Source organism: Lissotriton vulgaris, chromosome 6 (assembly GCF_964263255.1).
Source record: "Lissotriton vulgaris chromosome 6, aLisVul1.2, whole genome shotgun sequence".
Lineage (NCBI taxonomy): Eukaryota > Metazoa > Chordata > Amphibia > Caudata > Salamandridae > Lissotriton > Lissotriton vulgaris.
The window spans coordinates 1,641,561,333-1,641,633,421 of NC_141694.1; positions in this window are offsets into that span (position 1 = coordinate 1,641,561,333).

Here is a 72,089-nt window from a genome sequence, read left to right on the forward strand (position 1 = left end):
TCTTATCGTTGATGGATCTCCCGAAGGATATTCAGTAGGTTTCTTGAAGTCTTATAATTAAGCTAAAATCATAGCACCGAAGCCTCCACAGATTTGTTTCAAACATTCTCCCAAAAATGTAGTGTATGCTGGATCCTGGAGGAAGTGAAGGTCGCAGACTGGTCTTCCCCGAGGTGCTTTGTGCAGGGCCGGAAGGACTGGGTGGGGATAGGGCATGATAGGGTGAGGTGTTAGCCAGTATTATAAAAGGTGTCAGGAGAGGAGCATCCGGTCTCTTCCTGACACCAGGTACCAGCAGGAGTAGGCGATAAGGCCTACCGTCAAGTTGTGCGGAGTGCGGGAGACGGTCATGTCTGCGACGGACAATGATACAGTAAGGGAGGCCCTAATCACCTTGGGCCAAGCAGGTAGGGCAGACTTGCTGCAGCCGGGCGTCCTCGACCAGCCCTGGGTTGGGATGCGCCGCCCAATGCATTCTGTGCCCCGCGGGGTTGCAGCAGCGGTGGCGGCTTGTCTTTCAAAGTCACACCTGTGGTGCAGATGATGGGAGGCCGCTGGCAGGGCAGCTCACGAAGGCCAGGGGAAGCATAGTGGGGGGCAGGAGAAAGAACCTCCCGTTGTGCCTCTTCCTGGGAGATATACACAGAGGGGAGGAAGAAGAGAGGGGCCAGCCACTGAGGAGACAGTTCTTTTGCAGATAAAGCCTCACATACGCTGGATCTCACAGGTGTAACAGGGCCATTAGACTTCTCAGTGAGCCCCCCCCTCCCCCCCAGGAGTAGTACAACATCAGGAAAAGGGCCACAGGGCCCAATACAGACAAATTCCACATGGGCCAAGCCAGGGTCCAGGGATGGATGGCTATCTGGAGATGGGCCCCCTAAGAGTTATCAAAGTCCAGGGCAGGGATCTCCAATTGGAGGGAGGGGGAGGCCCCCAGGGAGATGCAGGATATCAAATTGCAGGGGGTGGATTTGGAGGTAAAGATAAGAGAACAGCGCCTCCTTATCCAGCAGACAGAGGAGAGGTGTGCCCGCACCAGTGTTGGGGGCCCCTGTACCCATGGAGACTCAGGGGAAAGTAAGCTGGGCAGGTGGGTCAGGGGATAGAGGGTAATGGGTGCGGGTCCAAGAAGAGCAAGCTAGAGAGGGAGTGAAGAGGACAGCCAGCGCATCTGAGGGGCACGGTGGTGCAAAGGACCCCACAGGTTGTTGCAGCCTGGTGGGGGAAGGGGAGTGAGACAGACGAGTGAGGTCGGTAGAAAACCCTTTTCATGCGCACAAGGACCAAGAGCTAAAGACGGCTCGTCACTGAATGATTCAGTTGTGCAATGGAAGAATGGAGTGGTGCAGGAGCCTCCATGTGGTGCGTTTGAATGTGATGGGGAGCTGGTACTTGATTATGAGAATCAGAGTGATGAATGGGAGGAAAGAGAATTGCGTAATGAAGAAGAGGAAGAGGTGGGGCGACAAGGGGCAGTGGCACAGACAACGGGAGTTCTTGGTGTTCTGGCCAAGGGGACTGCCAAGCCCACGGGGCCTTGGAACAGTCGTGGTCAACCCAAGGACAAAGCTGTTGGTAATGATGTGACACCAGGTAAGGGCGAGTGGTGGATGGCATGGGATGCTGGGGATGGGGGTTCCAAGGGGAAAGCATGTAGGGCAGTGGGGGTGGGCAAAGGGTTGTTGGGGGAACCAATGATCGTGAAGGTGGGCACAATAGCGGCATCAGAAGAAGGCAAGAAGGGGGACAACATTAAACTGCTGGTAGGTACCGGGGTCCAGATGAACTGTACGGTGGGAGCAGATGGGAAATACGAAAAGGCAGAGGACAAGCGCACCAAAAACATGCCCTACATGGGCCTGGCGATACCTTTAGGGTCTTATTTGTCGGAAAAAAATAAACATAGGATTTGGAAACAAAATATGTTGACGTTTTCAAACTCCTGCATAGGGGCATCCAGGCCAAAGAGGGATCTAAGTAAAAGGAGTGGAAATTGACCAGGACGCCGAGGGTGCTTATCAATATGGAAAATTGGACTTCCACCTTCTTGATTTACGCTAACATCTACTATGAGCGTCATTTAAATAAGGCAATCGCCTTGCTGAAATATATGGAATAATTCACAGGCACAGATGCAATTTGCGGGATACGCCTGGTTAAGCTACGATGAGGAGTTTAGCGCCAGGGTCAGCATTAACTCAGACAAACCATGGGGGAGGTGGATTCAGAGCTCTGGATGCAGTGGGTGTCGCCACCCAAACCACTGTCAAAACCCACACAGCTAGTGGCCTGCCAGCGACTTATCTGTCTTTTCAGTCACGTCCTACTCCATTGGGAACTGGGGGAGTGATATCGGGACCCAACACGGGGGCCTGTTGGAATTTCAACAATGGATTTTGCTCCAGACATCCCTGCAAGTTCAAGCACGAAAGGTCTAAGTGAGGGGGACGCCACTCTATTACACAGTGCTTCACTTTGGCCACCCCCGCAGAACAGTGGAAGGCCTAAAGAGGCTGGGGGCAGACTGTAGCGAAGGGCCCCTACCCCAGTTAGAATTGAAGCTCTGGGCCCATGGCTCTCGATCTACCCTGATAAAGAGGCAGCATTGTGGTTACAGTGGGGTTTCACCAAAGGTTTCTGGGTGGGTTCTAGGGTCCTAGGGTGCGCAGATGGTCAGACAATTTGAAGTTGGCAAAGGAACTTCCCCAGGTAGTGGCAGCAAAGCTGGGGAAAGAAGTGGCAGAGGGCAGGGTCATAGGTCTGTTTTTCAAATTGCCACTGGCAGATTTGTTCATCTCACCTCTGAGGGTGGTGCCCAACAAGGAGCCTGGGGAACTCAGGATAATTCACCACCTATCCTGGCCTGAAGGCAAGTCCTGCACATCTAACCTGGGCTTCTATTGGAATTTTATAACGCATATTAGCAAGCCCATTATCGACGTTTTAGTGGCAGTTTCCTGCCGCTAAAACAGTGATAATTTTAACAAGATTCTTGCTAATATGCCCCATAGTGAGGCTGTCCGAACTGACATTACTACAGCACATTCAAAGGGTTTTGGAGGTGATCAAGTAGAATTTCTCAGGAACTTGCATTGTGTGGACTGAGTTTGTGCTCCCCAGATTCTAGAGGGGGCCGTCAAGCATGCAGCAATTGATAAAGCTTGTCGGGAGTTGAACAGGGCCATGAGAGTTTTCGGTCAAGCTCTTGATATCAAATTGATTGTTGACGAGGGGATTAAGGATGAAGAGTCTGCTCTTTTAGAGATGATGGTGTGCACCTTTCCCGAATGGGGTTATTGTTGGACTTATTTAAGGTTTATAAGTTTACTAGTTTGTTTGCAACTCTGTCCTAATAAATGGCCTTTTAAGCATCAACAACAGAGTGGAATGTGGTTATTGCATGATGCTCAGCCCCCAGGGGAAGTGAAGATTGCAGACCAGTCTTCCCATGGGGTGCTTTATGCAGGGCCAGAAGGACAGAGTGGGGATAGGGCGAGATAAGGGAAAGGGATGGTGTTAGCCAGGATTATAAAAGGGGTCAGGAGAGGAGCATCCAGCCTCTTCCTGACAGCAAGCACCACCAGGAGGGGCCTAAAAAAATGTTGTCCTCCTGCCCACTCTACATGTTGTAGGAGGATGGGTAAGGGAAAAGTGTGGTTAAAACATTGACAGTTTAGGCCAGGTTTCAGGGCATGGGCGGTACTTTTGAGGGGTGGGGAGTCACACACGGGCAGATCCACCCCTCTGGGGAAAGGTGGATAGGATGGCAGTGCGCAGATGCAAGTACAATGGAAGGAGCTACAAGGGAGGATGTTTGGAGGGCAAGTGAAACAGAAATTGGGTATACGGAATGAGGTTAGCGAGTGAAAGGCGGAGGAGTGAAGCAAATGAGCTGGTGAGTTTCGAATAGTGCAGGGAAATGAAATAGTACAGTCTTTAAGAATCAATCATCTTTTATTGCGTGGCATATGATCAATCAATCAATCAACCTCCCGGACCCGGCAGCATTGGTAGGTTGAGAGGACTGACACACGGCATTACAACTCCATACTCTATGGAAGTTTGAACCCGGTGTACAGCCCACCGGGTACTGATGATATGTGGAAACTTCACACAATAGGTAGTTCCAGCATCCATCTGGTACACATATGCACAAAACACGATTTCCTTGCTTTTGTTTGTTTTTAGAACAGCATATCGGATACATCTTGAGATCCTTTACATGTAGACAGTTTCTTGAGATATATTACTTTCTCCTTAGGTCCTTAAGAATGACAAGTCAGTGAGTGCACATTAACACGAGAAACATGTCGACCACTTCACACACTAACTGAGACTCTTGTAGGAAACATCATACCCCATCAAGTACTGGTTAGTTCTTTCCTTTTTAACTAGAGCAGGAGACCCCCAGAATAAATTTTGCACTGGTACTCCCAGATTTATTTTAACTCACTAATATGTCTACGCATTACTGGCCCCACACCCGCACTTCACCATACAGCTGTTGGATAAAAGATCTGTGCCAAACTGCCCCTCTTAGAGGTGTCGCCTGTTGGGTATTGCACCGCCGACCCAACGAGGAGCAGCCCAGATGATGAAGCATGACACCTGAAAGGGTGTGTGAGGGCATCACATCCAACAAAATGGATGACCAACTGTAGGTCGCTTTGAGACCAACAGCATCCAGACAACCCGGTGACACGTACATTCCCCTTGTTGAGAAACAGTGCAGCTCCTTTTGTATTATTTACTTGCTGGGGGCACCTGCTGTTGCTGGACCTCCCATTCCTGGTGAGTGGAAATTACCCGTCTACCCGTCTCCCTCCTTTTGTACACATATGATCAATGTACACAACTCAACTGCCTACATCCAATGGCCAACAGAGCGTAACGTTATGGTCAGCACACAGCGTACAGGTCTACAACCCAGATGGCGACCCCGGGAAGACATGCTTCAACCCACAGCGAACGTACAAGGCATTTGCTAAGGTACCACTTTTATAAAAGAAAAGGAACAAGAAAATAGACAAAGATCCACCCCCTCCACCCCCAAATCCCCCCACCTGCTCCCCATCAGTTTCTAGTTCTCCAACCTACCTTCCCATGGCCTTCGATCACAGCTCAGGATAATTCAGTCTACGTTTGTGGCCCCCACCGGTTCCAAAGGAATAGGCTGCAACATTTGTAGGTATTTGGGGCACGTTAACTGACTCATTTCCTTGGAAAGGAGCTGTAGGAATGAACCCCATAGCTTTGCATATTCTGACCCTTTCCCATCAATGCTGAGCGAAAGGCGCTCCATAGCTCAGAGGTGCCACAGTCTCTGGATCCAATCCCATGGGTCAGGTTTGGCTGAGGAAGACCATTGCACTAAAAGAACCTGTCGCGCTGTGAGTAAAGCTAGAGCAATCTGTCTACCCCTCAGTGAGCGCAAAGGAAAGGACTTGGAGGGGTGGAGCCCTAACAACGCGTGCTCAGGCGCCCGGGGGAATGTAATCTGGAACGCATCATCATGATCATCAAGAACCGCTGTCCAATATCGCACCAATTTCAGGCAGTGCCACGGCGTATCAGGGTGCCAGGAAGGCCACACCCCTGCCAGCAGAGGCCTAACTTAGTTCCTTCCCAGGACTGGATACGTGCCGGCATATAGCACCAATAAGTGACTACTTTATATGTAGATTCTGTGCCCGCGGTGCTAGAGGTAGTGTGGTGTGCTCTGTAGAAGATATGTTCCCATTCTTTGCGCGTCAGAGGGCACCCTAGTTCAGTCTCCCAGCGAACCTGCGCCTTCATACGTTGCTTCTTAGGACGCACCAGAATCATTGCATACAATTCAGATATGAGCTTACGGTTGTCTTTTTTGCAAACTAACCATTTTTCGAAAGCGGTCAAGGGACGAGGCATTAAAGCAAAATTGGAAGGTTGGATCACCCAGTGTGCCAGCTGCAAGTGATGAAACGCCTTGGACTCCGGCAAGTTGAAATAGTCCTTGCATAATTGAGAGAAGGGGATCAAGCCATCGAGGTCAAAGAGGGAACCCACTCTTTTGAAACCCTCCTCCCGCCAGCGATGAAAGACTGGGGACACGCACCCCGGTGGAAAATCGGGGTTGTCCACAATGGGGATCATAGGGGAGGGAAACATAGTCCAGTCTCTGTGCTGCACTAACTGATCCCACGCTTTGAGAGTCGGCAAAGTCACGAGTGAACAGTAGTGGCCCCACGCCCTGTGTTTGCGCGGAAGCCAAAGTTCACACCAGATATTACATCCAGCTACTGTCTGGTCCATAAAGTTCCAGTGTTTGCTGGACAAGGGCCTATTCCACTCTGTGATATAGCAGAGACAAGACACTTGATGATAAGCACTTAATAACAGGAAGCCCAGCCCCCCCCTCAGCTTTCGGCGAGGTGACAAGTGATAGTGGGAGCCTCGGTCTCTTGTTGCTCCACAAGAATTTATTTAGGAGCCCCTGCAGTTTTCAAATTGTGCCCGGCGGTGGGCTCACTGGGAGCATTTGAAACAGGTAAAGGATACGCGAAGCACAGTCATTTTCATTGCCGCTAACCTCCCGTACCAAGCCAGCTTGAGGCGGGACCAATTGGAGAGCGCTTTGGTAGTCTGATCTCCCAGCAATTTATAATTGAGGGAAACCATTTTAGCGATCGAGGAAGTCAGCCGAATGCCCAGGTATGTAATGTCGGAGTACACCCACTGAAAGGCAAAGTCCTGTTGCAGATCCCGGACCTCAGTGTCAGGGACAGAAATATTAAGAATTGCGATTTTGAAAAGTTTACTTTAAACCCTGTCACCTTTCCGAATTCAAGAAGTTCCGTCGTCAGATACCACAATGTGGAGTGGGGCAGAGTAAGCGATAAAATAACATTATCTGCATACAGACTAATTTTGTGGGTGTCAGCGCAAAATTTAATTCCCACTATATCTGGATTCGAACATATGCTTTGGGAAAAAGGCTCCATATAGAGCGCAAAGAGTAGCGGGGACAAGGGGCACCCTTGCCGCGTCACTCTGGAGATGGGGAAAAGGGCAGATTTACACCTGTTCACTCTCACCGCCGCCTTAGGAGCCGCGTAGAGACATTGAACCCAACTAACAAAGTTATCACCGAGACCAAAGGTCTGCAAGACCGTAAACAGATATTCCCAGTCCACCCGGTCAAAGGCCTTCTCTGCGTCGATGGAAAGGAGAAAGGCCTGGGCTTGAGAACGGTGGACTAGGTCTATAAGGTGAAGAATTTGTTTGGTATTATCCCCACCCTGTCGCGTTAGAATAAAGCCGGATTGGTCCGGATCAATAATACCGTCCATCATGGGGCTAAGTCGCGCCACTAGGATACTTGCGAAGAGCGTCATGTTGATGTTTAGAAGGGAAATCGGCCGATACGAGCCACAGTCTTTCGGATTTTTCCCAGGCTTAAGGATGACCGTGATCGCTGCCTCTGACATGGAGGGCGTTTCCTCCCCAGTATCTAAGAAAGAGTTGAAAAGACACGTTAAGAGCGGAGCCAGCTCCATGCAGAAAGTTTTAAAAAACAGAGCTGAGAAGCCATCCGGCCTCGGAGATTTGGCTTTCTTTAAACTCGCTATTGCCGATATGACCTCTTCTATGCGAACCTCGACATCCAAAGTGTCAGCTGATGATGTATACAGCGCCGTAATGTTACAGGACGCGAGATATTCCTCCATCCCTCTCGAGCTTGGCACCTCCCCACTATACAGGCACTGATAGAAGTGACGAAAGGAATCCACAATAAGGGCGTCCGTAGTATGCTCAACCGCCTGGGAATCTCTAATGGACTGAACAGCTGATATCTGCGCTCGTGCTCACAGCCTATGGGCCAACATCTTCCCCCCTTCATCACCACTAAGGTAAAATTTATGTTGCAAGCGCAAGAGGGCATGCTCCGCTCTATCTAAGTCTTTTAGCATGCGCCGCTTTGTCTCCAGCTCCCTCCAGACCTGTGGAGCCCCCGTCCATTTGTGTACTGTCTCTAAGGCTCTCACCTCCTCCTCCAACTCCGCGCGCTTAGCTTTACGTAGCCGTGCAAATGATGCCGCCAGCGCTATGAACACCCCCCTTACCACTAAATTCAAGGCTTCTCAAGGCTTCTCATACCCCCGCTAATGATGTACACTCCTGTATTTTCTGCAAGGTAATTGGTGATAGTGTCCCGTATTCGGGTAACAACTGATTCCGAGTGGAGCAGGGAGTCACGAAGGCGCCAGCCAGAGGGCGGTGGGCGCTTGCCGTGGGAGGTAAGCTGAACCGAGATGAGGGCATGGTCCTAGTACAGTCTTTTGTTAGGATTTATTGTTGGAATTATTTAAGGTTTAAAAGTGTACTAGTTTGTTTGCAACCCTGTCCTAATAAATGGCCTTTGACGCTTCAACAACAGCACGGAGTGTGGTTATTGCATGATGATACGAAAGGAAAATAGAGTCTTTGTTCTAAAAGGCATGTACCAGGATGCAGATACTTTTCTATCACTGCTCTGCTTCAACTTCACAGAACTAGGTCACACTTGGAAACCAAAGCTGTCCTGGCTAAAATGCTCAAACTAGCCCACTCCCTTCATGCCCTTGTGCAATCTGTCTCTATCTACATCCATAAATTATCTCTCTCTCCTCCCTCCCTGATCACTTTCTCTCTAACTCCCCTCCATGCCTTTCTTTCACTCTCTCTTCAAGCTTCTCAATACTTGCTGCAATTAACCTTGGAGAGCTTGGAAAAGTGACAGAAGCCCACGGAGCAGCCCTGGACTTCCAAACCATCTCTAAAGGCTGCAGCTCACTGGGGAAATGCCTAGGAAACTAAAAAGTATGCCCAGCCCTATCACAGAAGAAAAGTTATGAATAATTGAAAACGTAGTAAGAAGTGCAGGTAGTTCTCCTAACACTGAACTCCTTGAACAATGAGCCGACCACAGGCCATTGGTGGAGTGCTGAATGCTGCAATAAGTACTAGGAACCAGTCATCATGGCAACCACCTTCTCCACTGCTATGGAGAGAATTCCTTAGCATGTAACTCTTGCTATGTTCAGCATGGGAACACAATTGGTTGTCATCAGTTTTTAACACCCCGATGGAGATCTTAAATGTCTTGCACCAAGGGTTTGGTGGTTACATTTGTGGATTCCTTATGGAACTTCATTGCCTTCCTTTGCTGGCTCACACCTTCTTCAAAACCAGTTTCATCAATTAACAAACTCCTTAGAACCAGCATCCCCACTTATCTTGCTAACTCACCATCTCTGGTGGTTCTCAGCATGCCCACAGCCAGGACACCATCTAACTGGACATTAAGAAGTTTTAAAATGAAGAAATACAGGCAGCAGGCCTTTTCCATCCATGCCTCCAGGGCATGGTACAACATCTTTGTATTCATCAGAACCACACCAAAAGCTGCTCCAATTTAAAAAGAGTTGAATACACAAGTATTTAAAGAAACCTACATTTTAATGCCTTACGCGTTCACTAGCTTTCCTATCGGTCATTGACGTTATGCTGATCTTTGAGACTGCACAGTGCTCAGCTGCCTTTTGGCTAGGTCCATGCTATAAGAATGCCACATCGTTACATACAAGGCTATCCTCAGCAATGTCTGATCATGTCAAATGTGACATGATGCTGATGACAGGAGAGGGTTTATGGGACAGAAGGGATCGTGTAGTTCTTACTGTTGACTACAGCCGACTTCAGCATCTGGAGAAAAGTGCCAGGATCTCGGAAGACATATCTGCCCTGGCATGATAATTGTCAATATCTATGTTTGTCAGGGGTAGAGATGGCAAAGAAACAAATCTACGGACAAGACCTTTCGACACAAAATCCCAAACCCAGTATGTGAGGATGGTGCAGGGTCTACTCATGTCAGCAGGTCACTGGACCTATAGTAACCTGGGTATTGGGAACCAATGGTGACAAAGTGCCAGGCGTGCAACTGATGCTGTGTTATGCATGCAGAGTCGGTGCTTTGTTATGCTTGCGGAGTCGGTGCTTTGTTCTGCATGCTGAGTCGGGCTGTGCAATCAGCGTGCAGCCCACCCATCTCTCAAATATTATTTAAGTCACCGTTGTCGGTATGGGCCAACGTGTTTCAGGTGCTAGTCACGTGAGGGCAACGTGCACCGTTTTACGGCTTGAATCACAAGGCCTTACCACACGTCCTTCGTGAAACAGTGTCTCCGGTTGTAAGTTGAAGTAAGTCATCCATAGTTCAAGAGACAAGGCACACAATAACAATATACCTGCCTCAGCGAGGGCAGGATCGAAGCTGAAAGCTTTTGTCTGCGAGGATGATTATGAATTTTCAGAGGAGCAATGTATTAAAACGGTAACGCCTCCTGTCAGATTCTGTATTCAAACAACAACCTACATTTGTAAAATTGCCAATATGTGTTCTTTATTTCAAAAGGGAGGCCAACCACTTTGGGATTTGTGATGTATTAAAATTCTACTTTGCAGAGTTACATCATTTTGACAACGTACTATTACCAACTTTGTTTTAGAGCTCTTAGAGTAATTATTTTAGAAGGGTTTCGCCTACTCATGTTTACTTTTGGTTAGTTAGAAATGAAATGTGTTTATTATTGCAGCAATTCACCCCGAAGCAGAAGGACTCATACTTGTAAAAACAATTGTACAGCTCAGTGCCCACGCCCCCATATGACTTTTTTTAAAATCAATAACACTTTTACAGAAACAAGCTCCTTTCCTGATGGCTGCAGGCCAGCCCTTCTGAGTAAACTGTTAATGGATGCAAGGTCAAGCGACCATTCCCCGTACTCTGCACTCACACGTGTTGGAACAAAGTTCTCATCCCTTTTATACAAACCCATCATGAAACAGGTAATAACAATTTCAAAGCGAGATAACAAAACTATGCTTTCAGCTGCTTTACAAGCTCCCTCAGATCTATCACAATGTCTTGGCTTTAATTAAACGCTACTGGTGCTGTGGAAATTTCCATTCATCTCAAAGTTATATACTTTTTATTATTTTATTTTTCTTAGGCACTAATAATCACCCAAATATGAGGCCTATTATGATGTAGGGCGGACATTGTGTGCCTGCCCCGGTAAACGGGACTGACCGCCAGTGGTGTGGCGGTCCCTCTATGGCAATTAGGATGCGACCACCACCCTGGCTGTCGCATCCCGCATATTCAACATTGTGGCGGGTGGTACTGAAAGCACAGCGGAGTGCCTGCCACCTAGTGTATGAAAATGTAGGGGGTATGGTACCTCTCAGCTGCAGCCCCCCACAACACCACAGGCCCCCAAAATGAACTCCGCATACTCCACCATGGAAAGGCATACTACCACACACATCGTTATAAGGATGGCGGTGCCTGCAAGGCACTGCCACCATATTATGTGCCTTTTCCACCCGGCAGGCAATCGTGACGATAGCCTGCAGGTGGAAAAGCGGCAGACAGACTTTCCGTCCGCCATGGTACCCCCTGCCATGCTAATGTGGTGGGGGTAATTGGCCGTGCAGCGGAGCAATTTGGCGGGCGGATCGCCACCCCCGGTCGGGGGTGGCAATCCGACCGCATTGATAATAGCACCCTAAGTGTCCTCAGAGTGATAAAGTGACAACAATAGGAAGACTGGAGTCGGCAAGTGTAGATTAGGGAAAGCTCCCCCACAGAGCTCATGGACGGATATAGTATTATTTCTTACAGAGTCTACCTCTCCTCCAAAATCGGCCAATATTATGTTTCCAACAGCACACGCCACCTCTCCCCAGTGTGCTTCTAAAGAGGTGGACTTCTATCATACGGTGTGGAATTGCCCTTCGATCTGCCTTTTTTGGGGCACTCTCATACATTTCTACAATCTGTCTGTGTACCGGTATTTAAAATAGTATGAACTCACTTTCTGATTGTGATTGGGGGGAAGAGATTCAAGAGCCATCGAGACCGTAGAGGTTAGTTAGGTGGTTAAAATTAGATTTGGATTAATCATTGGGGAGACTGGGATATCACAATAATTTTTCAGTGCAGGCTTCAGGATGAATGAGAACGTTAAGTTTTCACCATGAGCATACATGGCTGGACTTCTTACCTTGCGTAGTAAAGTGGCTAAGGAGAATTTATTAGGAAGTGATCTGAACATGATAAGTGATCATTGCAGAGGAGCTTGAAATCTGAGAAAATGGAGAACAGGAAGCCAAGACTATGGCCCCCTTCATTTGTTGGTTCCCTAATCTGCTTTATGTAGCCAAAGGAGTCCATGTTCTCTATTAAGCATTGAGAGTAGGTGTTTGCTGGATCACCTACCCAGATATTCATATCACCCAGGAAGATAACATGGTTGAAAAAAACAGCAGCATGTTGGGCAAGCTTAAGGTCTGATTGGAAGGTGGGAAGGCAATTCTTGGGAGGGTGGTAGATGACCATGCAGATCATGGAGGAGGTGGGGGCAGTGACGACTTTGGTTAGGATAAACTCAAAGGAGGGGAAGGATGGTTAATCAATAATCTTGAAGGGGAGCGACATGTGATGTACAAGAGCTATGCCTTCCCCATCCATGGACTCTAATTCGCAACAGGATTCTATAATTTGGTGAAAGGAGGTTGAAATGTCAACAATGGAGTAGTCGTTTAAGCTTCTGGGTGTTTCCCGTTACCTTCAGGACTCTTTAAAATAATATCCTCAGTAGTATCAGAGACTTCAGTTCAGACTCCTCAATTTCCTATTCCAATGTCATTCATTGCAGATACTCTCCGGTGATGGACATCTCACTAGCGTGGTATGTTTCTCTCTTGCCTTCCCTTACCCCTACACCAATTTTTACCTGCTCCAGACGGATGTAGGTGGTTGGAATAAATGTCCATCTATTGGAAAGCCGTAAAGTGGAGATTGGAGGGTTATCATCAAAGCCCAGAGCCTGGCTCTCCCTTGCAGGAACAGGCACATTCCTGACACTAACTCTTAAAACAGCTGTGCAAATCATAACTCAAACACCAAATTAAATATGTATGGCCATATAATATGTATACCAATAAAAAACAGTACCTACAAGCGAAATATAATCAAACAACAGCACCTAATGAAACTAATTGATAATATTACATTTATATTCAGCTCTGGCAGAGTGGTAAAAGGTGATATGTACCCTTACCTGTAAGAAAATTTGCCCTTTTGTAATTTCACCTGTTTCGTTGAAGGCGAGTTCACAAGCATTGCATTTGGTTTGTGAGTTATGGTTTGTGTGGTTGTTGTGAAAGTCATGGTTTCCATTATGAACATAAGGATGCACTCCAAAAAATTGAATCACTTGCAGGTCAACACATACAACACGTTCTTCTACTGTTCAAAATAGGAAAGTAAAATGGTGAACATCGCTTATATGAGAGATTTTTTGTTTAGGGGGCACCTGCAACTCCACTGCTAAGGAATTGAAATCCATTGAAGATTGGAGGAACTTCATCTCACGTAATCAGTAGAGGACCATTGCTCTTCCTCTTAGAGGGGTGACATTTACCCTAATGTGGTTGCTGGACCACCTTACAGGATTGACTATAATGCTATTAGACCTGTAAGTCCTTCTTTTTCAGTTCCAGTAATTTTCCTTTGGTGGATGACCTCCTTCAATATGTAATTGTACAGAAATTATTGTAATGTTTTTTTGATTGAAATCTTTTTATACACATATTTAGATTTGTTCCAAGTTGAGCAGTTACGTCTTATTCAGGGGTTCTGTTTAACTTTACTCTATTTTCATGGTATTGTCCTGTTTCTCTTTTCACTGCCACATGTCCTCTTGTTTTACGTTTTTTATAGCCGCCGTGCATCACAGTACGCGTGTGCGCCTCCTTTAACTTCCACTAAATCCCACAAGCTTGGAATGCATTCAACCCAAGGATCGATTTTAGTTCCAAGCCCAGCATTTGTTTAAGATTATTAGTGAATGCATGTGTGCAGCTCCATTCTGGATGTCATTCCGCATACCCACTAAGTATGGGCGGAAAATTTGTTCCGCTCGTGGAATTTGCTAATTTTTGGCAATTTCGCGAACCGTGAATCGCACGAAATTGCCCAAAAATCCGCAATTCGAGAGTTGGTGGATTTTTTTTTCTTGTTCGCGCTTCAAAAATTCAATCTTGCACGCGCGGCATTGACTTACAATGATTCTGCGTTCGCTGATGAGCTTTCCTCCCTGTTTGTGTGTGCTGCGAGATTTCAGTAGCTGGCCAAGCGACACCATCGCGAACACGTCATTGCGACCCGAAACAGGAAATTGCAAACACAAACACGTCATTGCGACCCGAAAAAGGAAATTTTGAACGCGACCACTTCATTGCGACCCGAAACAGAAAAAAGGCATCGCGAGCAGGCTGGTTAAGTGGAAACATGTTTGCGACCATTGCGACCGCATGCGCAAGTTCTCATTCCCAAACTGGTAAAAAATTCCCGCGAACTCGCAAAAAAAATATAATATACAAGCTCGCGGAATTTGGTAAATTTTTGCGAATCCTGATTACGAATTCACACGAATTTGCATATCGTGAATTCCGCTCATGCCTAATACCCACTTGTATGGAGGTTTCTCTCCCCCATGTGTCCATCTCACTCTTAGGCACACCGAGTGCTGCTACAGCACACCACAGCAGAAGCCTGAGGGTTAGCCAAGTATGGTTTCCAGATTTAAAACACCCAAATTACTGACTTCGTCCTTGGTAAATCCTTATGGCTCTTTAAAAAGTCAATGGACTTTTGCTAACATAGTATGAATTAAGCCAAAACAAGACATAAACTATGCATAGGTCATTGACAGTAAAATTTTTAAAGTGTCCTCAATTATGAGAGGTTGGTGAAGTTTCAATACCTTTAGCTTAAAGGATTAGAATTGTTTTGTCATCTTTATTCGGATTAGTCGGGTCACAGAAATATTAATAAAACAATTGATTAGTGACAGCATAAATCAATACACAGTGTTCGATAAAGGAAGCGTCACTAAACTACCTTAAAAATCTAACCTATTCTAAGTAAAGTCCATGAAGAGTCCTTTTAAGAAAGAGCACGAGTTCCCCACAGCTTCAGTAGTTACCATTAATATTAGAATGATCTCCACAGTAACATTGATCAGAGTGAAGCCATCAAATAAAAGGAAACAAGTCACCTCTACCAGTCGCTGTTGGTAACAAAGAGGAGAAGAGTCGCAAGGCAGGGAAAATGGGTCTGGGTCGGGAATCTCGTGTAGTCTCTCTATCTCCATCCCGGTCTCAATCTAATCTGCCTAAACTAGATAGGAAAAATTCATTATTATAAAATTGTAAATTATTGTATCAGTACACTGTTAGACTTCAGCTCATCCAGGCAATGGGATCCGCTCATCCGATGTTATTGTCAACTTCCAATGTTACTTCACTTGATTCCCACGGTAAACATGCCCGCTGGTACATTAGTAAAACACTGTTTCAAATGGTGCTACATGGACGAAAAGTTCTCATGAGAACCTCCTGACCTAAGCTAGAAGATGTGCTATGAGTTTCAATATGAAGACAAAGACTTTTCAGAGATGCAGAGGCAAACTAGCAATAATATTCTGATGTAGCATTCATAAATGTCTAAATCTTTATTTATTAGAAGAAACACAGCAAGCATCACTGTATTATAGTCAATGATCTAACATGGGGTGAGGGAACTCAATGGAAAATAGGTCTGAAGTCAGCACATTCTAAGCTAGTTGCTGGTGCTATAGAAAGTATTCTAATACACTTTTATTAAACACTGAGCAAGAGTCGATAGAGAAAGGTTTTGAGGCCTAAACTAAATGTGCACATTTAAGAATGATAGCTTAGTACAAAAACTTTTAATTATACCATTTCATAAATATCTTATAAGCGCCCGTTCATTATATATGTAGGATTAATAAATCTATTTCCAGCATTAATAAGGTTCCTTCACGTTATGGGATGGTCACATTTTATTTGCGTGTCATTTTTAAGTGAAGACATTTCTGCAACAGCTTAAACGCCTTTCTAAAGAACAACCCAAACGTAGTCTGCAAGTCGAACTTTTATACTGATTTCTCTCCCCTTCTCCCTCCCCCCCCCCCCTCCCTCCTCTGACTGTGCACATAAGCATGAAGGAAGGATTCTCTGCCTAAGCTTCTTCTCATTCCTGCAGTACTAACTATGCTGCTCTAGGGGGCCGCCCCAGAGGTTCTTCGTATTATCAGACAGTGGGTTGCTTTTGTTTCTGCCTCCCATTTCAGGCAACAAGAGATTGTGGCAATGTCTTTTTCCTACAGGATGCAATCACATGCTTTACTCTTGATAAGTCACAAGGCCTTGTAACCTGTTTTAAGCACTTTAATGCTTTTGCTGCCTAGGCATCTCCTTAATTATGTCACCTATTCTCTTGGAGTGACTCACAGAGAGTAAGGTATACAATATTCTTTGATTAAATCAACCATTGAGCATGCGCACCAATTGCATGTCAGCTTCATACCTTCCTGTCTTCAAGTACCCATGTCTATGTCTAAGATCCTCACAACAGTTCACATCAAAGCACCACCCCTTCATTGTCTCCTTTTCCTTTTTCATTTAGGATCTCCCTGCTTCTTTAAAGTCTTGATGAGACCCCTTTCCAGGGGTCAAAAACGTTGTCAACTGATTATTGTAACAGACAGAGAGCTAGTTGTTTGTTTTCACCTCAGCATGAGACTTATCAAAAAATTCTTGGAGTTGTCGGTTACTACACAAAAGTCTCATGCATCCTGTTGATCACATGTATACAATTAATGTTGCAGCTTTGACACTAGGGACAAATTGCACTTTAAAATCTTTGTAATTGTGTTTTTGTTTCACCGCCTGTCCCCTTGACTGTTTTTATATGTTTGCACTACTATCGATTTTAAAACAACTCTCTCATATGAATGGTGTTTAAAGTGTTTTTGTTTTACTTTAATGTGTCAGAACCATTTGGTTTTGTTAGGTTTTGTTGATATTTGTAAGATTTTCTTGTCTATTTGATTTTCAGCATTCTTTCACATGTGATACCTATGAGAACCACAGTTGCACAATATTATTGTATGCCCAGGTTCCCATGTGTGTAAGGGTTGCTCATGTAGCAACCCTTAAACCCAGAGCACATCACATTAATGTTAACAGGCATTCAACCGAAAACCTACAAACCTCTAGTATGACGACTGGTTTGGAAAGAGCGACACCAGCGCGTTGCTTTTACTTTTTCAGTGTCTATAAGGTCAGGGTCTGCTGTACTGCTTAAATTGTTCCCATTATTAACACCTTGTTAGCATTTCCTTTGTTTTTCTAAGCAGGTTAATAGTAGCCATTAGCACTGAGGTGCTAAGTGTTTGCATTTGAAAGGCTATTTCTGCCTGCCCTCTCACACACTGAGCTGTTTAATGCTTGATTGCCTACAAAAAGGCAGAAACTCAGGAACTACATTTAATTTTGCATTTCACAAGTCCACAAGGTGGTGTAATTCCATATGATATTATCAGCCACATATGGATTTTCGAAAAAAACAGAACTGTCCATAGTTGTTACACATGACATGGAGCCACTTGTCAGATATGTTTTAACATTTTACAAAGTCTTCTAGTCCATTTAAAAAAACTACTTTTTTCACATGTAAAACAAGTAAACTGGTCAATTACTCTGTGAGTTTTCACTCTTACAATCACACTGTGCATTAAAACAAGAAGTGGCAATGCAAATAGTTTTGTCTTGTGTGTAGTTGAAAGTTTAATATTGAGTTTCACAATGCACCAAAGATACAATAGGAGCAGCAGCAGAGCAACCTTCCCTAAAAATGGATAAGTAAATGACAGGTGGTAGTAGCAGAAAGAGCATCACATGGTTGTCACGCACCTCACACAGAACAGGTACAACACAGGTAGATAATACACTAGAGAGAGAGTGCAAGAGTTAAAGGACTGTTGTGCACTCTTTATAAACAAACATAAACACACAAGAAGTACAAAACTCTTGGAAGAAACAGCTAAACCTCTTGGCAAATTACCATACATTCAAGTACTCCTAAAGGATGATAAATCTTTACCTATCTTGCGTGATATGCTTCATGAGTTGATTCCACATCTAGTACTGTGAAGCTGTTGTGAAGTTGTAAAGGCTCCTAGTTATGAGTTCTCTAGTTAGGGTGAGGTTGGGTCCCTAATGTTGACATTTATGTCCTCTTGTTAAACTTTTAAAGCTGTATGAAGATTTTGTGTTTTTTACTTTTGTTTCCCTACGACAAGATTAGAAACAGAAGGATTGAGCAATACACTCTGCTTATCCTTTTGGTCAGCATGTTTGAGTGCTCAAATATTTTCGTTACTGGCTGAGACACCTGCCTCATGACTATCAGCCTGATTTATAGTTTGGTGGAGAAGGAAAAATCTTGCGATTTTTACAAAACTGGCAGCAAAATCTGTGAAAAAAACATGGTGTTAACCTTCTCTTTACTGTTTCTGTGCTGACGCTGACCAGTAAAGGGAGGGTGAACAACAAGCTAGCAGGCAGCAGAAGAGGTATCTTCCCCTGTTGCCTGCCTTTGAAATGCACAGAACCCCATCCTGTGCAATTAGCCTGCAGTCTGCCCTCACTTACTTCAGTGTGCCCCCTGTGGACTCTGCAGGCCCTTGAAAGGCACTCCTGCCACCCACCCTCCACTGTACTCCTCTTCCTCTGCCCCCTCTGTCTCATGTTAATACCTAACCTCTCGCACGTCTCCTCTTTTTTTGTTGTTGAATTTTTTATGTGCCTCAACCACTGCTTCCATCCCCGCAGCACCTGCTGTCTAGGCGTGGGCGGAAAATCCGTTCCGCTCGCGGATTTTGCGGATTTTCGGGAAATCCGCAATCCGCGAGATTTGCGAATTTCCCGCAAAATCCGCAAATCCGCGAGCAGCGGATTTTGCTCGCACTGCTCGCACTGTTCGCGTGAGTTCGCGCCCCGCGAATAAGTGCAAAATTGCAGAAATACGATCTTAGCAAAACTGAAAGTAACTACTTACCAGGTTCAAAAGTTCAGGCTCATCATTAGTAGCCATTTCCTGGAGTGCTTCCTGAGGGGCCCCTCCAGAGTTCAGTTGCCAGTTGAAACTATTATGTGACCCTGCTCTGAACCTCAGAATAGTTACACATATGCCACAAAGGTCCTGAATTACAGCTAAGGGAGACAAGCAGGAGCCAGGCTGGAAGTTAAAAACCATTAATCAGCCCCTAATTCATTATTGTCAGTTGGGGCAGGGCAGGTGTTGTAACTAATTTTGCAACAATGAAAGCACTTAGCAAGTGCAAAAGATCACTAATCAGGGCGCACTAAGGAAGCAGGTGCCAGCTAAAAAAATATTCTGTGACACATGAATCAGCCCCAAATTAATTCAGGTCACTTGAGGCAGGGAAGGTGTGCTTTGCTTTGCCGAAAATAATGTACACTGGACAACCAGAGGGTGTGGTGATGAAACAGAGGGTGGCATGGGTGGGCCAGAGGGTGGCATGAGTAGTCAGAGAGTGGCAGTGGTGACAGAGAGTGGCAGTGATGAAGAAGAGTGTCCCAAACAGGCTGGACACGTAGAAACAACAAGTTCGCGAAACTTGCGACCCGACAGGTAAGTTCGCAATTTGCGAAAGTGTACAAAACCCTCGCGAACTGGCAGAAACACGGGCGAACACAAAAAAAAAATCTGCAAATTCGCGGGAATTCGCGGATTTTGCGGATTGCGAATCTGCAAATCCGCAAAATTCGCGAACGCGAGATCCGCAAAATTCGCTCATGCTTACTGCTGTCCTGCACACGCAGTTTGTCTGATGCCAGAAACAGCAGGTTTAATATTGTATTCTGCTCTCTTTGGCATCAGACATCCTCCAATTCGATGCACTGGAATTAGAGACTCACCTAGGTTGAAGATTGTGACATAGCATAGTCAGCAGAGGACTCGCAGTATTTTTGTGGCAGCCATATTTTATGTCCACCACAAAAACATAGCAAATGTTGAGGTTTTGGCCACAAATGTAGCTTTTTTTGCCAACAATATTTGCCACCCGCAGCCTCAAAATGCTGGTGGGTCTGAACAGTGACTACTCCCTCTACATCACTGATATGCTCCTCCAAGCCTGACAGAGTTATGGCCATCAAAGGTTTGGCCATGGGAGCAGTGCAAGCTTCCCTATCACAGGACACATACACAAATCAGGCAGCAAGAGTAATAATGTAGCGTTCTCACAGAACTAGATACACATAGCAGTCAGAGGCTCAGCAAGGGTCCCAGGAGCCGGATGCAAGCAAGGAAAATGGACTAGTTTGACACTATAAAACAGCTATAAGTGGGATGCAGTGGGCTTCTCACACCCGGGGTTACACTTCCACTCTATTTGCTGCACCACTGATAGCTGCTTATAGCAGGAGTAAAGCAATCTTTCCTCTCTCACAAAAGGCAGAAAGTGTAACTTTCTCTTCACTGCAGAAGAGATCTAGTAAGGCAAACAAGTACAAGCTTTCAACGCTCAAAGAACATGGAAAGTTATGGCATGAATGAAATGTAGGTTACAGTTAGATCTCTGGAGGGTGTTCTTATCTCACTGAAATGAATGTATACCTGTATGTTGGTGTTGGATCTTTGCATTTCCATGTATTGGAAAATAGCAGTTACCTAGTTGTTCATTGTTATTTGGAACCGTACAGCCACAATCTACATAACTATAGCCACAATCTATGTAACTATATCCTAGACTGGCACAAAGGGGACAACCTCTGCAAATAAGTTTTGAATGCCCACACACAGGTTCTCTGCAATTCAAACATAATGCTGCGTCTCTTCAAAATGCTGAGGGCTCTACGACGTCAACATTCCTCTCTCTTTGGACAATTTACTTAGTATGGCAAAACTCGCTGGAACTTTGACAAAGTGAAAATTGTTATAAACACAGGAACACAGAAGCCATTTTTCAGATGTATGTATGACCACAAATGAAACACAGAGTTAACACAATACTACATACAGTTTACATTTAAGCCACCACTGTGGTATCCTGCTGCTCAGCCAGAATGAAAACGACTTGGATTTTGACTACCTTCATTATACTACATGTTGGTACCAGGAGTGGGGTGTCTACAGTCTGGAACAGAAGAAGCTGAAGATACTAGAACCCACAATCAATCTAAAAGATTTTCTTTGAAACTAATGCGGAGCACTTCAACTTAACTGGCACCTCCGAGCCCCACCAGTGACCTTCCATCGGTCGCCCACAACTCAAACTTGCCAGTTTCAACTTTATTGTACTAGCTGCTCCTGCCTGCTACTGACCTGCTGTCTGCCATTTCCTGCGACATCTGTCACCCTCACTTTCTCAATTTTCTTCACACTTTACCGAGAGCCCAGAACGGGGGCAGAAAATCTGAACCGGGACAAGAAATATCAACTGGGTCAGTGAATCCTGATCTTAGTCCATATTTTCAAAACCAGCGAAGGAAAACTGAAACCAGAGAAGGAGACCCAGAACTGGATAGTGAGGACGAGATCCGGTCAGTGTGTCAAATGCTTCTACAAGACAAGAGGCTGATTGAGAAGCTCAGGAGCCGAGCTGAATTATCAATTTCACGTTTCTATAGTTTAAATGGTTATCTAATTTTGTGGATTTTACAAACTGAGGTGTGGATGTTTGCTGCCACCTACTGGAGGTCAACGGCTTTCATATTTATAATGGAAAACGTTTCCCTGAGCCACGTTGCTGTCTTCGGAACACCAATTGTGAGTTCTTTGTGTTTTGCATATTGTCTCTGTGCTCCCGTCATGGCAGTTGAACCGCTGCCGTACATTTAAATTGGCACGAGCTGCAAACAGCGCATATACACATAGCACATGCAGCTTTACCTGTGCCACGTGTTCCTGCAATGCGTCATCAACTTCTTCTGTGACGTGGGCCTGCCAAGTCTTCCTACCATTAAGTGTCGTTTGGATGCACGGTGATACCGAGAGTGCGGCGTCACCAGTGTGCGTAGCCATTTTGTGTTTGCCGCCTTCCTTCAATTAACACGTAGCTACAAGCATATTACTAGCTTTGCCAATGTACTATGTTTGCCAATAAAGTTTATTCAAGTTGTCTCTGTGAACGTCATCGCCACATGTATTTTCCCCTCAAGGCTTCCCTGTCGTGCCTCTTTCAGTTATTACATGTTTCTCCTGACACATGGATTTCCTTTAAAAATTCTTCTGATCGCTGTTGTGGCTCATCGTATTTTACTGCAGGTACTGTTTTTTAAACTTGCTGCCCCTCCTGCGCTGACTTTTGATTCAAGGCTTCTTGAGAATGACTCTGGTGTGAAGTATCTCTTTGGGTGCGCTTGCTGATAATGGAACCTTGCACATTTTTAATCCTGCTTTTTCAACCGTTTCACTATTAAAACACAAAATACTGGATTTTTCTTTTTCTACTGTGCAATCTAGTTCTTTAACTTTGCCTGCTGTGCTACAAGGATTCTCCCTGCTGTGCTACAAGGATTTTTCAACCTGCTGTAACCCTGCAATTTTCTTTGACAATTCTTCTCCTTCATTGTTCATTTGTCTATTTATTTTATTGTTTCCTGTGATGTCTTGCGCATGTGGAGTGGTGTGGCTCACTGGTTAGAGGTGGCAGACCCGTAAGCAGAGGACGGCCCGGGACCAGGGTTCGATTCCTGACGCGGCAGGGTCGTGGACCAGGGGGGACCCAGGGAGAGCCAGGCGCGAGCCGGTCTCTTCCTGGGTAGGTTCGCGCGAGAATCGGAAATCAGGTGGGGACTGATTAGGGAACAGATATAAGGGAGTCAGCCTGGCGGTTGGGAACTGCGTAGCGGGTGGCTAGGTGGGAGGTTTGTTTTGCGGCGCTCGTGGTTTACCTTGTTTCCTGGGTCATGGAGGCGGCGGCCGAGGTCCGGAGGGCGGTGCAAATCCTGTGTGAGGCGGGGCGCGAAGACCTGCTGCGGCCAGGTGTCCCGGCGGAGGCGTGGGTTGGCATGGCTCGCCCCCCTCGCAAGGCGTCTGAGGGCGTATCCAGGGCGGTGGAAGCCTGCTTATCGCAGGGCCTGGAGGAGGAGGAAGACGGAGAGGCGGCGATGCCGGCTGACGGGCCTGGGCTAGTGTTGCCCGCCGTTGATGTGGAACCCCCGCCGGATGCCCCGGGCGCCTCCCAGCAGGTATGTGGTTTACCATTTTTTAGTGCTGGCACACGTGGGGCGCCCGGGGGGAGGAGGGGCAGTTCGGCGGGCCGACAGGCTCCGAGCCCCAGCGGGATGGCCCGGGGGAAGTCGGGGAAGCCTCAGGCGGGCCCTAGACCCAAGCGTGGGCGGAGCCTGGATGTGCCTGGGCGTGTGCAATTCCCCTCCCCTGCAGTGGTGCCCCCTGTCCCCCCCTCTGCGGTCCCCCTATTGTCGGACGGGGCCTCGCCTTACCTGTGGCTAAACGGGCAATGTTTCCTGCTCTCCCCCGCCGTACCGGGGCCTGGTACTGCTCCCCACCCCTCTTGTGACTTCCCGCCCCGGGATGGGACTGATGTCCGCCCCCTGTCGGACGAGTTGCCGGACTGCCCTTCCCCTGACGTCCCGCCCCCTGCTGCTGTTGTACTTTCTGCGGGTGCTGCCACTTTTGGGCTGCCACCCCCAGCTGCACAGTCCATGGACACCGGTGTGTCTGGCCTGGGGTCTGCCACCTCCACCCCCTTGGCTTCGAGTGGGAGGGGTTCGTTGCAAAAGGGGGTGCCCACAGGTACGGGTCCTACCCTTTTTCCGGTTCCCAGGGGTCGGCCGGGTGGCCGTTTGGGTGGCCCTGCGCCTGGGACGGTGGGCGAACATGGTTTGGCGTCGGTAGCTCGTTCCTCGGGGGGAGATGGCGTTTTCGTTTTCGGGGACCCGGTTGCGGGGTCCTCTTCTTTGTCTGGCTTGAGCGGCCGCAGTTTTCATGCGGCGCCTTCGGCTGGGCGGCTGTCGGCTGCTTCTACGGGCCCGGGACCTGTCCACACGGCTGTTTCCAGTGGTGGGCTTCACGGGGGGCTATCTGGAGCGGATAGCTCTTCTACAGTTTTCAATGTAAACAGCTTTCAGCCTATTGATTGGCAGTGTTATGATGGGGGTATTGGTGATGGGGCTATGCCCAGTGGAAGTGACCAAGTTTTCTTTTCTGATGAAGCTTTCTGTGGGAGTTTTCGTGGGGAGGATTTGGAGGAGGGGGAATTGAGAGAATCAAATGTTGGGCTTTTGGCAGCACGGGCCCAGGGGGGTGGGATGGGGCAACCCACTGTTTCTCGTGTTTTGCAGGAGTCTCGAGCGGACCATGCAGGTGTCCGAGGGGCAGTGAGGTCTGGACCTTCGCAGAAGGATCGTGGGGCTGTCACAATGCAGTCAGAGCAATTGCCAAAAGGTAAGGATGGGTGGTGGTCTGTGTGGCAACCTAGGGAGAGTCTCCCGGTGAAGAGTACAAGATCTATTGGTACGGGAGATGGTGTGGTTGAGCGAGTCGCTCTGGCACCGGGGCCTGAGCGGCCTGTATTTTCGATTGTTTCAACTGGGGATGGGGTTGTGGTTGAGCGAGTCGCTCTGGCTCCGAGGCTTGAGCGGCCTGTATTTTCGAATGTTTCTACTGGGGATGGGGTTGTGGTTGAGCGAGTCGCTCTGGCACCGAGGCTTGAGCGGCCAGTATTTTCGAATGTTCCTAAGGGGCAAGTTGCCAAAGAGGTTTCTACTACAGGAAATGGTGGAATGGTTGCCCCACAGGCTGCGGAGGATAGTATCCTACCGAAAAAGTTACCTTATTCTGGGGTGGGGATGCCTTTGGGGTCTCATTTGTCCGAAAAAACGAAGAATTTGATATGGTCAGGGGCCTTTGTGGATGTTTTTCGACTTCTCCATAGGGATGTTCAGGCAAAAGAGGGGTCGAAGGAGGAGGAGTTAGAACTGGCTCGGAGGCCTCGTGTTCCGAAGTCTATAGAGAATTGGACGTCGGCTTTTTTGATTTATGCCAGTGTTTATTGTCAACGTCATCCTGAGAAGGCAATTGATATGTTTAAATATGCTGATAGTGTCCGCAAGGCTCACAGTTATTTTGGTGGTTTTGCCTGGTTGTCCTATGATGACGAATTCAGGGCCCGCATGAGCGCTTTCCCCGAGCGTTCGTGGGGCGAGGTTGATTCTGAATTATGGTTACAGTGGATGGCATCGGCTAATCCGTCTGCTACGACCCACACGGCTAGCGGGCAGCCGGTGTATTATCGCCCCTTTTCAGCTCGCCCCGCTCAGTCTGGGGCGGGGGTTTGGGGCAGAGGTCAATCAGCCGCCCCTGGCACTTGCTGGCACTTTAACCGGGGTTCCTGTAACAGGCCAGCTTGTCGGTACAAGCATGAGTGTTCCCAGTGTGGAGGAAAGCACCCCCTCACCCACTGTTTTCCTGGACAACGATTGGGCGATCAGGGACGAGGTTTCGGGGGTAGGGGACAGCAACAACAGTCTGTTCACAAGGGCTCCTACTCCTATTAGGCAGAAGGTTCTTGATCTCTGGCTCGTGGATTATCCGGACTTTGAAGCCGCTAAGATTTTGTCTTGGGGTTTCAAAATCGGTTTTCGGATTGGGTATCAGGGACCCCGGGTGGGCAGGTGGTCGGACAATTTGAAGTCTGTGAAGGAGAGTCCAAATGTTGTGAGGAAGAAGCTGGATGCCGAGCTTGCGGCTGGTAGGATTGCTGGTCCTTTTGTGTCTTGTCCTCTGCCCGACTTGATTGTTTCGCCCCTGGGCGTGGTGCCCAAGAAGGCGGCAGGGGAGTTTCGTCTTATCCACCATCTGTCCTGGCCAGAGGGTACGTCCATTAATGACTTCATCGATCCAGCCGACTCAACCGTCACTTATGCCTCGGTGGACGATGCCTTACGGCTCGTGCGCATGGCAGGTGTTGGGGCGTTGCTGGCGAAGAGCGACATTCAGTCGGCTTTCCGGCTCCTGCCCATCCATCCTTGGGATTTCAGTCTGTTGGGTATGCAGTTTGATGGTTGTTTCTACGTGGATCGAGTGTTGCCCATGGGCTGTTCCGTGTCCTGCTCCCTTTTTGAAACCTTCAGTACCTTCCTGCAGTGGAGATTCACTTTTGTTACTGGCCACATCCTGGTCTGTCATTACCTGGATGATTTTCTTTTCATTGGGGAAGGTCGCTCCGGGCAGTGTCAGTCGGCTTTGAACAGCTTTCAGGCCCTGGCGGAGGAATTGGGTGTTCCTTTGGCGCCGGACAAAACTGAGGGCCCCTGTACGTCCCTGGTTTTCTTGGGGATTGAAATTGACACGCTGTCTATGATGGCGAGATTGCCTGCAGCTAAAGTGACGGAAATGTCTGATTTCATACAACTGGTTTTGGGGGAACGGAAAGTCGTTTTGAAAACTGTCCAGAAGCTGTTGGGGTACCTCAATTTTGCTTGTAGGGTTGTGCGGGCGGGTAGGACTTTCTGCAGGCGTCTGGGTCTGTCCATGTCCGGGGCGAGCCTCCCCCATCATCGGGTACGCATTACCGCCGCTGTCCGTGCCGATCTGACAGTCTGGCTTCGCTTTCTGCAGGAGTTCAATGGCGTGTCCTTGTTTTTTGCGGATGAGGACATGGTGTGGCAGGTACAGTTATTCACTGATGCTTCTGGGGCTCACGGCTTCGGGATCTTTTGGGACGGTAGGTGGTGTGCGGCCGGATGGCCGGCGCACTGGCAGGAACAAGGCCGTAGCATCGCCTTTCTGGAGCTCTTCCCACTGCTGGTTGCTTTGTATCTGTGGGGGGATGAGTTTCGGAATCGATCAGTTCTGTTTCATGTGGACAACTTGGCAGTTGTACATCTTGTCAATCACCAGAAGGCTCGTGATTTGAGGGTGTTGCGCTTACTGCGCGCATTCATGCTGCGGTGTCTGCAATTGAATATTGTGTTTAAAGCACGGCATGTTCCTGGTACCTCTAACTGCATCGCTGACTCTTTGTCTCGATTTCAGTGGGCAGAGTTCCGCAAGTTAGCTCCTGGGGCGGACCTGGAACCAACAGCGATCCCACAGTACGTATGGGACCTGGGGGATTGAGGGTTCACCACTTAGTCGAACATTCGGTGGCTGCCTCCACAAGGCGGGGGTATGTGAAGGCTTGGAGTGAGTTTCTGCAGTTCGGTAAGGATTGGGTGGGACCGTCTGGGGCTGATTGGTCTGATGAACATGGCATCTTGCAGTTTGTGTTGCATTTGGCTGACAAAGGTTTATCGCCCACTACCATTTCGGGCAAGTTGGCTGGGATTTCTTTTTATGGGCAGCTTTGGTGGGGAAGGGATCCGGTTGGGGGGGTGTTGGTTCGTAAAATGTTAAAAGGTTTGGCTAGGCTTCGGGCTGGTGGTCCACAGCTCCGGCAGCCAGTGACTTTTGAGTTGCTTCAGTTGTTGTTACCGGAGTTGGAGGTGTGTTGTCATGATGCCTTTGAGTGTGCCAAGTTTCGTTTGTGTTTCATTTGGTTGTTCTTTGGGGCATTTCGGGCGTCTGAATTGTTGGGGTTACGGGGTAGGGTAGGCATGACTAGTAGTGAGGTAGTGTTGGAGAGTGACAGGGTGCGGCTGTGGCTGCGGGCATCCAAAACTGACCAGTTGGGGAGGGGTAAGTGGGTGTTCCTTGGCAGGAGTGGTGTTTCTGCATGTTGCCCGGTTGGGGAATGGGAAGTGTTTGTCTCCTCTCCGCATTTTCTTCAGGGGTCTATATTTTGTCATGTGGATGGTAGTCCCATTGTGGCATCCCAATTGTTGGCTGTATTGCGCAAAGTGTTGTTGCGCTTGGGGAAGGATCCGGTTCAGTTTGGTACCCATTCATTCAGAATTGGTGCGGCAACGGAGGCCGCTCGTTTGGGGTGGGACTGGTCCCAGATCCGACGCATTGGGCATTGGCGTTCCAAGTGTTGTGAGAAATATGTGAGAAAGTAGTGCATTTTTGGATTGTCTAACATTTCTTTCTCTCCTAGGTCCTTGGCCGTCGGTCGCCGGAGGCAAACGGAGGGTGTGGATTCTGGGGCACTTTTTTATTAAACGTGCAGCTTTAGCCGCTGCCACTCAGCTCTGTGGGAGATCGCTGGGTCTAAACAGCACGTCACACGAAGTCTCCTGGTATGGAACAGGGGGCATGCGCTGGGGTGGGCTTTTTCCCGCCTTGGCTGCTTTGGTTTCTCAGTGTTTGGGAGGCCCTCCGGATCTCCTGGTGCTACATCTGGGGGAGAATGACTTGGTTACTTTATCGGGGTTGACTTTGTTGAAACTCATGAAGCAAGACCTGGAAATTATAAAAACCACATGGGTGAACACCATGTTGATATGGACTGAATTTGTGCCTCGTCTGCAATGGCGTGGAGCGAGGAACCATTCCGCTCTTGAAAAGGCCAGGAGAAAAGTGAACAGGACAATGCGACCTTTTTGTCATAATTTGGGTATATACTGTTTGAATCATTATCATTTACAGGTCTCTGAACATCATTTATTTTGTGAGGACGGTGTGCATCTCTCAGCTTTGGGTATTTCCTTTTACCTTTTAGAGCTCAGGGATTTGATTAGTAAGGTTCTTCAAGTTCAATTATGGTGTGCCCCTTCCTGTCCTTTTGGTGGGGCAGGAAAACACTAAAGGTTTTCCTGGGTGGCGGGGTTTTTGGTAGTGGGGGTGGGCAGCCTGGAGCGGGTTGGCCATCCTGAAGGGTAGCGTGGGTAGGTTAGGGGTAGTAGGTAGGAGTTTCGTTCTGGGTTTTGGGATTCAGTTTTGTAAGATCATTGTAGAGTTGGATTTTGTAAATAAATAAATAATGAAATGTGTTTCGTGAAAAGTATGATGCACCTGTTCTAAAATAAAGTGGCCTTTTTTGCTCCTAAAAGAGAGATGTGGACAATGATTTCTTGCGCGAGGGGGGACCCAGGGAGAGCCAGGCGCGAGCCGGTCTCTTCCTGGGTAGGTTCGCGCGAGAATCGGAAATCAGGTGGGGACTGATTAGGGAACAGATATAAGGGAGTCAGCCTGGCGGTTGGGAACTGCGTAGCGGGTGGCTAGGTGGGAGGTTTGTTTTGCCCCACCCGCCCTCCCCCTTTTTCTTTACATTTGGGTGGGGGGTGTTTTCTTCCTATGCGGTACTTTAGGTGCTGCTCCTTTTCTTAGCCTGCCACAGTTAGGATGGGTGCCTTTGTTCTAATTAGAGGCGGGGTTTTTGGTAGTGGGGGTGGGCAGCCTGGAGCGGGTTGGCCATCCTGAAGGGTAGCGTGGGTAGGTTAGGGGTAGTAGGTAGGAGTTTCGTTCTGGGTTTTGGGATTCAGTTTTGTAAGATCATTGTAGAGTTGGATTTTGTAAATAAATAAATAATGAAATGTGTTTCGTGAAAAGTATGATGCACCTGTCCTAAAATAAAGTGGCCTTTTTTGCTCCTAAAAGAGAGATGTGGACAATGATTTCTTGCGCGATGGTCAGCGGGCTCGATAATTCTCGCCTCGGTGCCTACTCCAGTCAGGGACCACACTCGCAACTCTGGGCATTGCCTCATCTTCACAACGGCCCGTGCCTATGTTGTAATTGGCCCGTCCGTGTTAGCGATTAGCTGAATCTACACGTTGTCCTCCTTAACTTGGCTGTATACGATAAACGCCATTTTGAATACTGTGGCGGCCATCTTAGATCATGAGCGGCCTCGTGGCCGACGTGCCCTTTAGTCCTTTGTCCGTTCCACTGACCACTCACATCTGCCCAGCAACAGGCTATTTTTAGTACTGGTCAAGCCACACATGCGCAGTTCTCACTGACCCGTATACCTTCAGGAATGTGCCACTAACTGACCAGTGGGTTTGAAACCCTCCAATGAGCTGGCAGTATTCCAAAACATGACCATGTATGTCTCTAAAAACTGTGTCTTAACTTGTGCCGCCTATCTTTTATTGTCCCAAAATTGTATATAAACGGGGTCACACCGGTGTTCGGTGTGATACCTCTTGCAATACCGAAGGGTGCTGTTTGAGTGTACCACCACCCCATGGGGTTTTGATAAACCTGTTCTTTGCCTTTTACAGCTTCCGTGCCAACAGTTCTTTTGTGTATGTGGGTAATCTCTGGAGCGTGTAGGCCTTGGGAACCCTGAAATACTTCAATTGGCGACCACGAAGGGACTCATCGGCGACTCGGATGCCCGAAGGAGAGGTCGTGACGAAGGCTTGGAAACTCGCCATGGACGCGCACTGCCACGAGTGACCCGAGTCTTGGCTGCCAAGGTGTTTTTTCCTTTCCTTCCGATCTGACCTTCCAGGTGGCGCCGGTCTCCGACTGAGTTTTCGAGTGTCCGCTTCACTGAGAAAGTGCCGTTTGGCTGATTTGGCTTACAAGACCTTGGCAGTTGGAATCTGGACTTTTGAGAATTGGTAAGCTTTGTGTTCGGTAAGGTAGTCTTCAGACGCTTACTGAAGTCTTGAGATTTGTGATCAGTGAGGTAGTCTTCGGACGCTCGCTGAATTTTGTGAACTTTGATCTGAGTTAGCTAACATTTTGAATTTGTGACCTTTGAACTTATATGTGTAGTGCACTTCACATAGGCAGGCATGTAGAGATGTTTCTCTAACCTTGTTTTTCCTTTGAACGGCACAATTGTGTGAAGAACTGTAAGTGCCCTTTGGTTTGGTGTCACGCTTTCGTGATACTTTTTGAACATGCCTGTTTTCAGCAAACTCCGGGGAATGTGTTGCTTAGGAGATGATGCATCAATTAGGTTAGCGGAATCACAGCCAGCTCCCCCAGAGGGAACGCCAAATAGGGACATGTATATCAAGCACGGCCTTCCACCTATTATGTACAGTAAATTATGGCATAAGTACACTAAGGCCGATCCCGAATTGCAATGGCCCCTACACGGGTCATACGATTTGAGTAAAATCCAATTTGTCGAGCAATGTATGTTTCAACGTAGGTCTAGACAAAATATGTTTGATTGTGTACGAATGTGGGAGAAAGCGGTGCGTGAACGAATGAAGCGTGAGGTTGCCTTGGCGGACAAAGAGCAGCGTAAGGCTGCTCGGGATAAGGCTTTACAGCTTGAGGAGAAGGAGGCTCAGGAGAAGAAAGAGAGGGAGGAACGGGAACGTAAATTGCAAATGACTGGTCAGTTTCCTATTCGCCGACCGCTTTATCCTGTCCTTAATAATGAAATTGATGATTTTTCTTTGTTAGATCGGTCACCGCCTCCGTACGTTTCACCGACGGCTCCGGCTGCGGATTCCGAGGATGATGGGCAGATTCAAGTGAGCCAGAAAGGGGTATCGGCTCTCAGGTTTACTGCGGAGAGGTCCGCTCATTTGCGCAGTTGGGCTCGTAAAGTGAATAAGCATTGTGTTACTCAGGAACAGTTGGTAGCGGAGAAACAGGGGTGGTCGGATCTTGAATTAATGTATTTCTTGTCCACTTTAGCGGATGAAGTTGTAAATGCATATCGTGAAGTTTCTGAAACGTTAGAACCTAAAGCTTTGTCGGTATATCGTGAGAATTTAGCTAAAGGTGATTTTGATCTTACAGATGTGGACGACCTGTTCAAGCAGTTGATCGCGCTGCGGGATGAGACAATTTCTTTACGACAGGAACTGAAACGGAGGAAAAAGGAGTCCGAGCCGGGAAACGACGGGGCGGTTAAGGAGTGTTCTCTTCGTGGTTCAGATAAGAGCTCTGCGTTGCATGTTATGCCTATGCGTGAAGCCGCGCCTTTGTATGTTCCACCAAAAGGGGAAGGTACGGATGATGATAAATCGTCAAAGGATGCGAAGGGATATTTTGTGTATAATTGGGTGTATACACCATGGAATAGAGCAGATGTCATGGCACTTAAAAATTCTTTACCTGATCTCCGAAAGAACCCAGCGGCATTCTATGAGGGGGTAGAGGGGGCTATATCGTCTTGTGTGATGACTCTTGTAGATATAGATTTGTTTTTTGGGTTGATATTACCACCTGACATGTGGCGGCAGATTCGTAAAAATAATGATGAGACAATATTGGGAGGGACATGGAAAGAAATAAATGCTGCAGATTTAGACAGGGCACCAGCATGCAAGCCTTGTCAGCTAATTCTAGAACTCCCGGCAGCTATTTTGCGTAAATTGAAAACGCTTGTTCCCGCCAAAAAGATTGATTGGACCATGTTAACGTCGTGCAAGCAGAAACATGATGAAACGGTTTCAGATTTCTTTACACGCTTTGAGGAGGCATTTCATGATTACAGTGGTCAATCTTTAACTGACGATACGGGTCGGCATTTGTTTGTAGATAAGTACGTGGCTAATCTCCTACCAGAGATTGCAAAGCGATTGAAGTCGAGTGAGAGTTCCTGGGCCACGGCGACCCCTGCGTCCTTGTTAACTATGGCTCAGTATTATGAGCGGCAGGAAGTGGAGGCTAAAGAGAATGTAGAGAAAAAGACGAAGGAATTGAAAACGAAGGTGATGTTGGCACAGGTTCGGGGAACACAGAGTAGAGGGAATGATAGAGGTAGACGAGGTGGAGGAAATGCGTCGTATGGTCGTACGGACATTGCGGAGGATCAGTGTGCTTATTGTAAGGAGTTTGGGCATTGGGCCGATGATTGTCCGGTACTTCGTGAACAGCGTAGTCAGCGTGGTCGAGGCAGTGGAAGGTCAAGAGGAGGTTATACTGGAGCGAGAGGTGGCGGAGGTGATCGTAGACAGGTTGAGGAGAGGGGCCGTGGCCAGGACGAACGAAATACGTTTGATAGACGGAATCAATATCAGATTTTGGAAGGAGAGAATGTGGAACATCAGGATTATGTGCATGCATAGGCTTGCGTAGGATGGGGTAAGGAATCAGTCGAAGTGCCAGTAGATCAGCAAGGTCCATATGTAACAGCGGGTATTTTGGGTTCTACTGATCAGTTTCTAGTCGACACAGGAGCTACTCGTAGCGCTCTGTCGAAACACTTGGTTCCGAGGGCTCCCCTGTCTGGCGAAATGATTACGTGTGTAGGGTTTGATGGCACACCCTCCCCTAGCCCTTTGTCCAAGCCCCTTGCACTATGCATTGACAAGTACTTTAGTTTTGGCCAATTTTTGTTATCGCCCCATACCCCAGATAATATCTTGGGCATTGATTTGCTTAAATATTTTCGAGCAACAATACGCTGCGCTCCAGAAGGAGTGCGGGTTATTCTGAATGACAACTACCCCGATCCTGATGATTGTCCTGAACGTGACAGATTTTGTGTCATTTTAGACATTCCCGCTTTGGCCTCTCTGCCGCACACGTTGTGGGCGACATCAGATACGGATGTGGGAGAGATGCGTATTCCACCAATACATATCACTGTTAAGGAGGGGGCCCCTCTACCACGAGTGCCACAGTATAAGATCTCGAAGGAAGGCGAAATTGCACTAACACATATTGTTCAGGATTTGATTTCTGCAGGGGTAGTGGAGGAGGTCCCTTATAATGTCTGTAACAGCCCTATTCTACCAATTCTTAAGAGAGACTCAGATGGCAAGATCTATCGATTTATTATTGATTTGCGTGAAATAAATAAAATTGTCATTCCCCAATACCCAGTGGTGTCTGATATCACAACTTTGCTTACTTTGGTTCCACCGACAGCCACCACTTTTAGCGTTATCGATCTAAAGAATGCGTTCTTTTCTATCCCTGTTCACCCAGATAGCAGATATCTGTTTGGTTTTACGCTCAATAATAAATCGTATAGATTTTGTCGTGTTCCCCAAGGCTATACTGAGAGCCCTAGCATCTACAGCCAGGCTTTAAAACGACAACTAGATTCCTTCGAATTGCAGTCTGGCGTTGCGCTCATCCAGTACGTGGATGACCTTTTGCTTGCTGCTGACTCCTATACACAATGTGAACAAAGCACGCTTGCGTTGCTGTCCTTTTTGGCACAAAACAATCACAAGGTCTCCAAGAAAAAGCTTCAATACTGTAGACCCCAGGTGACCTACCTCGGTCATCTGTTGTCTAAGGAGGGGAGGGCATTAACATCTGATCGAATTCAGGCGATTTTAGATACACCAGTCCCCCGCACGCAGAGAGATGTGCGTGCCTTTATAGGGTTGACATCTTTTTGTAGACAATGGATCATGGGTTTCTCACATATCATAAAACCTCTGCTAGCATTATTGTCCAAAACTACACCGATGCCTCTTGAGTGGACAGACGAATGTCAGAAAGCCTTTGAACAGTTGAGACAGGCCCTTTGTTCTGCACCCGTGTTAGGAACACCAGACTACACGAAACTTTTCACATTGTACGTGCACGAGAATGATGGGTGCGCGTTGTCAGTGTTAGTGCAGTTACACGGGGATAAGCAGAGACCATGTGCATACTTCTCTGCCATTTTGGATCCTGTAGCACGAGGGCTGCCTGGGTGTTTTCGAGCAGTAGCGGCAACAGCAGTAGCCATACGACAGAGTGAGGGCATAGTGTTATCACACAAATTGCTGGTGTTGGTTCCTCACGCAGTAGACGCCCTGTTAAACCAAACAAAGACCCAATACCTCACGAGTGCACGACTTACAGGATATGAGCTGACACTTTTAGCGCCACACATAACATTGAAGAGATGCGCTACTTTGAACCCCGCGACTTTATTGCCCTATCCGGCCGAGGAGGGTCAGGAAGAAAAACATCATGATTGTGTTTTCCTGACTGAGGAACAGACAAAGGGTCGTGTTGACTTACAGGATGTGCCACTTCCAGATGTGGATGGGGAACTGTGGGTTGATGGATCGTGTTTGAGGCTGCCAGATGGCACGACTTCCGCAGCATATGCGATCACGACACTTAAGACGGTGGTAGAAACAGCTAGAATACCACAAAAATCGGCTCAGGCAGCAGAGCTGATAGCTTTAACAAGAGCCTGCGAATTGAGTGCTGGCCTATGTGTGAACATATACACAGACAGCCGGTACGCCTTTGGAGTGGCCCATGACTTCGGGCTTCTTTGGAGGGAACGCGGGTTTCTGACGTCACATGGGGAGCACATTATGCACGGAGAGTTAGTGCGTGATCTCCTAAATGCGCTGCTTGGCCCTAAAAAAGTAGCAATAGTGAAGTGCAGTGCCCATAAGAAAATTACGGATAAGGTGGGCCAAGGAAATGCCTTTGCAGACAGCATAGCAAGGCAAACGGCTATGTCCCGAACTAGCTCCCCCATGTATGTGGTACAATCACAGGCTGAACGATGGAGTGATGCTAGAGCAGAGATACGGGATATACAAAATTCAGCTACAGAATCTGAGCTTGCGGCTTGGGCAGCAGATGGGGTGCTAGATGATGAGGGATGTTGGAGAAGTAAAGACATGGAGAAGTGGAAATTGCCTGCGGCTTACTTACAGGCGATGGTCCAGATGACACATGGACTGGCGCATGTCGGAGCTCTTGCAATCACTCAGCTTTTAACACGAGTTTGGGAACATCCCGAGATTGCGAACACTGCAAAGAGAGTAGTGCAGACCTGCCTGGTATGTTTGCAACACAATCCTGGAAAGGGGGCCTATACTCCGAAAGGAGGGTTCGTTCCACCTTCTGCACCGTTTGAAGTCCTTCAAATGGATTACATTCAACTCGAGCGTTGCAATAACCTGAAGTACGTCTTAGTGGTGGTGTGTGCCTTTAGCAAATGGGTTGAGGCCTACCCCACGAAAGACAATACGGCTTTGACAACAGCTAAGGTGTTGCTTAAGGAATTCTTTCCTCGCTTTGGAGTTTGCAAATTTTTGTGGAGCGATAATGGGCCCCATTTTGTCGGAAAGATTGTGGAATATGTACTGAAGGGGTTAGGGATTCAGCAAAAGTTCCACGCTGTATTCCACCCTCAGTCGGCAGGTTTGGTCGAGCGGTACAATGCCACGTTGAAGCTTAAACTGGCCAAAATTGTGGCGTCTACATCATTGAAGTGGCCAGATGCGTTGCCGCTAGCACTACTGTCTCTTAGATCAGTGCCCCATTCACGAACTGGCCTTACACCTTATGAGGTGGTGTTTGGCCGCCCCATGAATATCTGGGGAGTGCCCAAGCCGCGATTGATACATGATGTGCCTTGTGTTATGATGAATGATTATTTGGCACGATTAACAAATGATTTGCTCTCCATTCATCAACAGGTTCGAGAAGCGCTCCCTGACAACTCTACTGGAGAAGGCCACGATCTTCGTCCTGGGGATCATGTGATGATCCGTTCGTTTGAAAGAGCAAGCAGTTTGGAGCCCAGGTGGAAGGGCCCCGAGCAGGTCCTTCTGGCAACCCGCACCGCCGTACGAGTGACCAACAGGAAGCGGTGGGTGCATTCGACTCACTGTCGTCGAGTCTCTCCGGATCTGGTGACTCCTGCTGTGCTTACTGATTATAAAGAGATCTTGGAGAAAGAAAAGAGCCCAGCTGTGACGTCGGCCGAAGTAGAGGGAGCCTTCCCGGACCAATCTGCTGCTGGAAGAGAGCGCTACAATCTACGACCGCGATAAAGAAGATTTTTGTTCCTTTTTTAGACTGGTTGGTAACCGCTCCAGGTTTGTGAAACGGAAACCGGGAATTCCAAGGGGGGGGGATCAGTTCTGCCAGAGTAGCGACACCCGTCTTGGCCCGGAGAAGAAAACAACGGCTACCTCGGAGTTCAGCACCGCATTTTTCTTTTTTTTTTTAGGTATACACGTATGTGTATCAGAGACTATTTGTGAGAAACTGTGAGCACTGAACTTTCTTGAACTATGGCATCAATGGTATCGCGTGATAAGAAAATACTGGGTGCCTTTCTTTTTGTTTTCACGATTGTGGTGATAGCTGTTATTGCCTGGGTAGTCGAACTTGTGGTGCCTGTACGTGAACATTTGCTGCCGACTACCCCGGCACCGTCTGAACATTTTCACTTTACTCTGCCTTTTCATGAAGAACGCCACCGTCAAACGTATTTAAATAACAGCTTCATTCAGATTCTTCACCACACACATAATATGACCAATACCTCTAATTGCTGGGTGTGTGGAATGTTGCCTGGGCACCAGAAGAGAGGGGGCACCCCACTTATTCCACTCCCGTTTTCGCATAATGGGTCTTGCAACGCCTGGTACACCCTCCTCTTTACCTTGAGATGGCCAACAAAAGGGGGGGTGCTTTTTCGCCTAAATAAAGAATGTCCCCATGACAAGGATGGGTTTCCACGGGCTGAGGGTACACGGTTTGAATGGGAGGAGTATAGGCCCGACAATGTATCTGCCCCACGAATATACAGCAATCAGCGAAACGTGAATGTATCCAGTGCTCATGTTATAAATGTCATTGCCACGAAAGCCGATCTATGTATCCGGAATAAGGGCACGATTGCTGTGGGGAAAAGTGAATGTAACGTTACTCTCACGTTTGATAGCCCGAATGGCATTTCATTTGTTGCATCCCGAAACACCTACTTCATCTGTGGAGCGAAGGGGTACCATCAGCTTCCAGTGGGGTGGTTGGGCACATGTTATGTATCGTTTGTGCTACCTCCTGTATTCATTGCCCCTCCGATGTATCACAACGACTATACTCTGTACCATGACTTTGTTTTAAACAGAGTTAAGCGAACTGTTGCACTAGAGGACATTGATCAAACGGACACTGCGTTGCAACAATATGTGGATTTTAATCTGGGACTATTCTCCTTTGTGGGGGCCGCACTGAACAGTCGGAAGATCAGACGCCTGACACGTGTTGTCGAGGCTGTTGCGAATGACACTGCTATTGCCCTGGGGAATATTACCGAAGAACTGCAGATTTCCAGAATTGTCACCCTCCAAAACCGGATGGTACTGGATGTTGTTTTGGCTGATCGTGGGGGGGCATGTAGGATCATCGGAAGCAGCTGCTGTGTTTACGTGCCTGATAATTCTCCATCTGTGTATGATGCGATTTCAAAGCTGCATAAAATAGCTGCCGAAATACACCCGGACAATGGAACTTGGACACTTTCTGGATGGTTCTGGTCCATGATTGCAACTTGGGGCTGGAAACTGTTGACAATTCTCTGTATACTTGTGGGAGCAATGTTCTTTATCTGCCTGTGTATCCAATGTGGTCCTGCATTATGTTCAATGTGCCTATCGGCCTGTTTGCCATCGAGACGAGCTCTTGCCTACGATAAAATGATGCTACATAAGGAGGTGACACAAATTATGCTAATTGACATCGAGGACGAACATCCAGACTATGTTCATTATGAGGTAGATTCAGCTAAACGCTAAAAGGGTCGTCTGTTGTAATTGGCCCGTCCGTGTTAGCGATTAGCTGAATCTACACGTTGTCCTCCTTAACTTGGCTGTATACGATAAACGCCATTTTGAATACTGTGGCGGCCATCTTAGATCATGAGCGGCCTCGTGGCCGACGTGCCCTTTAGTCCTTTGTCCGTTCCACTGACCACTCACATCTGCCCAGCAACAGGCTATTTTTAGTACTGGTCAAGCCACACATGCGCAGTTCTCACTGACCCGTATACCTTCAGGAATGTGCCACTAACTGACCAGTGGGTTTGAAACCCTCCAATGAGCTGGCAGTATTCCAAAACATGACCATGTATGTCTCTAAAAACTGTGTCTTAACTTGTGCCGCCTATCTTTTATTGTCCCAAAATTGTATATAAACGGGGTCACACCGGTGTTCGGTGTGATACCTCTTGCAATACCGAAGGGTGCTGTTTGAGTGTACCACCACCCCATGGGGTTTTAATAAACCTGTTCTTTGCCTTTTACAGCTTCCGTGCCAACAGTTCTTTTGTGTATGTGGGTAATCTCTGGAGCGTGTAGGCCTTGGGAACCCTGAAATACTTCACCTACTCCAGTCAGGGACCACACTCGCAACTCTGGGCATTGCCTCATATTCACAATGGCCCGTTGGTCGCACCTTAGAGATACCCATTAGGGACCATCTCTCAGGGTGAGCCAGGACGGGTTCCCCAGCGGTCGAAGCGTGGAGATACTCCTCCGTGAGTCGATTCCTAGCGCTACATAAACCCACAATTAAATTAAATTAATTTATATTTGCATGACTGTAAGTTTTTGCCCTTGTATGCTTTTGTAACCTTTCTTTATGTGATGTTATTACTCTGGTGGTTCTCTACTCTCTGCTTTTGCTGCATATTGCATTGTAGTGTGTGGTGCCTGCCCACACCTTTCCTGTGTTTGAAGTAGTTTACAGTTCCTATTGGTACCGTGTGGTTTTTCCACACCTTCCACCCCAGTTTATATTGGAGTTAGTTGCAAAGTTTTTTGCTGTATTTTGTGCTGTGTGGCGTGTCCCCTGACTTTGTTTTACAGTTCCTGCATTCTACATTATTACACGTGGTATTTTACATCACACCTACTTCTGTGGTTTTTGTGTTTTGCACTTTACTGTGTGGCATTTCCTACCACATCTACGTATTATTCCTACAATTTACACTGTGCAGTGTGATATTTTACGCCATACCTTGCATTATACTGTGTGGAATTTCATGCCATACCTTGCATTATACTGTGTGATATTTTACGTCACACCTAGTTTTACTTTCTGTATTGAATTGTGGGTTATTTCCCATACCCGATTCTTATGTTCACACATATTGCATTGTACAGTGTGGTATATTCCACCACACGTATTTCTGCTGTTTGCACATATTGCAATGTACCATGTGGTATTCTCCGACACACCTTGTTCTTGATTGTATTGTGCTGTGCGGCACTTTCTGCCACACCTAGTTCTGCATTCCTGTATATCACAATGTACTGTGTGACACTTTCTGCTACAGCTAGGATTTGCTGAATTTTTTGGGACTTTTCTATATACAGCTATCTTCCACCCTTTCGCTATTCTCTTGCTTCTGTGTTTTGTTCTCTCCTTCACCGTGTTGCTTATGCTCTTATATATCCTCATGTTTGCCTGGCCAGCTTGCATGATCTTTGTACTTGGGTTGTTTTGTTATTTATGTGAGGGAGGGTGTGGGTTGTTTTGGTGTGATAAAGGGTGTTGATGCATGAGTCGTTTGTATTATCTTTTCTTGTTTGTGTTTCCAGTTTTTCCACCTTTAATTTCCATGCTTTTCTTCAATGTATTTTATTCTCATTGTTTCTTGCTTTTTTTCTAATGCATTTTGATTCTTCCTTCCTTTCCATTGTAAAGGGGGAGATATGTGGTATCCTGCTGCTCAGCCAGAATAATTGAATGAGAGAATGTTGGTATGTGGAATGTTGGAGTGCCTGAGTCAGTTGGTGTATGGGCTTAGCAGCAAGGGGGCTGAGCAGCAGGGGGGCTGAGCGGCAGGTTGGCTGCTTCTGGTTGGGCTCTATTCCACATAACCTGCTACTCATTAAATCTCCATGAAAACTACTTGGATTTCGACTACCTTCATTATACTACAACCACTCATTAATATTTGTTGTCAGCGCTCACTTTGTGCAGCAATTTCATCCTGTGACAAGTAAATAAAAAGACCTTGAATATCTTATAATTCTCAGATTTATAGTATAATGTAGAATTCTTAAATGTTTGACAGAAATTACTTTTCACATATCCACAATATTAATTTTCTGTGAGGATATTTATTAGAAAATGTGATATGGGAAGTACTAAATGGTCCTATAACTATGTCAATGCTGCAAAATTACTTTGAATATTCCAGAGAGAAAATTATGTAAGGACATAATAAATGTATACTTCATATGTCCAATACAACACTGCTCTCTATGTGGAAATTAATATTCTTCCTTACATACATGTAAACTCTCTTAGCTTATATTATTAGTCAAACGTGTACAGAGTAGTAAACCCAGCAGGTTTATTATTGTTTGATAAATATATATCTTAGGTTACACATATTTCCCACAGCCTACACATCATACTGTTTCTATGGAGAAGTGCTTTTTAGCATGGCACTATGGAAGAAACTAAAACTGAGGGCCATATTCTCCAAAGTAAACTTAGACCTGAAATCTAAGTCTACCTTTGTGAATTGAGTGCTTAGACTTCAAGTCTAAGTTTACCTTTGTGACTTGGGACCACAGTTTAAATCAGTGTAATGTTGTCAAGAAGACCTCAGACAACGGTAAGGTTACCAAGTGCCAGAAGGTAGTTTATTCCACCTCACCCATATAACTCACTTTGTCAACTGCTGACACATCTTGAATAATCAATTCCATGCTTGTGTAACATTCCAAAGTAGAACCTAGCTACATCACACTTCTCCCTTTTTATATTAATAAATATCCATCATAATAAACTCATCACCCTCCACATAACAATAATGCTACACAAACTAAATAGAAACGGAAACCATCAAATGAAAATTGAGAAAAAACATCAAATGAATAAATTGAGCTCCTAATGTAATCATTAAGATAATTAGGTAATTTGTGAGCCGTCTTCATTTCATTTTTTTAATTATGAACTGGAGCGCCTAAGAGATCCACATAAAAAATACACACAAAAATGATCTGATTTAACAAATCATCCAGAGCTACAATAACAGTAACAGATTAAAATGCATATAAAACCATAAATTCATCAATTTTGTTGGGCAATATGACATACTAGCAGCTTGCTGCAACTAAATGTGGAAGTACTCAGAAGTTAGAGCAATTTCACTCTTGGGATGGAATACAGATAAGACAGTTTGGGTCAAGCTGTACTGTTAAATATTCTAAAAACTTTAACTCATTATACAGCATCTTAGAATGCTATATATTATAAGTACAAGGTATATACAGAGACCTAACGGTTATGGTTTTCATAGTACATACTAAATACATAATTGTGCCCAAGATAATTGAGAGTGCAAATGCGAAAATATCCTGCAATCATTTCTTTTAAAATTAATAGTAAATCGAGTTCAGGCGGACCCCAGTCGAAAAATATAAAAAGTAGCCTAAAAGGTGAAAAATGTGTTCATTATGCGATGCAGTTTACGTAGCAGTATAGCTGATATCGCAAGTGCGTAAGTGCTATGCCAATTCCATTAATCCTTTGATCATTTATGGAGCCAACTAACTGGTAATCTTTGATTCAAATTTTACAGTGACATCATTAAATATAATCAAGCACATGCAGCAAAGCCTTTTGAGATCGCAAACGGTGTGAATGGCAAAAATCGTCCATTTGCGATCTCAAAATTAGCTTTTGCGATGCATCAAGGGTCAAGGCCCTCGCAATTTGAGAATTCGCAATTAATTGCGAGTTCTCAAATTGCGATTGCATTTAGGGAATCGCATTTTGCGATTCCTTAAATGCAATGCATTAAAGTTAAAAAATCTGTGATCTCGCGAATAGGGGGAGCAAATTACCATGAAGTTGAACTTCATGGTAATTTGCAAAAACTTTGAAAAATGCACTTTTATGCATTTTTCAAAGTTTCATGTTGCTCACACACATGCCCTTAGGCACAGATCAATTTCAGGGGTGCAACACGCCACGGTGTCCATTTGACACCCTTGAAATTGCATTCTCGATTTGCGATTCTCTAATTGAGAATCGCAAATTGAGAATGTCTTCCCATTAATTTCTGAGGGCCTCTAGGTCCATAGGAATGAATGGGGAGGTATTCCTTAATTCTCTAATTGAGAATCGCAAATTGAGATTCGCAATTTGCGAGTCGCAATTAAGTAATGTTCAGACATCGCTATTTTTTAAGCGATTTCTACATGCATAGGCTTTTGCGAATCCTTAAAAATCGCAATTAAGGAATCGCAAAAGCCAACATTGATGCATGTGCCTGATAGTCCAAGAACCCTGCAATTCAAATTATAATATGCAGTGAACGTTATCCACCAAGGACCCTCGTCAGCATACCACAGCCTACTTCTTCACGTGAGTTCTTATCTAAAATATATAAAAAAATTGTTTAAAAAATATATAAATATGAAAACACACTTGTTCAGAGGGAGGGGTGGGCAAAAAGAAATTTCGGGCCTCCTCTGCTGTGGCGATATTATATTTTAAATACAATGGCCGCAGCAAACTACGTCCTAATGGTTGTAATCAGGGACAGACAAATAAGACATGATTTAAATCCTGTACCCAGCTTCCACATAAATGGCAAAGTTTGTCCTGCCTGGCTAATCCCTCCAATGCTCCTGTTATATTTTGTAGGGGCAGCTGACAATATGTATTGCAAAAACAACAAGTGATGGACCGAATGTGGATCAATGTCACACATTCCCCCAGTCAAAAGATCTGGGCCCAAATCCATCGTTTTTTTGCACTCCACACCACCCTGGGTTAGACAATGGCGATATGCAAATCAGCTCTGACCCTGTTGCCCCATGGGAACAGTCCAGTCCGAACTACAAAAGCCATGTCCTTCCCAGAACGGAATCAAGCATCCGAGGACCGGACCGGTTTCGAGGTAACACCTCTCATCAGCCCGGCTAGCTTGACTCCAAGTGGTGTGGAGTGCCTGGGACCCACGTCTGGGCATCCCCAGCGCACTTAGGGCGGCAATTGCAAAAACAACAAGTGATGGACCGAATGTGGATCAATGTCACACATTCCCCCAGTCAAAAGATCTGGGCCCAAATCCATCGTTTTTTTGCACTCCACACCACCCTGGGTTAGACAATGGCGATATGCAAATCAGCTCTGACCCTGTTGCCCCATGGGAACAGTCCAGTCCGAACTACAAAAGCCATGTCCTTCCCAGAACGGAATCAAGCATCCGAGGACCGGACCGGTTTCGAGGTAACACCTCTCATCAGCCCGGCTAGCTTGACTCCAAGTGGTGTGGAGTGCCTGGGACCCACGTCTGGGCATCCCCAGCGCACTTAGGGCGGCAATTGCAAAAACAACAAGTGATGGACCGAATGTGGATCAATGTCACACATTCCCCCAGTCAAAAGATCTGGGCCCAAATCCATCGTTTTTTTGCACTCCACACCACCCTGGGTTAGACAATGGCGATATGCAAATCAGCTCTGACCCTGTTGCCCCATGGGAACAGTCCAGTCCGAACTACAAAAGCCATGTCCTTCCCAGAACGGAATCAAGCATCCGAGGACCGGACCGGTTTCGAGGTAACACCTCTCATCAGCCCGGCTAGCTTGACTCCAAGTGGTGTGGAGTGCCTGGGACCCACGTCTGGGCATCCCCAGCGCACTTAGGGCGGCAATTGCAAAAACAACAAGTGATGGACCGAATGTGGATCAATGTCACACATTCCCCCAGTCAAAAGATCTGGGCCCAAATCCATCGTTTTTTTGCACTCCACACCACCCTGGGTTAGACAATGGCGATATGCAAATCAGCTCTGACCCTGTTGCCCCATGGGAACAGTCCAGTCCGAACTACAAAAGCCATGTCCTTCCCAGAACGGAATCAAGCATCCGAGGACCGGACCGGTTTCGAGGTAACACCTCTCATCAGCCCGGCTAGCTTGACTCCAAGTGGTGTGGAGTGCCTGGGACCCACGTCTGGGCATCCCCAGCGCACTTAGGGCGGCAATTGCAAAAACAACAAGTGATGGACCGAATGTGGATCAATGTCACACATTCCCCCAGTCAAAAGATCTGGGCCCAAATCCATCGTTTTTTTGCACTCCACACCACCCTGGGTTAGACAATGGCGATATGCAAATCAGCTCTGACCCTGTTGCCCCATGGGAACAGTCCAGTCCGAACTACAAAAGCCATGTCCTTCCCAGCCTCTCATCAGCCCGGCTAGCTTGACTCCAAGTGGTGTGGAGTGCCTGGGACCCACGTCTGGGCATCCCCAGCGCACTTAGGGCGGCAATTGCAAAAACAACAAGTGATGGACCGAATGTGGATCAATGTCACACATTCCCCCAGTCAAAAGATCTGGGCCCAAATGTGGAGTGCAAAAAAACGATGATCACCTGTTTTGTTTACAATATGTATAGCAATAAGAAAATACCGGACAAAGGAATTGAGCCCATGCGGAGTATCTTGTTTGATTACAGCTATTGTAACATCATCAGGGACCACCACATCTGAATACCTTGCCTTTTAATTAAGCTCTCTGTTTCTTTACAAGAAGGGGAGCTGTTGTCACTCCCCATGCGGATCTCCTTAATTACCTCTAACTTGGACCTGGCCATTATATTTAGAGCACATTACTGTAAGAGGTATTGGGTCCATTCTGAATCAGATATTTAAATGACTTTTGCTTTAACACTACTTTCACAATATTTAGCTATTTGGGCCCAGTATTTGCGCAAGTCACCAGACCGAGCAACCTCTCTTAGTTTAATCCAATTTGAGTCCCCCACCTTTCTGCGTTCAGATGCATTGATTCTCTTTCTTGTCTGCTTTAATCTACTAATTTTCCTTTGCCTAATCAAAGAGGATTGCTTACATTGTTCCCTTACTAGGGCATTTATCTCCAAATTTAACTTTTTTACTGCCCCGAAATAACCCCAGGTTGCTCAGTTCCTCTGGCTTGATTCTTCCTTCTTCAGGATCTAAATTAGAATAGGTTATTTTCATAACCAGGAAATGAGAGTTTCCTTTATAGGACCAGAGCTCACATTTTCACCCAGCCCCCTAGGCATATAATGTTTTTATTTGTCCCAAAAGTGTGCCCATTTGTTTAATTATACATAATACCATTGTCTCTAAAATTCTAGGGCTCCAAAGACTTGAGCTCCAAACTGCCTTCCATTTATATAATACTATGGTCACTCAAGTTTGTCCTCAGTACCTTAAATTGGGAGCAGGCACCAGAAAGCGGGTAGGATACTACCATATAATCAATAAGTGACTGCCCTCGAGAGGCGAGGAAAGTAAGGGAGCCTGGGGAATCCTCTGGGAATCTCCCATTTAAAATAACAAGATCATTCATTCTCAAACAGTGCAAAAAATTCAATCCTCGCTTATCTGACCTAATATTGCCTGGCAGCATTGGCTCAGGGACGGTCCATACATCCCCCAGTTCCTGGTTGCAGTAAACCAGGGAGGAACAGCTAGAGATTTTTGCATTGAAATCTCCCACCACCAATATCATTGTGTATTCTTCTGAAGGTATTAACTTTATGGATAAAAGAGAATCAGACGCCCTCCCAGGAGAAATATATACATTTACCAGTAACAGGGACGGGTACTGATTAAGTCTCCCATTACCCAGCTTAAGTTTCATGGCCATGCAAAGATTAGACAAAGGGAGAAAACCATGGGTTCCAATTTATCCTGCAACTAAGTGAAATAGCTGAACGACCGCTTGCATGACCAAAATTAAATTCTGCGCAGCACCCTGTTTCCTGTGGACAGATTATCATTGGATCATGTTGAACTGAGGCATCTAGCTTAGAGCTTGGGTTTCCTAGCCCAGCCATGTTCCAGGACAAAACTTTTTTCGAAGGCTACCTCCTCAGCATAGGAATTTTTTTCCCTTCTTTGGAAGCATTCAACGAGCCAGCTACCCAGCTCCACTGGTCCACCTCCTCCCCATCTCTATGATCCATGGTACTTTGAATAACCCTGGAAGAAGTTTGCTTAGCCGCGCTATGCGAGGTTGTGTGAAGTTGCACAAGAATTCCGTTATGCTATGCGTAGCTACGTGAGCATGCAGAGTTGTTTGTTTCCACATGCTTGCGTGTGCTTGCGTATGCTTGCAAGATGTTTTTGACATTCAACAATGCGGATAACGTGTTTGGGGAAATATTGCGCGAACTTAACGCGCGGTCACCAATGAGCGCGGCCATCTTGTTTTCCTATCTTTTGCATGGTTCTGGGGACTGTTTTTCAATCCCTCTCCAATCTTTTCAATCCTTTGTTTTTTACACTGTTTCTCTGAACATTTTTATTTATTATCTATCCCTCTCGGTCCCGGAGTCTAAATTTTGCATTTTATTTCTACTTTTACTGCGCATCTTTTTTCTTTTCTACGGTATTATATTACTTCCTTCTTTACTCTACTACTTCTTCCCCTAACTTTATTTTTTTCTGCTACATTTTCTTTTCCGCCCGCCCACTGCCCACCTCAGAACCATGGCTAAGGGAGAGGGTACCGGCTCCAAGGGCAAGACGCCTACGCCAAACAGCTGCCTGTCTTGCAGCAGACTGCGTCTACCAGGGGTGCAGGCATGGTCCCTTTTCGGCGAGGCGGAGGTGCCCACCCTTGTTTTTTTTGTGCAGCACCACCTCCCCTTGACCTTGGCAGCAGGCATGTCTCCAGATACACTCCAGAGGAGCGTCACCACCGTTGGGCAAGGGTGCGCCTGGCAGTGGTCTGGGGTCCGGCGCACCCATAACCAGCTGACCCACCAGTAACCAGATGTCGTGGACCGGGAGCAAAACCTGCAAGGTGTCGAGGTCGTGGGGCTCGTTGAGTAGCTAATACTAGTAGTATTGTGTGTTCTCTAAACTGAGGTACTGTTATTGCGAATATAATTTTTTTCACGAAGAGCAAGAATGCTGCTGCTTACATTGCAGGTAAATTAAGTTTAAAAATCTTCTGTGATTGTTATTCTTCTAGACACAGGTGCTCGGCCCTACTAATCTTACTTGTTGTTTGCAACGTTGCGTTTGCTTGGGCTTAAGTTAGGTAATGCTAGAGAGGCTCTAGTCCTTCCTTTGTCCTCCTGTCACTATGATAGTGGTGGATAGGTAGTTTAAGTACTTAGTATTAGTTGGTAATTTTTAAGCAGTCTGCGTGACGCATCCTCCGTCACGTCACGTGCTGTTGAGTGCTGCTTTCTCCAGTTCTTAGTAGAACCTTTTGTAGTTTGTTTAGTGAGGGAGTAATAGGCTTAGCAGAACATCAGCTGCAAGCAATTAACCAACAATTTGGTGTATGCAAAAATATATGCATGTGTCCTCCATCTATGCATTTTTGAGTACTAAAATAAATGGAAATGCAGACATAGTGAACTATTGGCCCACCTGAACAGGTGGGCTAGTTCAGGTGGTACTTAGGCATAGTATTCTGAAATCATAATCGAAAACTGGATTAGTGTTCATAAATAATAACTAGACGGTCCGCGAATCCCGCGATACTACCAGTCGATCGGATTACATAGGTCATTTTTATTGCAATTGTTGTTTCCAAAAATGTTTTTGGGAGCGTTTTAAAAATATTTTATTTGTTTCACACCAATTATCAATGTTTGTCTCTTTCTTTATTATATCTTGCATGATCACCACCCAGGGGCAAGAAGACAGGGTCGGAGTTGGCGGGAGCAGCTGCAGAACGCCAAGACCAGGACCTGGACCAGGACCGCTCCTCTACCGAGGTCTCTGCTGCTGGCCCCAGTAAGTCTTCCTGTTGTTAATATTTATAATTATATTTCCCTAACTCTTACTGCACCTTATTTTTTCTGAACTATAATTTCCGTTTCCTAATTCAATTTTTTACCAAATCTTCTTCGATCTAGACTTTTTGTTTCTAAATTCTTGTTATCCCTGCCTCTACCTGCCTCTGCTATGACTCTCTATAAACACCTATTATTAGTCTGTCTGTAGCTAAGCTTGCCCAGTTGGCCACTCTTTATTTAAAAGGTTTTATTAAAGCTCTATCCACTGGGTTCAGTCCTTTGGGTTGGCATCTTCTAGTCTTCTTAATCTTAAGAGGCTTTTCGACAATTCCCATGAACAAAATACCCAACCAGATATTTTACTATTTTTGATAGGATAGGACATACTACTACTAGTAGTGTCTACTCTACTCTAGTACCGAATTTGCAGTGATGTATATGGTAAATGTATGTATTTTAACTTTTTTTTCAATCTTGCTAGTGAAAAATATGGGGAGGTGTATGTGGCATCTAAAAAATGTGTCATGTTTTTTTCTAAGCGTACCGATCATGACCACCAGTGCCAGGACCAGTGGAGAGACAGGCGACGCCAGCCAGGAGGGAGCCGTGGATGCGGCAGCTGCCACAGGGGTGGGTAAGCCAGCAGCAGTGACCGGGGTGGTAAGTTATTCTTATATTCCTTACTTATTGACAATAGATACACACTCGCTGCAAGGGTGTTGTGTAAGTTGAGAGAGACTAAGTTGTTGTGAATAACAGTTAAATAAGACACCCTTTACTAAGCATTAGAGCAATAGCATTAGCAGCGGGAGTAGTTGAGTAACTAATGGCCTCTTCTATCTGACTTCTACTCAGCTGTGAAAATTGTATGGAGAAGTCTAAGAGTCAGATCAGATGACCTTGATGGATTGGTTGAATGAAAAGGGGAAGGAGGAAGGACGGGAGATGTAATATATTTGTCTGGCGGAGAAGGATGCGTGGGATGCATGCATAGGTGGCTGACAGGAATCAGATGCGTCGGTGGTTGAAGGATGGGAGGGAGGTGAAAGAAAAGATGCCTGCCTGGGTGGGGGAAAATGTATGGGTGGATAGCAAGAGTCCAGAGTCCTCCAGGGTTTTTTTTATGGGTCAAACTTAAAGGCAAGCAAGGATGGAAGGACACATGGTGGTGGTTTAAAAAAAAAAGAAAAAAGTTTGTTGTTGGTGTAACAAACTAAGGTTTGCCTGTTTCTGCATGACACGATGCACATGTCCACAAACTTCTCAGCGCAGGCAAGGCTCCACTGCCTTAACAAATGCCTGATAAGTCGTCCGGTGGCACACTGCCCCAGGCACAGCGCAAATGTCCTGTCTGTGCCGAAACATACAGGAATGAACCGAGGGAAAGAAACTGATGTTGAGGTGGTGAGGGGCACCAGATCCTGTAATCATTGCCAAATGTAATGCTGTCAAATAGACCAGACACAACAGTAAGGTTTCCAAGTGCCAGCAGGCCATTTATTCCACCTCACCCTTACAGCTCTCTTTGTCAACTGCCAAAACATCTTGAATAATACTGTTCATGCTCATGTAACATTCCAATGTAGAATCTAGTTACATCACAGTTCTCCCTTGTTATATTAATTAATATATACGTGAAAATGAACTCATCACCTCCTACAACAAAAATGTAATACAAACTAAATAGAAACAGAAAACTTCAAACAAAAATATCACTCTTGAGACTGTCAGGCACAAGGTTTGGAAATCAACTATACATTTGGATTCTAATTTTCTTAATTCAGCTTCACAGTCTCCTACTCATATACTCGTAGGCACCGGAACAATTACAAATGGACTTCAGGAGTTGTTCATTGATTGTCTTAATGCATGTAATGAAAATGCCTGGTTGCTGAATACATAAAATGAGCTTTTGTAATAGCCGTCACATGTTATGTTCAAAAAAGTAGTTTTATGAATGTAGAAATGGTACTTCCAATGTACAGTTCATTACATGGGCATTTTAATACGCATTCCAAATACCTGCAGGAACTGTCAAGGCTTTTCAAAATATATCTATTCCTGCTGTACGTGTGTATTTCTTGCATTCCCAAGCATTACTGCATGCTTTGTAATGGTCACCTTTTTTGAAACCTGTTAACATATTCAACCAATTAAATTATTTTTTTTTCTTTGCAGTATAACACGGCACCAACATGTCCTACAGTACCTTGGCCTGCCTGTAGGTTATTTGTGAAAAATGGACAATATCCAATCCTATTCCCACAGCTTTCTGCAACTGAGCCCAGTTATCCCTAATTTCTTTACAGTATTTTCAGGAAATCAAGTACAATGTATTCACTCCAGACAATAAGGAGATCATCAATGTTTCTCAGCCAAGATAGCACATGTGTAATACAGATTTGACTCTCATCAATTCACTCATTTCCTCCGACCACCGCTTCAACACATTGACATAGCTTGGGACAAAACATGTGGACATAGCAGTGGATGTTTGAGGACAGCAGTATTGGTCAAGGACATGAAAAGAAATATGTGTCAAGAAGAAACGTATCATATTAATTAATATGTGTGTGTGATGCTGCAAATTAATGTACCAGCTTTTCAATTAGGGAGGGTGGAACTCAGTGAGTTTTACACAGTGGAATTCCGAGGAGATACTTAAAAACTTAGTGAGATTCTGTGGAGTTCTGTCCACCCTACAATACCCATCACAAATGAACTACAACCTTCTGGACCAACAATAGTCAAGTCAAGTCAAGTCAAGTCAAGTCATTTGTATAGCGCGCTACTCACCCGCAGGGTCTCAAGGCGCTTGGGGAGGGGGGGTCAGCTACTGCTCGAACAGCCAGGTCTTGAGTTGCTTCCTGAAGGCGAGGTGGTCTTGGATCAGGCGGAGGTGGGTGGGGAGGGAGTTCCACGTCTTGGCGGCCAGGTAGGAGAAGGATCTTCCCCCCATTGTGGCTCTTCGGATGCGGGGGACGGCGGCGAGGGCGTGGAGGACGATCGGAGCTGGCATGTGGGAGTGTAGAAGTTGAGGCGGTCATTGAGGTATCTTGGGCCTTGGTTGTGGAGGGCTTTGTGTGCGTGGGTGAGGAGTCGGAACGTGATTCTCTTGTTGACAGGGAGCCAGTGCAGGTTTCTCAGGTGTGCGGAGATGTGGCTGCATCGGGGGATGTCCAGGATGAGTCGAGCTGAGGTGTTCTGAATCCGCTGGAGTCTTTTTTGGAGTTTTGCAGTGGTTCCAGCATAGAGGGAGTTGCCGTAGTCCAATCGGCTGGTGACGAGGGCCTGGGTGACTGTCTTCCTGGTGTCGGTGGGGATCCATCGGAAGATCTTCCGTAGCATGCGTAGGATGTTGAAGCATGACGAGGAGACGGCGTTGACTTGTCTGGTCATGGAGAGGGAGGAGTCCAGGATGAAGCCCAGGTTGCGCGCGTGGTCCGTCGGTTTGGGTGCGTTGCCCAGGGCAGGGGGCCACCAGGAGTCGTCCCAGGCGGAGGGCGACGATCCCAGGATGAGGACCTCTGTCTTATCTGCGTTCAGTTTCAGGCGGCTGTTCATCATCCACTCGGCTATGTCTTTCATCCCTTCGTGTAGGTTGGTCCTGGCGGTGGCGGGGTCGTTGGTGAGGGAGAGGATCATCTGGGTGTCGTCGGCGTAGGAGATGATGTTGAGGTTGTGTCGGCGTGCGATGGCTGCGAGGGGTGGGGCTGAGCGATGATCCCTGTGGTATGCCGCAGATGACTTCGGTGGCCTCGGATCTGAACGGGGGGAGGCGGACTCTCTGTGTCCTTCCGGCGAGGAAGGAGATGATCCACTCCAGTGCCTTCTCTTGGATTCCGACGTTGCTGAGGCGCTGCACTAAGGTGCGATGGCAGACAGTGTCGAACGCCGCGGAGAGGTCCAGGAGGATGAGGGCCGCCGTTTCCCCGTTGTCGAGCAGGGCTCGGATGTCATCAGTGGCTGCGAGGAGTGCGGTCTAGGTGCTGTGAGACGTCGAGGGAGTCATTCGTCTCGAGGAAGGCGGTCAGCTGTCTGTTGACTGTCTTCTCGATGACTTTCACAGGAAACGGGAGGAGCGAGATGGGGCGGTAGTTTTTGAGGTCGGTGGGGCGGCTGAAGGTTTCTTTAGGAGGGCGCTGAGTTCGATGTGCTTCCAGCTCTCCAGGAAGGTGGCAGTGTTGAAGGAGGCGTTGATGATGTCTCATAGATGGGGAGCGATGACGGAGTCGGCCTTGTTGAAGATGTGGTGGGGGCAGGGGTCGGTTGGAGATCCGGAGTGGATGGAGTTCATCGTGCGTATGGTTTCTTTGGTGCTGATTGGGGTCCAGGCGTGGAGGGTGGTGGTGGGAGCGTTGGTGCGATCGTAGGGTGCGTCGGCTTTGTGTTGAAGCTGTTGTGTATGTCTGCGATCTTGTTGTGGAAGTGCGAGGCGAGGGAGTTGCAGAGGTCTTGCGATGGGGTGATGTCGTTGCTTCCGGCGCTGGGGTTGGAGAGCTCTTTGACGATGTTGAAGAGTTCCTTGCTGTTGTGGGCGTTGTTGTCCAGCCGTTCCTTTAATGCTGTTTTTTCTTGGTGGTGCGAATCAGTTGGTGGTGTTTTCGGTAAGCATGGGCGGAAAATCCGTTTCGCTCGCGGATTTTGCGGATTTTCAGTAAATTCGCAATCCGCGAGATTCGCGAATCTCCCGCAAAATCCGCAAATCCGCGAGCAGCGGATTTTGCTCGCACTGTTCGCGTGAGTTCGCGGCTTCCCAGTACAACTTCGCGCCCCGCGAATAAGTGCTAAATTGCAGAAATACGATCTTAGCAAAACTGAAACTACTTACCAGGTTCAAAAGTTCAGGCTCATCATTAGTAGCCATTTCCTGTAGTGCTTCCTGAGGGGCCCCTTCAGAGTTCAGTTGCCTACTTGCAACTATTATGTGACCCTGCTCTGAACCTCAGAATAGTTACACATATGCCACAAAGGTCCTGAATTACAGCTAAGGGAGACAAGCAGGAGCCAGGCTGGAAGTTCAAATCCATTAATCAGCCCCTAATTCATTATTGTCAGTTGTGGCAGGGCAGGTGTTGTAACTAATTTTGCAACAATGAAAGCACTTAGCAAGTGCAAAAGATCACTAATCAGGAAGCACTAAGGAAGCAGGTGCCAGCTAAAAAAATATTCTGTGACACATTAATCAGCCCCAAATTAATTCAGGTCACTTGAGGCAGGGAAGGTGTGCTTTGCTTTGCCCTAATATAGTACACTGACTGGACAACCAGAGGGTGCTGTGATGAAACAGAGGGTGGCATGGGTGGGCCAGAGGGTGGCATGAGTAGTCAGAGAGTGGCAGTGGTGACAGAGAGTGGCAGTGATGAAGAAGAGTGTCCCAAACAGGCTGGACACGTAGAAACAACAAGTTCGCAAAACTTGCGAGCCGACAGGTAAGTTCGCGTTTGCGAAATTGTACAAAACCCTCGCAAACTGGCAGAAACCCGCGCGAACAAAAAAAAAATCTGCAAATTCGCGAGAATTCGCGGATTTTGCGAATTGCCAGTTCGCAAATTCGCGAACGCGAGATTCGCAAAATTCACCCATGCTTAGTTTTCGGGTGGCGAGCTTGAGGGTGGTCATGTTGTCTGGTGTCGGGTCTCTGCGCCAGGCTCTCTCGAGGGCTCGGCAGTTCTTCTTGGAGTTCTTGAGTTCGTCAATATCAATCGTCAATAAATAGCAATATCATCAATTGTTTGCATATGTAACCCCAAAAACATTGCCAAAGAGAGACCACACACAGCTCCCCAAAAAGCATGCCAGCAGCAGCCCTCCCCACAATAAAAGCTGCTCATCAGCAAGTACTACTCACTCGGATCTGCCAAGGATGCCCAGCGCCTTGCTGAATGAAAAGCCAATGAACAGCAGGTAGAGAGCCTGTTGGGCTCAGGTAGCATGGAGTCGTTAGCACCTGGACGCTCCTCTCTGGCTCACGACTACACAAAACAAAATTACCACCTTTGTCAGAATCTTAATGATAGTATTGTCATCCCATCTGAGTTTGTTCATACTCAACTTGTTTTTGTTTAGCTTGTTTTTGAAAACACTCCTTTCTTGTTTCTTAATGATGTGAGCTCCTCAGTGATGATGTTATAAAAGCAGTTTTCTGCATCTCAGAGCAGGTTGGGTACATTTCTGAATGTTTCTTTAAAAAATAATTGCATATTCCGATTTATTCTATCATACTGCTCATTATTAAACCTTCATTATTTGCGGTGTCAACTTCAGAATATTTTCTTAAGATGATGAGGTTTTCAATGTCCCCAGTTTGCAATGTAGAAGAACTTGTTTGCAAGTGTATGGAATGTGCTATATTTCTTTTGGATATGCATCACTTCCATTTATTTACGGTATTTCTTTAGCATTGTTTAGATAAATGTATATATACATTTTGTACATTGTGTAAATATACACACACACACACATGTATATATTTGTTTTACTAAACAACACATTTAAAAACTTAGTTATGGTTCTAGCTCAAGTGGTCAAATTCATTGAAATTTACCAGTTTTTCTTACCAGCACACACATCGCATGCCATAACTTACACTATTCAACATGTTACTCTGGTATTTTGAACATAATTGCCAGTGCAGGTTATGTGCATTGGTAACCAAAACTGGAGAATTTCTGTGGTTTTGCACGTTTGTGCCAGGCTATTTTTTAAATATTGTTTTCTACTGAATTTCAATGGGATTTTATGATGTACTTAATTTCTAATCCCTGTGATCCAGCGCCCCTACAGAAAATCTGTCTCATCAACACTACCCAACACCATGATACTCACCATTAATCATAAACTCACACAAGGCCCATAAATAACCGAGACAAATATTGGGCAACTGTATCATGTGACCTAATTAATCGGAACTATTCACAAACTATTTACACATTATATACAACTGCAGTTTATCATCATCATAATCATAAAAATATAACGGTAGCATCTAATTAAGTCACTTAGGTAAATGGATCAACAGATGGAAACTAGACTAAGAATAAACAAGACCAGCTTGTCATTTTCAAATCTAATTTATTAATTTTCTTATCAAACAAAAAGCATTTTAGAATTAGAAATCTTTTATTTAGTAAATTGTAAGCATCATTTAATCAAGGTATAGGCATATTAGACTGACATTTCAAAACAGATCAGCCTGTAAAGAATTAAAGCAGTAAAGGTCTCATTCCCTAAATTCTATTTCCCTGACTAAACTCATTCAAACCTAAAGAAAAAGTCATTAAATCAGCTATCCTTACGTGTATCAAAAATCCGTCAGCACTTCACGCCTTTCAGGAATCAGGAATGAGCCAGCAAACCTCCTCTCATGAGGTCAGGTTTTATACCTTTTCTCTATCTAAAACTTACTAATTCTGCATTCCTTCAACAAAATCCATGCTTCTAATAAGCTGTTTCACGTCAGTCCATTGTTAGGTCATTCATTTCTGACCAAGTCCGGGACACATCATAAGCCCTTATTGTTCTTAGATTTACCATCCTTCTAGCTTCCTCAAAAGAGCAACAATTGTCCGAATGCAAAGTTCACTTCCTACTCTTGGCAGGCTTTCCAGGCTTTTTGTCCTTGGTCCTTTCAACAAGAACACATTCGTCTTGACCATAACGCTTCTGATTTATTCTTTATTTAATCAGCAAAAAAGAGTTCCTCTTCCTGCACGTGAGTGAAGGCTTCACTCTTGTCAAGTTTCATATTTTCTTTCAGCACTGTCAGCCAATTTCTTTTGGGCCCGTTCGAGAACTAATATTTAAACAAACACAAAACTTTAATTAATTCGAGTAATGAAAACTATTCTGTTACCCACCCCTTTTGCAAATGTTAAACCCATTAGTTTATGTTATCTAGCTTCAAGCACATAAAAGCAGTGTGTGTATTTACCATCTTCTTTTTAGGCCAACAGGATTCTCCACAAGCCTTTGCTACATAAAAGACACGACATAGACAAAAGCACATTAAAATAGGCACATGCCATTTAATTAAACAGCCACTATTAATGTTGACAAAATCAATAGACAAGGTTAGTTTATTATTTTTCAACATACTTGCAAATGCAACATAGAGCATATGAATTAGTCCCGTGTGTCGTGAATGTATTTTTAATCTAGGTTGATTAGTTAATTTCATGCATAAACTTATTAATACAATTATTTATTATGGAAGTTTAACTTCGCAAGGCAAAACATAATTCATTTCTGAAACTCGCTTCATCAACTGCTATGCAGTGATGGCTGTGTTCTGGGCTTGGCACATAGGCAGGATACTGCGTATGACCTTTGGCCATATGCAGCAGTGGTTGACCGGAGAACATGATCTTTTGAAAGGCTCTTAGGTCAACCAAATGTGGAAGTTGGCTGCTCTGCCAAGTCATTGGCCAGGATCTGAACTTAATGTACCTTGCATGGCATTCACTCAAGGTCTTTGTCTCTGGCTAGGACCTGAGCTTAACCCAGCACAGACGGCCAACACCCATAGCTCTTGGCCTTATTTATTTATATTGATTAAAGTGCAGCTGAAGTATAACATAGGGCTGCCACTCTGAAGGATATATGTATATCAAAGCACAAGGCTGTGCTAGAGAGCAAGGCCTGGAGTCAATGCCATGTGTGGCAAGTTGCGTGCAGCACCTAGCGAAAGACCAGACCCAGCAGCCAACTTCCTCATTTTGTTGGACCAAGAGCCTTCCCAAAGACAAGGTGGTACAGACAATCACTGCATGCCAAGCCCTGCACCCGACCTACTGCACAATTTAAATTCATCATAAAATCCCAATGGAATTCAGTGAAAAACAAACGGTAAAAAAATGGTCTGTCTCAAATGTGCAAAACCACTGAAGTTCTCCAGCTATGGATACCAGTGCACACAAAACAAGTCATAAGCTGTGCACTGCGGGGTGTAAGTTATAATTAGCTCAGGTAACTATAACTACTGAATTTCACTTGCTTTGTGTGAGAGAAATCTGAGCCTAACCATAACGTCCCAGTAACCTTTGTTTTTTTCAGTGGATTTCCAAGATTTTTAAATTCTATTTCCTAACTATATTGTCCCTGTAACGTTTGTTTTTTTCAGTCAATTTCTAGGTTTTTTTTAACGTCGGGTAAGATGCTTATCAAAATGTACATGGGCGGGTTGGCCGCAGGGTCTGGCCTGCCATTGTGCTGCTCCTACACACACTTGCTGCTACTGCCCTTACCTTCTTTGCTATCCATTGTCCACGTTCATGACCTTCTCCCTCATTACAGCTCTGTGTGACCATTGTTCTGCCACTGCTCTTTATGTCTGCCCTGAACAGTTAGCTTGCTGCCCCAGCCACCTCCTCACTACCCTCTATTGTCCGAGTCCATGAATCATCCCATTCTCTCCTGTCCTGCATGGTCCAATGTGCTGCCACTGCCATCCATCTAGCTTTATATCTCTGCCCATGCCTCCTGCCGTCTATTATCCAATTCTATGCCCCATCACTGCCCTCTAATTTAACCTGTGTCTAGCTTGTTGGCCCTTCATTTCCCCTTGCCCTCTGATATCAACGTGCATGCCCTGCTCCTTCCTTTTTTCCCACCATGGTTCATGGACCTGCCACTTCCTCTCTTATCTGCTCTTGGGTATTCTGTTGAGCTGCCACTGACCCTCCCACCTGCCTAGCATGGCCAGATGCCTGCCACCTGTTCCTTGCCATCTTCTTTCTGCCTGTCTAGGTTACATGTGGAGAAGTGTGGCTCAGGGGTTAGAGGCGGCAGACCTGGAGCTTGAGTTCGGCCCTGGACCAGGGTTCAATTCCCCGCCTCGGCGGGTCTTGGGCTCAAAATTCCACGGACTCGTTAATTCACGCTCCGGTGCCTTCTCGACTCACGGGTTCACACTCTGCGACTCTGGGCAATAACTTGCTTAATCTCCACAACGGCCCCTCGCGGCAGGATGCCTGGCTTTCACCTTGTGGATACCCTGCCATGGTTATCTCACAGGGGAATACCAGGACGGGTTCCCTAAGCAAGCGCGGAGATGCCCCAGGGTAAGTCATGCGCTATATAAGCTTCATTCATTCATTCATTCACATGCCCCTATCCCCTCTTTCCTGTCCTTCATGTTTCATTCTGCTTCCCCTTCCTTCTGCTCTCCATGCTCTGTTATGCTGCAACTGCTCTTCCTTCCTGCCCTGTGTGGGCTGTTGTGAAGCCCCTTCCCGTGCCCTCTTTTGTCAGTGTCCTACCCCTACCACTCTTTTCTGTTCTCCATGGTCCGTTGTGCATGCCCCTGACCCTTCCTGCTTGCTCACCATGGCTGCTGTGCTACCACTAACCCTCCCCTATGACATGCATAGTCTTCTGTGCTGCCACAGTCCCTATCAGCTGCCCTGTGTGGTCAGCTTGCTGCTTCTGAACCACTCCCACCTTCCCTCTGTTGTCTGTGTGTATGCCATTATAGTATCACTGTTGCCCTCTATGGTGTGCTGTGCTTCCGGTGCCCATTCGACCTGCCCTCCATGTTCAGCTTGTGGCTCCAGCCCTGCCCCCTTGACCCCTGCCCTCTGTTTTCCTTGTACAAGCCCCTATCACATCCCTCCTGCCTTTTCTGGTCCGTTGTTGTGCCCCTGCCTCCTCCCTCTTCCCTTCATGGTCTGTTATGCTGCAACTGTCCTTCCTGTCTGTTTGGTACGGTCAGCCTGCTGCCCTTACCTCTTTCCTCTCTGTTCTCTGTTGTCCATGCGCAAGGTCCTGCCCCCTACCTATTGGTTTCCATTGTTGGTTGTGCAGGACTGCCGTCCCGCTTGCCCTGTGTGCTGTATTGTGCTGCTGCCACCCTGATGGCTGCCTCATACAGTCAGTTTGGTGCCCCTGCCCATCTCCCTCCGGCCCTTTGCTATTCGAGTCCATATCCCTACCTCTTTCCTCCATCCCTCCGTAATCCAATGTACCTTACTTGCCAAATTTTTTGAACTTAGTAGGAGGCAGATTTTGCAAAAGAAACCTGGGGAATTGAATTTCCACATTGACTTACATTGAAAAAGAACTAAGTAACTAAAATAAGGACGTCTTTTCTTGAGTTCTCAAATAGCGGCAAAGCACTTTTAAATCATTTGCTATCTTTATGTTTTTTATCCTTTTGAACATATGATTATATGTTACACTTAAGGAAGACGTTAAAACCAGTGCTGCAAACTTTGGAACTGGGGAACCAGGTTCGAGTTTCGGCATCAGCTTGACATCCTGTGATTCGGGGCAAATCACTTAATCTCCCCAAGCCTAAGACCAAAATTAATGTGTTATTGTGTAATGTAATTGATGCTCATATAAAGCAATCAAATGCCTGCAAGTCAAGTCTGCGCTAGACAAAACTGCAAAAAAAACAAAAGAATTTAGGGTTTTGCACATTTCTGGCATTGGGCTATACGTTTGTGATATTTGTGCTATATTTGGGCTTTTTGTTTACTGGTGGTCATCTTGGGATACTTATTTGTTATGAAGCGCCATAATTTCTTCATTTACTGCAGTATCCTCAGTAGAAAATGCTTTCAGTTTTCCATTTTGGTTCCATCAAGATGGTGTTTAGATGTGCCAAACTTTTGGCGTGAATTCAGAATATTAGCACTCTAGGTACTCCTTACACCACTGTAGTGAAGCTGCTGATCACCAGTGAGTTAACTGACAGTCTGCTGTTGGTGTTGATAGCGCTTGTTTCAGTCTGCATGTCAGAATGTTGTAATGAAATAGAAGAGGAAGATATTAGAGAACTCACTTAAAATGTGACCTACTTTTTCATTCTACAGCACTAACCATACTTTCTATGACAATCTGAACCCCCACTAATTTTTTTCCTTTCTAAACTAAATGTTTTAAGTTTTACCAGTTTTAATAAATGAAGATGGCTTCAGGAGCGCCTTATCTTTGTTATTTATAAGACTGTCAGCGCTCTAGTTGTTCCTTAGAACACTCCGGGAGGCTACAGTAGAACCGAAGAGTTTCAACTGACAGGTTGTTCCTGTTAGAAGTACATGATTTACTGAGAATGTCAGACTTCATTCTCATATGGCTGAGAGAGGAAGTGTAAATATACAGAAAATATGCTCTCCTTTTAGCTTCTGGAACACCGTCCATAACTTCTATGAGAAAATCATGAGAAAACAGTTTTTTCTCAAACATGATTGATGAAATCCCAGCAGAGACTTTTTCACAGGGTAGGTTTTTGTGACCTTCAAAACCTGCTATTCACTACAATGCCTTTCAATGGGGTGCTATCATGCATATTGGTCTAAGATGGTTGCCAACAATTCCTAGATAAACTGTTGGCCAATCCCACCATGTGATCTGTGGTTAGGCACCACCCAGATATACAAATTTGAATTTCCTTTAATATCTCCAAAACTACTGAACGAATTTACACCAAATGACAAAAATCACACTTTCTGGACCAAGAGCTACCTTTCTGCCAAATTTGATGTAATTTCGTCCAGCGGTTCGGACTGTAGTTGTGTCTAAAATCTCTATGAGAATTAACAAGGGAAACACACTATATTTTACTCCCACCTTTTTCCTCAGCCCCTGTTTGATGGATCACCTTAAAACGTTCTTAGCACAGTTAGATTTAGTGGGGCACTCTTTTTTTACAAAATTTCATCAAACAGCGCCAAAGATATAGGCAAGTCAATAAAACGCTTTTCCTCTGGAAACATGGTCCTAACCACTTTCAAGATAATAGTCTGCAGATAGCTCTAAGATGGAGCCGGCTTTTATCCTCCAAGATTACTCCTCATGAAATACAGGAGGATTTAACTATTTTAGATCACTCAGTTACTTCTGTTAGTCTTAAACATCAGCATTTCAAGACAATTTTGATGTTGTATTATACGCCTGAACATATTTCCAAATGGACACAGTTACAAGCTCCTCGTAAATCAAACTGTCCGAAATATAATTTGTTCACAGCTGATCTAAATCATATGTTCATCAACTGCCCATTGTTAAAGCACATCTGGACCAATCAATTTGTAGTTATTTCTGAACTTTTAAATTACAAATTCCAACTAGCTAATCCTCTTAGAATATAAGCAAGCCTGTGTGGGCTAGACAGTGCCCACAGCTTTGTTTTCGCTTGTTGTGAGTGCCGCTAATGTATTGCTAGAGCCTGGATTAATCCCACAGCACTGAATATTACGGAATGGAGGGTAATACTCCAACAGATCTAGGAGTCCAAAGCAGCCCTAGTCAAGGCTAGAGGTCACCGGTCTCTAATGATTTTTGAAAGGATCTGGTCCAAAATGAATTGGGTGTAGCCCTGGGTATCACAAACAGCAGAACTTAAGTGTAAAACCGCAGATGTATTCATTTGTTATGTATCTTACAACATATCTCCTATCATTTCTTTGTTTTAATCTGTTCATCCTTTTTTATATGATGTTTATGTTGATTAAGTTATCAACGAGGAATATGTTATTCTTTTCTGTATTTCTTATGTGTGTGAATCTTGCTGACTCCATTTAAATAAAAAAGAAAAAGAAAAAAAGAAACGTGTGTGAGTGTGTGCATGTATATATGTACATATCTTCACTGAAAAACACAAAGGTTCAAGTACTGTTTTAGAATATGTCTGAATACATCGCATGCCATTACAACGGGGTTGTTACAACGACCAGAACACATACCATTACATCGCAAGTCATTACAGCGACTTGCTGTAGGGGGCATGCTGGACTTAGGAATAGTATTATTTACTATTCCTACTCTAGTTTGCGCAACAGCATGGAAGGTGTTCGATTTTAAATCCAATACCAGTGGACCCTCTACAGTAAGTCGTTGAAATAACTTGCAATGTGTTGGTATGCGTGGTATCAACGCAGTTGTTGTAACAACCGCGTTGTAATGGTACTGCATTGTGGATACAGCATTGTAAACCCTTTTTCCCATTGTTATACTAGGTGAATATGTCAGAGACAACATAACATTTTTTAACTAAAAAAACACAGGAAAAAAACCCTCAGAAATTCACCTGATAGTTAACAGAGCTAACTAGTACTTGTGCCCCCTTCATGCACTACTTAGTACCTCACATATTCACTCCTGACATGTTCATTTATGACATCACTGATGACATCTCAAATGACATTATTGATGACATCACTGATGACATCATTCAAACCTCTTTTGCACACATTGCTCTATAAACAGGAATGGCATTAGAGCTTTCAGAAGTACACAACGTTTCTGCTGAAGCTCAAATGTTATTTTATTCCTTTCCTTTCAGTTTAAGAACAGAGCAAAGGTACGCAGCCATCGCGTTTCATCCAGCATGGGCTTCTTGAAGGCAGTAATGTTGTCCTAGCAGTAGTCATATAATTAGTTAGTAACAGGGTCTTACCAGACTCCTACATCATTCGTCCTGCACTAGTTAAATACAAATAGAAATTTGAGAGGTCCACAAAGCTTAGTGATCCTGAGAGTTCTTGTTTACACACAATAGTCTTTAATTCAGAATAGGGGTTCCAAAGACTAAAATACAATGTTCGGCCAAGCTGTCCGGCCCGCAGCAACCATGTCCACATGTTACTACTTCGGATTTGACTTTATGTTTTTTTGTGTTGCCTCTCATATCTTGTCTTCTCAATTGTTTAATTTAAGACCATTTGGTAGCTGGTCATTTGAGGTGGGCAATATTGATGACAGAACTATATTTGTGACTACATTAGGTGGTGTGATGACTAGGATTTCCTAGCTGCCATTATCTTATCCGATGGCATTTGAGCTATGGAAATAACTGCAAAATAGTGCAAAATTATATGAAGCATCATTAATGCCATCACAGACACAACTCACTTAGATGCAGCAAACATGTGTTATGTGCAACATTGACACTATACTATACACTTCACAAGTAGCCTAGTTCACATTAACACTCAACCACAGATATATGGGAATCCCTCATTGCACATGGTGTTCAATATGTATACAACTGTTCAGAAAGCCAAGTTCCTCAAAATACTCAATATCTGGTCCAAAGTGAATGCCCTGCTGAGGACAGCTGTCATCTGTATCAAACCCTTCACAGTCACCGAACCTACATTAAGAAAAGTGGGTACCTTAAACAGTGTTCACTCTATGGTTTACTCTGTACCACACGGTTAGCAGACAGCCAAACTCTCATGGGAAATTTACAACAGAGCATTAAAAAGTGTCTATTAGGTATCTACTAAGAACAGTATACACTCTATGCAAGACTTGGTAAAAAAGACCCTGTTCACTTAACATAACCAAGGTCTGAAGGTGGTAAAGATACTAACTGTAGCCTACACACTGTGGTGAAAATTTTACAGATAGCCCAAGTTCTGAAGCAAAAGAAGCACATGTACATAGGTTAATACTTGCGGCACATAGACTTCTATGTTATGTAGAAATTGTCATACTGAGACTATTCTGTATTACGAAGCTTCAACCCAAATCAAATCAAATCAGGTGTTTGCTAAGAGCTACTACTCACCCGTAAGGGTTTCAAGGCGCTGGATGTGTGGGGGGGAGGGAGTTCCAGTCCATCAAGAAGGTGGTCTGTCAAAGAGCCAGGTTTTGAGGTTTCTTGTTAAGATGGGGAGCAATGTTATCTGTCTGAGGTGGAGTGGAAGTTCGTTCCAGGCACTGGCCACTCAAAAGTAGAAGGAGCGGCCTCCCGATCTGGTCTTTCTGGTGCAGTGTAGGAGAGCTGGGCTGATCTTAGGTTCCTTTGGGGTGCGTGGAATTTGAGTCGGCTGTTCAGGTAAGCTGGTCTGGTGTTGTGGTGGGCCTTGTGAGCATGGGTTAGCACCTTGAAGGTGACTCTAGCTTCGATGGGGAGCCAGTGGAGTGTACGCAGGTGCTGGGAGATGTGGCATTGGCGTGTCAGGTTGAGGAGCAGTCTTGCGGCAGCGCTTTGGATGTTCTGTAGCTTGCGGGTGAGGTTTTTGTTTATTCTGGCATAGAATGCATTGCCTTAGTCGAGCCTGCTGGTGACCAGGATGTGTAAGTGACGGTCTTTCAGCCCATCCCAAAATAAAATATAAAAATAAAATAAAAGGGGCCTGGGTAGGAATACCCTGACCTTCAAGCCTTGGTCTTGGGGTCCCCCTGCAATTCTTAAAAGCATTAAAAAAGAATTGCAGTAAATTTGCGTTATTCCCTGCACCTGTTTTTAAATATCTCCCCAGGAGGGTCAGGTCCCGGAGGCCTATCAGAAAAATAGGAGGAGGGTGCTCAGGGCCCCCTCTCCTAGGGTTTATGAAAGCCCTGGGACCGCCACTTCCCCGGGGTGCAGGCCTGCCAACATACATATTTAAGTGCCCCTGGCATGTGGCAGTCACTGGGGCTGCAGGGGGCAGATATACAGCCACTTACACACCCAGTCACCCATTCAGACACCTATTCACTCACCCATACAGTCACTGACACACCCACTCACCCACCCACACAGCCACTCACACAGCCACTCATTCACCCACCCATACAACCACTACACACCCACTCACTCACCAGAACAACCACTCACATAACCACAAGTCAAGTCAAGTCAAGTGATTTATATAGCGCGCTACATACCCAGAGGGTCTCAAGGCGCTTGAGGAAGGGTGGGGAATTACTTGTCGAATATCCAGGTTTTAAGTTGCTTTCTGAATGTAAGGTGGTTCTGAGTGAGGCGAAGGTGAGTGGGAAGTGAGTTCCAGGTTTTAGCTGCCAGGTAGGAGAAGGATCTGCCTCCCATGGTGGTTTTGTTGATGCGAGGTACAGTTGCAAGGGCTTGGTTGGAGGATCGTAGGTGGCGGGAGGGGGTGTAGAAGGAAAGTCGTGAGTTGAGGCATTCGGGTCCAAGTTCGTAGAGTGCTTTGTGAGCGTGGGTTAGGAGGCGGAAAGTAATCCTCTTGTTAACGGGGAGCCAGTGGAGGTTTTTCAGGTGTCCAGAGATGCGGTCTTTACGCGGGATGTCTAGTATGAGTCTGGCTGAGGCGTTCTGGATGTGTTGGAGTTTTTTCTGGAGTTTTGCGGTGGTACCGGCGTATAGGGTGTTTCTGTAGTCCAGGCGGCTCGTGACCAGTGCGTGGGTGACCGTTTTTCTAGTTTCGGTGGGGATCCAGCGAAATATTTTTTTGAGCATGCGAAGAATATTGAAGCAAGAAGATGAGACGGCGTTGACTTGTCTGTTCATAGAGAGTGAGGAGTCCAGGATGACACCTAAGTTCCGTGCGTGGTCCGTCGGGATGGGTGCTTTTCCAAGGGCCTCTGGCCACCAAGAGTCATCCCAGGCGGAGGGGGAGGTACCAAGGATGAGGACTTCAGTTTTGTCGGAGTTCAGTTTTAGACGGCTGTACTTCATCCACTCGGCTACTTCTTTCATTCCTTCATGTAGGTTGGTTTTGGCGGTGTTCGGGTCTTTTGTGAGTGATAGTATCAGTTGAGTGTCATCAGCGTAGGAGATGATGTTGAGGTTGTGTTGGCGTGCGATGGCCGCGAGGGGGCTCATGTATACGTTGAAGAGGGTGGGAGTGAGTGAAGATCCTTGTGGCACGCCGCAGATGACTTCGGTAGCTTCTGATTTGAATGGTGGAAGGCGGACTCTCTGAGTTCTTCCAGCAAGGAACGAGGTGATCCATTCCAGTGCTTTTCCTTGGATTACGATGTTTCTGAGGCGTTGTATTAAGGTGCTATGACAAACTGTGTCAAAGGCTGCAGAGAGGTCGAGGAGGATGAGGGCGACTGTGTCTCCGTTGTCTAGCAGAGTTCGAATGTCGTCAGTTGCTGCGATGAGTGCGGTCTCAGTGCTGTGTTTGGCTCGGAAGCCGGACTGTGAGGAGTCGAGGGATTTGTTGGTTTCGAGGAAGGCGGCGAGCTGGTTGTTGACAGTTTCTCGATGACTTTGGCCGGGAATGGAAGGAGCGAGATAGGGCGGTAGTTTTTGAGTTCGGTGGGGTCAGCTGTGGGTTTCTTCAGAAGGGCGCTGAGTTCGGCATGTTTCCAACTTTCCGGGAAGGTGGCGGAGTTGAGGGAGCAGTTGATGATGTCTCGGAGGTGCGGTGCTATAATGGAGTCTGCTTTGTTAAAGATGTGGTGAGGGCATGGGTCTGTGGGGGATCCTGAGTGGATAGAGTTCATCAGGCGGATGGTGTCCTCAGTGGAGATTGGGTTCCAGTCATTGAGGATGTTCAAGGGGGGTGGGGGTCCTGCAGAGGGTTGGGTGGGTTGGTCTTCGGGTCGGTTGTCAAAGCTGTTGTGGATGTCTGCAATCTTGTTGTGGAAGAATGAGGCTAGGGAGTCGCAGAGGGCTTGAGAGGGGGTGATGTCGTTGGAGTTGGCTGAGGGGTTGGTAAATTCCTTGACGATGTTGAATAATTCCTTGCTGTTGTGGGCGTTGCTATCTAGTCGGTCCTTGAAAGCGGCTTTCTTGGCATTCCTGATCAGTTGGTGGTGTATACGGGTGGCGTTTTTGAAGGCGTCCTTGGTGCTGGTGTTTGGGTCTTTTTTCCAGGCCTTCTCAAGGGAGCGACAGAGTTTCTTGCTCCAGTGGATTTTGAGAAATTAACGTTTTAAAAAACAGATATATCTGTGCCAGCGGCCTGGATAGCGCACTAGTTTGCGTACTATTCGCGTAACGGAGCTTTGCGAAGCTGATTGGCTGTCCGGTGTCTGTCAACATTCTAAACAGTCCGGAGCGGCCGCCATCTTGTCTCTCGGTAGGATCGAGAGACAAGAGGAGGCCAAAACGAAGGGGGAAATGAAGGAAAGGGGGCAAGGTAGACCTCTTCTGACCCCCTAGGATTGATTAGGGGGATATTAAAGTGCCCCGCGGGGCCAAAAAAAAATGCGATTTTTTGTCGTAGAGGCGCAAATCGGTACGTGAACCGGGCAGCTAACCGGGCAGCTAACCGGCAGTGTAACGGGAGTCTGAGGAGAAGCTGAATGGGTGTCAACATTGTAAACAGTCTGGAGCGGCCGCCATCTTGTCTCTCGGTAGGATCGAGAGACAAGAGGTGGTTAAAAAACGAAGGGGGAAATGAAGGAAAGGGGGCAAGGTAGACCCCTCCTGACCCCCTAGGATTGATGAGGGGGATATTAAAGTGGCCCGCGGGGCAAAAAAAAAAATTGCGATTTTTGGCCGTAGAGGCGCGTCCCAGTACGCGAACCGGGCAGCTAACTGGGCAGCTAACCGGCAGCGTAACGGGAGTCTGAGGAGTAGCTGATTGGCTGTCAACATTGTAAACAGTCCGTAGCGGCCGCCATCTTGTCTCTCGGTAGGATCGAGAGACAAGAGGTGGTGAAAAACGAAGGGGGAAATTAAGGAAAGGGGGCAAGGTAGACCCCTCCTGACCCCCTAGGATTGATGAGGGGGATATTAAAGTGCCCCGCGGGACAAAAGAAAAAAAAAGAAAATTGCGATTTTTTGCGGTAGAGGCGCTTCCCGGTACGACAACCGGGCAGCTAACCGGCAGCGTAACGGGAGTCTGACATCTTGTGTTTTTGGAGCGTCTGGTTTGTGTACCGGGTAGCGTTCCGGTACCAAGAGAAACAGTAAAATAAAATTTAAAGGAATAGATTTCCACCAAACTTGGCAAAATTGTAGGGACTGTTTGTTTGATGTGCCTTTGCAAGGCCTCAAGATATGTGCACGTGTGGATTTTGTCTAATTAAGGTTAAAAAAAAATATATATATATGTAAGCGTGCTCTGGCGCGCTTACGTTACGGGTTTTGTTTGCGCTGCAGGGACGATACATCACGTTTATGTGACGCGTCATGAGGCGTCTCACGTGGCTACGTGATACGTCACGTAATAAAGAATATATTTTACAGCTATAGATATTAGCTTTTAAAAAACCAATGAAATTCACTGAAAAACCATAGGTTATAGACCATATATAGTTAGGAATTTGCATTTACAAAACCATGAAAATTCACTGAAAAAACCATTGGTTATAGACCATATAGTTAGGGATTAGCATTTACAAAACCTTAATTTACTCGCACAAAACCATAGAAATTTGCATATATAGTTAGTTGCAATAACTATATATCGCGCACCCGCAATCCACTGCTGATGATGTCACATATTACATCATTCATGACATGGTCAGTGACATCACTGATGACATCACTGATGACATCTCAAATGACATCACTGATGACATCTCAAATGACATCACTGATGACATCTCAAATGACATCACTGATGAAATCACTGATAACATCTCATTTGACATTACTGATCACATCACTGATGATATCATTCATGTGATAATACGATGAAACTCTTCAGACTCTAATATAACCTTAGATACAATCAGTGTAAACAGACACTCACAGATTGTCACTCATCCGTGGAGTTACTCACACACCTAGTCAGTCATGCAAAGAATCAATCACACCTCCATTTCCTCAACTATACAGTTATACACACCTTACTTAATCAAACATATACTAACACATATTTACTCTCTTATACAATCACTGATACAAGTTCACAATGATCCATGCAGCCACTCACACATTCACTGGCTCTTATGCACAGTTATTTATATATGTCAACTCTTACATGTACTGTGTTTTACATATGTACTTACTTTGAAATGTAGCACTGTGAAATCCAATCACTCACCAATACACTCATGCAGACAGTCAACCGCCCATACAGCTGTTTCCACATGCACTTTTGAACCCATACATCTACTGAATCAACTGCTCACACATCTATGCACAGAGTCATATACCTCCCAGCCACCCCCACACACACACTCACTCTCCCATACAAATATTTGGGCAACCAATCAATAACCCATATAGTTACTCATATAGGTACTGATCAACACATGCAGCAGTTTACAGAACTACAGAAATAATGATGCACAAATTAAGACTGTTTAGTCACTAACCCATGCACTCAGTGAGACACATTTAATCATTCTCTCATACAGTCAGTCATGCACCTACTAAATCCTTCATCCAAACACTTATACATCCACTCATTCTTCAATATGTAAGACATATTTTAACTTTACAGAAACATACAGTCACTGGATGTTGTCATCAATGATGTCATCAGTGATGTCATTTGAGATGTCATCAGTGATGTCATTTGAGATGTCATCAGTGATGTCATCAGTGATGTCACTGACCATGTCATGAATAATGTAATATGTGACATCATCAGCAGTGGATTGCGGGTGCGCGGTATATAGTTATTGCAACTAACTATATATGCGAATTTCTATGGTTTTGTGCGAGTAAATTAAGGTTTTGTAAATTCTAATCCCTAACTACATATGGTCTATAACCAATGTTTTTTCCAGTGAATTTTCATGGTTTTGTAAATGCAAATTCCTAACTATATATGGTCTATAACCTATGGTTTTTTCAGTGAATATATATATATATGTATATATATATATATATATATATATATATATATATATATATATATATATATATATATATATATATATATATATATATATATATTCCAAAAGAGATCCGCTCTGCATCCACTGTCTGTGGCCCCAAGGGAGGTGGCACGGACCCCGGCCGAGCACGCCGGTAATTTAAAAGTTCCAAGTTTTCACAAAGTGATATTCTGTGCTCTCAGAAATCAGTCCAAACTCCACACCAACAGGTTCCAAGGGTGTTTATTCACACCAACAACATGTTTCGGCTGCGTGCAGCCTTGATCACGTCAGTGTTACAAAGACGAGCACCCAGTTAATAAAGTTGTCTAAAAACATAGTAAAAGGACAATAGAAATGCCCGTCAGTGCGGCAGGCATCTTGTAATGTGTTTAGTCATAGCCCAATGCGTTATTTGATCTCCAACAAGTTGCTATAATAGTAAATAGTGTCACATTTAGCAAAATATAGTACATGTCATTCAGAATAAATATCTATACGTCCGTGTGCACCCTGTTATTGCATTTCTCTTCATGTTGTCAAAGAAAACAGGGTAAGTTATGCAGAAAAGCGCAATCAGTGCGACTAAGCATTTATGTTCTGCCCCGCGTTTTATATTGGTAATTGTGCGTGTACACATCTCCCCACCAAATATTTTGAAATAATCGGGGTGACACAATACTATAAAGTCATTGAGAAACGAAATTAGCGTAAAATACGAAAAAGCAAACTCTGCACTGATGTGTGGCAGCCATAGGTCTATCAGAGGACAGGTATGATACGTCTGTCAATACACAATCAATGAGAATAACTATGTCCTTAATACAAAATGAGACGCCCCTGAGAAGGGGCCTACCTTGCTTATAGGGTACTTGCTGTGATGCCAGACAGAAGGCGTGCTCATAACATTTAAAGTTTGTGATACCAGTGAAGTAGCGGAGACTGTCAGTGTGAGTTAATTTGGTGACTTGATCCCGTGTTCAAAATGCTCTTCTGTGTACAGAATGAAAAGAAAAACTGAGTGTTAACTGTTTTTACATTTTTCTTTTCATCGATTGTGTATTGACAGACGTATCATACCTGTCGTCTGATAGACCCCGATTAGTCCAACAGGTACCTCCAGTAAGAGTAACGGAGCTGCGTTGCAGAGTGTTGTAAAAAGGGACGTGCCCTCTGAACAGCTTTCTGCAACACAGATCCCTGGCGCATACTGGAGGTACGTGGTGGCCTAGTTGGCTCACAGGGGACCTCAGGATTGAAGAGGAATTAATTCCCCAATCTAAAATGTGCCACAGGGCGTGTTTGCACACATATCACCTCAGGCCCCTCCCCCTTCCTTCACTATTGAGCAAAATATTCCTCTAAAATCACCCGAACTACAAATTCCGATTTACTCACCTGTTATCAGGAGAGACCTCAGTGCTGAATCTTTCACCCCACTACTGATCCTGAAAAGTAATTCTAATCATAGTTACAGTAACTTGAATTTCCTTCCATAGGCTAACATAGACTGGCTTCACTTGGAAATTCTTCTAAGTGTCGAGTTTTGGAACTTAAAAAAATTCCTCAAAAATCAGCCGAACTACAAATTCCGATTTACTCACTTGTTATCAGGAGAGACGTCAGTGCTGCATCTTTCAGCCCACTACTGATCCTGAAAAGTAATTCTAATCATAATTACAGTATCTCAAATTTCCTTCCATAGGCTAACATTGACTGGTTTCACTAGGAAATTCTTGTAAGTGTGGCGTTTTGGAACTTTAAAAAATTCCTCTAAAATCAGCCGAACTACGAATTCCAATTTACTCACCTGTTATCAGGAGAGACCTCAGTGCTGCATCTTTCAGCCCACTACTGATCCTGAAAAGTAATTCTAAACGTAGTTACAGTAACTTGAATTTCCTTCCATAGGATATTATTGCCTGTAACATAAAATAAATATAAATTAAAAAAAAAAAAAAACATATATTACGAGCGTAATTGTATTGCAAAAAGAGGACCAAGGAGTCATACCTGCTGCCGTGAGGGGAACGGCCTTACAGGCGGACTTTGGGGCACACAACACTCGTGCTGCGCCTGTGACATCGCCGCCGCCGGGACTACACTTCCCAGGTGCCCCGGCGGTCGCGGTGTGAGTGACGCAGGCAGATCGCCCGGAGGTGCCGTAAATCAGAGGAGCACCGAAGCGCTCACTGGGAGCGTAATTGTATTGCGAAAAGAGGACCAAGGAGCCATACCTGCTGCCGTGAGGGGAACGGCCTTACAGGCGGACTTTAGGGCACACAACACTCGGTCTGTGCCTGTGACATCGCCGCCGCCGGGACTACACTTTCCAGGTGCCCCAGCGGTCGCGGCGCGAGTGACGCAGGCAGAGCGCCCGGAGGTGCCGTAAATCAGAGGAACGCCTCTCGCGCGCGG